Source organism: Cajanus cajan, chromosome 11 (assembly GCF_000230855.2).
Source record: "Cajanus cajan strain Asha chromosome 11, NIPB_CcT2T_4, whole genome shotgun sequence".
NCBI lineage: Eukaryota > Viridiplantae > Streptophyta > Magnoliopsida > Fabales > Fabaceae > Cajanus > Cajanus cajan.
This window is the reverse complement of record NC_138527.1, coordinates 38784998-38857086: the sequence shown is the minus strand read 5'-3', so window position 1 is coordinate 38857086 and position 72089 is coordinate 38784998. Positions and strand designations below refer to the sequence as shown.

The window sequence follows — 72089 nt, the reverse complement described above, 5'->3', positions numbered from 1 at the left end:
ATGGTCAAGTGTGTCGAGGAGGTGGTGTAGTTAATCCAAATCATGGAAGACCCGTAATTGCAAAAAGAGCATACACAGTCAAAGGTATTAGAGTTCTGAAGCACGTGAATAGATACATAAGACAAAACCATGAGCATGTTATTGTCCTGAAGAACATAGCTTCAAAAATCCTTATACATGAGTTAAAGTTTACAGCAATGCAATACTTTGGTCCTTGGTTGTGAATAATCATCATCAACTATCGCCAATTCGCCATAAACCCATCAAACCAACGCTAGGGAAAAAAACAATCTTATGTTATTATGTACAGAAGGGATCATAGGCCACAAATGATCCCTTAATTCCACTTTCTCTCGTAAGTGTCAACTCTAATAAAATAATCCCTTGCATTCTTTGTTCTTCTTCTATTAAAGAAAGGACTTCATGTATATAGGTGCTAATCCCGTGAGGTATGAATTGAATCATTACATTACGTACTCCTTGAGAGATATGAATTTGATTTAAGCAAATATATTTGTTACTGGCAAACTAAATTCACTCTTTCTGGAAACGAGTATTGTGGGCACATTTCAATTCAATACTTGTCCGAATCAAATAAAAGATTATGTAGATTTGAACTCATAGAGAAACAAGAATAAATGCTCCAAATAAATAAGAGATAGCTCCAAAATGAGTATCCTGGAAGCACACATTCGTTTCATTTATATCATATTTCTCTTTTTCTTCATATTTGTTTCCTTCTATACAAATTGACATAACCAGCTGATCGAAAATGTTTGTGAGACATGAGTGCATGAACACATATATATCGATTAAAGAGAGAGAAGGGAAAAGATAAGGTACTCACTTCATGGTTTTAGAGCGAGAATGTGAGGGACTATGAAATGGAGATTTGGATGGAAGAACAGGTCTTGAAGTTCGACTCAGTCCCATGAGAAGTGGAATCCAAAGAAAGAGGAAATCAGACAAAGGTGTCCGAAGCTGCGACCATGGCGGATCTGACGCAATTAACTATCAACAAATTTAACTGAACAAATACTAAATGAAACTTTCGATGCACGTGCTGTTATTTACAATATTACTACTATTATCGTATTTCGTAATTCGTACAAACGAAAGACCAACAGAAAAATCAAAGTGTCCGTGTATTTCTCTCTAACCCTGTAATTGTAAGAGACCCATCATCATCTCCTTCATGCAACTACTGCTACGCTTTCTCTCTTCTCGCTGCAGGTCAACGTAGACATGTATCTCATCTCTATTGCATACTTTCTAATACCATGTTTGTAGGTTATTTTTTAAAAATCAATTCTTATTTTAAAATATAATTTATGTGAGGTAGGTTAATCAATTTTTCAAAAATTAACTAATAACATGTATTAAGAATGTTTTAATTAATAAAGACGTATTAGTATTACTAACGTTAATCCCAAACGTGTGGTTTAGCGGTAGGGATTGATCACGCTTAAGCAAGGTCAGGGGTTTGAATCCTGCCTTATGTATGCAGTCGCGTTAAATCCTGGGGCCAGCTATCTCACCTTTGAGGTGTCTCCAACAAACCAAAAAAAAAAGTATTACTAACATCACTTCTGAATTTTGTCGTTTTAGACGACAAATTAAAGATAAATACATGTTAAGGATAAAGACGTATTAATGATGCTATATGGATTCAATTTCAGTGTCCTATTGGTCCCGCCAAGCAAACGTGGGACGTGTTACATACGTTTGCGTCTGCTCCCAGGGGTTGAATTTCTATTTAGTTTTATTACAAGAGTCTTATTGAGGAATGTTTTAAGAATAAGAATTAAATAAATAATTTTATTCAAGTATTAATTAAATTACGATAAAATTACACAAAGTAATAACAATTTTCTACAAAAACATTAATTTTTAATTTTTATCAAAGTTCTAAAAGATATTATTAAAATATTCTTCCTTTTTGTTTAGATTGTTGTTAAGTTGTTATTGTCGTAGCCGGCAGCGACTCTTCAACTCGCGAAGTTACTATAGTGATTGGATGCAACGATGCTATTGTAAGTTATAACTAAAAAATTAAAAATAATGGTCGCGTATAACTGGAGGCAAATAATTGGGCCAACGATACTGAACATTGTTAATCACTTGTATTTATTTATTAAAAAGTTGATTAGAAAATGACTTACAAACTTTGTTAACTTTTCTAATTGTAATTTAATTTTTAAAAAAAATCCTTTTCAAATATAATTTGAGTATAAGTCTTTTATACGAATAAAATTGTTGTACCTATTATTATAAGGGTGATGATATATATACCTCTTATTTTTTATAAATACACCTCCGATCTCTTTTTTTAAAATAAAATTTCTAAAATATCCTTTTAACTAAATATGATTATATTGATGGAAATGTTAATTTTAGCATTCCGGAAAGTATTTTCCGTAATAATAAAATTATTATTCCGGAAAGCATTTTCTAGAAGTGTGTTTCTTATATAATTTCATAAAGTTCTTTTCGGAACATTAAATTTAGTATTCCGGAAAATATTTTTCGGAATTATGTAACAAGCACACTTCCGAAAAATATTTTTCAGAATAAAAAATTTATTATTCCTAAATATACTTTTCGGAACAAAAGCTGTATTATTCCGGGAAACACTCTCTGAAACAAATAGTGAGAAAAATTACTTGTAGGAAAAAATGCATAAGGTTTGACACCTTTCCCTTCGACACTGAAAAGGGAAGAGGATAATGCAGAAATTGAAAAGGGAAAAAGGGGAGGTATGGAGGTGCGGAGAAAAAAGTAAAGAAGAAGAAACGGGGTGCACAAAGAAGAAAGAAGAACGGTGAGAAGGGAGGTGTGAATCTGAAAAATTATAAGTTAGAAAATAATAAATTCCTAAATTATCCTCACCTCCCTTCTCACCGTTCTTATTTCTTTTGTACACCTCGTTTCTTCTTTTTTACTTTTTTCTCTGCACCTCCATATCTCCTTTTCTTCCCTTTTTAATTTCTGCATTATCCTCTTCCCATTTTAGTTTTGTTATAAGTTGTAAGCGGGTTTAGTATCGAAGGGAAAGGTGTCAAACCATATGCATTTTTTCCTTTAAGTAATTCTTCTCACTATTTGTTCCGGAAAGTGTTTTCCGGAATAATAAAGCTTTTGTTCCGGAAAATATATTTAAGAATAATAAATTTTTTATTCTGAAAAGTATTTTTCGGAAGTGTGCTTGTTACATAATTTCGAAAAATATTTTCCGGAATACTAAATTTAATGTTCTGGAAAGAACTTTCTAGAATTATATAAGAAACACACTTCCGGAAAATGCTTTCCGAAACAATAATTTTACTATTCTAGAGAATACTTTCCAGAATGCTAAAATTAACGTTTCCATCAAAATAATCATATTTAGTTAGAAGGATATTTTAAGAATTTTATTTTAAAAAAAGATATTGGAGGTGTATTTATAAAAAATAGGAGGTGTATATATCATCACCCTTATTATAATTTGTCTGTGGGTTTGGGGAGGGAGGCCTGCCTGTGGTATTAGAACCTCTCAACAAAATGGGCTTAACTTTTTCTTTTTTTGAAGTTTCCCCTCTTTCTATCGACTAAAAAATAGGCAGATGATAAACACACCTCCACTCTCGTATAAACACACCCCCTTTTTAAAAAATATATATATAAAATGTCTAAATTACCCTTTAAAAAAAAGATGAAATTCCTAAATTTACACCTCCCTTCCCCACACCCCCCTTCCTTGCACCAGAACGGCACCAGAACGGGCCGTTCTGCAAGAAGAACGACCCGTTCTCATTGCAGAACGCCCCGTTCTTCTTGCAGAACGTGCACAGGTCATTCTGCTTGCAGTGCGGGCCGTATTGAAAGCAGTACAGGCCGTTCTGCTTGCAAAACGGGCCGTTATGGGGCCGTTCTGTTACAGTACAGGCCACCGCGTCACTTTTAAAATGGCTACCTTATGACTGATTTTAAAACTCTGATTTTAAAAGTCATTTTTGTACTAGTGTGTCTTTCCATAGAACAAGTAAGAGTCTTTCTCTTACAAGACCACCCGCTGACATTGCGCACCCCTCTTCTTTCTCTTTCTGGCACTCCTCTTCTTCTTTTTTTTTTTCCCGCACCTCGCACGCCCATCTTCTTTCTCTTTCTGGCAACCCTCTTCTTCACTGTTACGAAAAGTTCTTTCCGGAATTATATAAAAATGTTCCGGAAAATACTTTCCATAATATTAAATTCTTATTCTGGAAAGTATTTTCTGGAAATGTTTTGTTACATAATTCCGGAAAGTACTTTCCATAATATTAAAGTTACTATTACGGAAAGTTCTTTCCGGAATTATATGAACAATAATTTTACTATTCTGGAAAGTACTTTCTAGAATGTTAATGACTGTAAAAGTACTTTCCGGAATGCTAATGACTGTAAAAGAACCTTTCTTATACTGGGTATGGTGGGACTAGTCCTTTTTTTCTATTCAGAATGACTGTAAAAGTATATTGTTTAATAACATTGAGCGGAAAGAGGCTTTGGAAAGAAGAGGAGTGTGGAGTGTGGAGTGTGGAATGCAGAGAAAGGGGGTTTGGGGAGGGAGGCCTGCCTGTGGTATTAGAACCTCTCAACAAAATGGGCTTAACTTTTTTTTTTTTTTGAAGTTTCCCCTCTTTCTATCGACAAAAAGATATTAATGAAATGGGTCTGAAAACCCAAGGTTTTTCTTCCAGTTCTTTCAACGCTGGCTTAACATAGGCCCAAAAAGACAACTTGTTAAGGCCTCAGGGATAAATAGCTTTCTTATCGTTAGGGGTCTTTCAATATCTACATTTCCAAAATAAAAAAGATAAAACTTAAATATTGTCTGTTAAGCGGATTTTAGTTTTTATTATTATTAAAATTAGAATTTTACTCAATAATAAACATTGAAATTAAATATTAATCTTTATCACATGAGTTGCTAAATAAAACTTCAATGTTAATTTTAAAATAAAATTAAAAAAATCTTAACTTTCATATGTATATTTTGTCTTTTAAAAAAAATTAAATATCAAGAAATATCGAGATAAGAATTAATATGACAAGCTCAAGCCTCACAAGCGTAAGTTTCAATTTCTGTGGAAGAAAATAAAATACAAGCCTCGCATCGTTTAATTAACTCTCGACAAAAAAAGAAGAAGAGATTTTAATTAATTTTTTTTAAAAATAACTAAGAAATTATGATTGAAATATAATTATTGATCATTTACTTAACAAGAAAAAAAATTTAGTTTGTAACTGATTAATATATGTAAGAAATTAATTTTTTGATAAAAAGATATTTATCTTATTTCATATAAAATCTGTTGTAAAAATAAGGTTAAAAACTTATTTTTGTCCCTTATAATAATTGTTTGTTTCAATTTAGTCCCACTTTTATTTTTGGTTTCAATTTGGTCCCTAATAAATTAATTGGTTGCAATGTTAGACTTTTGTCCAAATTATTTAAACGGAGTTAACTGTTGGCCACGTGGATGCCACGTAGATGCATAGTGGATGCCAAATTTCATTAATACATCTGGAACTAGAATGACCCGTTCTGGTTGCACATGTTGTGTGTTAATTTTGAATTTGGAACGGGTCGTTCCATATGCAAAATTAACACACTACGAATGCAGCAGGACGGGCCATTCTGAAACCAAAGCAGACCGTTCCAAAACGCCAACCACATACTTACGTTCAACAAAATGCCGCAATGTGATTCAAAAATTGAAAAATAAAAATTCATAACATATCATAAATTCAAAGACAGAAATATGGTTCAGAGACTGAAAACAAAAATTCATAACATAACATAACATATACTAAAAAATTTCAAAGAAATTACTGAGAAGGGAAATCATTTGGATAACGCTGAAGGTGTCAATAATACATCTTATCCACCATATAACACTGAATGGAAGATAGGATATCAACATTATCTACCTATACATGTGGTTGTGTGGTGAAATGTTAATCTTGTATATCCTCTTCCTTTAATTCAGGTTGTACCTCCTCATGAACATGTTGTTGTTGTTGGGGTACATCGGTCAATGACTTCAAGGGTAAATACCATGTCGTTCCATCCTTGACTGTATAGTGTCAATTTGGTAGTAAGTGATTCACTCCAGTTTGACCAACAATGAAATAAAACTTGTTACTATTAGTGATATACTGCATTGTCCTTAATGATACACTGTATAGCCCAAATGTTTAGCAATTGAAGTTATTAATCTTCATTGACAATATTATCAAATCAAGTGTTTGAAATGCTTTGTATCTTGGGTCTTTTTCCTTGCATGATTCACAATTGTGAACTATAATCATCGACCGTTTGTGTTTGTCATTCTAAAACCAGAACGGACCGTTCTGGTTCCAGATGCATTAATGAAATTTGGCATCTACGTGACATTCACGTGACCAACAGTTAATTTCGTTTAAATAATTTGGACGGAAGTCCGATATTACAATCAATTAATTTATTAAAGACTAAATTGAGACTAAAAATAAAAATAGGACTAAATTGAAATAAATAATTATTATAAGGGATCAAGATAGATTTTTAGCCCAAAATTAAAAAGTATGTATCTACTATCCAAAGAGCAGTAGCAAATTTTGATCTCAACCGATTTATGAACAATAGAATTAGCTGGCTTTTATATAAAGTTTACCTTACATCTATAAAAATTGAGAAGGGAAATATTCGGTGTACATTCACGATTCCCGACAGAATTTAATCGTTATTTTTAATGATGGATATTTTACCATAGTTAAAAATAAAAAAACAAATCTAAGAAGTAGAGTTAAGCTTCTACATGGTTCTTGTTGATGTTGAGTATGATACACTTACACTGTGATTTGAAAATAACATTGCTGAGATTATGATCTTTGATTAATATATGTAAGAAATGTTAATGAAGTAAAATTTTAACGCCTTTAATAATTGTAATCACAAAATAGTATTTTGAAAATTCCATCAATATAGTTTTATTACTCTGTTTAAATTAAAGTACTTTAATTTTTTGCAACCAAGTATTAAAACAATTATTTTTTTAACCGGCACTAAATTAATATTGTGTGAGTGTTACACAAGTTTTCGTAGATTTGTTATTTTGATTATTGACCATTTAACTTTTTTAAATTTGATGTATTTATCAAATCACTAGTAGATTCGTCTTTGAATATTGGACTATTCTAAAAAAATTTATCTTTAAATATCTGATATAGTTACTCATTCAAAATTATGGTTAAAACAATTTGACACGAATTCATGTTCTGGACAAATTATATCATGAAGAATATACAAAATAAGTATTGATTCCCATTAATTAAAAAATGTAATCTTTAATTTATGGAGCTCCCGAGTCAATCAATCCATCTGTATGGACTATGGACCCCCACCCCCCACGTGCTCTCCTCCGCCATTGTAGACCGAATGGTCATATTGAAAACAAAACAGAAAAAAAAAAAAAGTGTTGGTGATGTGACTTCATGATAATTTTTTTTTTAAAATGTTAGGTATTTAACACAAATAAATACTAGGTGAGCAAATATCTTTTATTGGCAGGAAAAGTTTTAGTTTTAAAAAACATATTAGTCATATTTCAATAGGATAGAATTAAAATATTAAATTATTGTTATTTTTAATATAAAAAATAATAGTTATTTTTTAATAATATTATGCAATCAATAAGAAATGTGAGTTGCATAAGATTAATTTATTAGGAGAAATAACATAATTATTTAATTAGATTAAATAAAAAAGAAAAAGAGACAAGTATCTAGCATATAATTCAACAGATGTGAGGGCACGTGGTCGTGGTTCCCACATGGTGCCCATTGGTTCCTTCCTAACGCACGTGTGCCAAGTCTTGCTCCCTTTCTTTGTTGCTGTCTTGCTTTTATTCCTCTACCCTACCTTTCTTCTTTATTAGCTTCGCTACTTCTTTTTAGGGCAAGTTTGGCTACCTCTTTATTAATATTTTTCATCGCTAGTTAAACTAAATCAAAGTTTTTATTAAAAATCAAGGAAAAATTATATTGATAATATTAAAAATATCATTTTTTATTAATTTTATAAAATATTAGGTTTCTTTTTTTTAATTTACAATATTTAAATTCATTTTTTTTTAAAGAATAAAGCTCAATGTTGTTTGAATTAACCAATTGCGAGTTACTCAATGTCTTTAAGATACTAGTTAATATTTTTTATTGTTTATTTATTATTATAATAATTAAGAGTTATAGATATCTCTCATTAGTCTGTATATCTGGAGGTAAAACATACCTTTAATTATTATTCCATGTTTATGTAAAAACCGAATATCAATCTTTGTTTATAAAACACAATTAACGAATATTGATAAACAAAATAAACAATTATTAACGCTTTCATGGACATTCCGTGTTTCGTGAATTACAAGTTTTGCTTTTAGTCAAGATTTGAAAAATAAACAATTATAGTGGGAGACGTTGATAGTTGGAAGCGCGTTGTTACAATTTATAATTTATAATAAGCACTTTTAATTTTATCCTTCTTAATTGTTACTTTGACTCATAAAAATAGTATTTTAAAAAATAATTTTTCTCCAAAAGAAATAATATCTTTCACAATATAGATCATTCTTATTTTTTCTAAAATATTTGGAGTATGTGTATTTTTAAACAGCAATATACTTATTTTTCCTATTATAAGATAGAAAAATTAACGAAAAAGGATGAATAATTGATTTTTAGAGTGTTTGGTTTAATAGAGGATTAGACGGTGGAGATAGAGATTTTATTTTTATTTATAAAAAATTATAATGAGAACAATAAAATTAAAATTTAAGATATGTATACTTTTACCATATAAAAAAAAGTGCATATTTACTCTAATTCTTGTCATTAGACTCATCTAATAGCTGAAAATAAAAGTATTTAATGAAGAAAAGAAAGAAAAAGATGGAAGTGAGAAGGCTCAAAGGGCAGCAGAGGAAAAATATATTTTGTTTGATTTAAAAAATAAGAGAAATAAAAGTAAAGAAATATTTTTTCTCATGCATCCTATTTTTATTATGAAATATCTATAAGTAATTTGCAAGTAGACCACATATCAGGTAAATGTTTTTTCTTTTTGTAATTTAAACCAGCTCAAATCAAATACTTTTATTACTCGTATTATTTACCAACGAAACGTATTATTCCACGACAAAATTTTCAATTTGGCATACAGGGGAGGAGGGAGGGGGACATGGAGGGTCACGGTCGCCCTATTTTTTCTTTGTATTTAAATTATTAAAAAGTATTTTTATGATCTCTAAAATTTATATAAAAAATATTAAATATTGTTAAAGTTATCATAGTAGTTAATGCTTAAGAATGAAGAATAAAAAAAATATAAATATAATTATCAACTTCTAATCCTATATGCTACAACTTGAAAGACAGTAATATTTAATAGTTACTAAAGAACATTTTTTTTAACTGATACTCGAGAACATTCTTAATAAACATTAAAAAGTATTAAACAAAAACTAAAATATGGTATAACATTAAAAATGAAGACAATTCAGAGTAAATTTTGAAAATATGATAAAGTGTAGTTTTAATTAAAAAAATAAAAATAGTTAATGTAATATGTGTTTTGTAATGGTAAAATTGAGAGGCGTGTGCATTAATTGTAAGGTGAGGGACGTTATTAACACGGAAAGAAGGTTTGATGTGTAAAGTTATTTAATTAAACAAGTGAAGACTTGACTTGAGAAAGAGGGTAGTGAGAAATGAGAAATGAGAAATGAGAAATGAGAAGTGACAAGTGACAGCATGAAAAGAATGGATTGGCGCGCCGAGCCGTGGGATTCCTCTGTTGTGTGGGGAGTGGGGACCACATTCTCGTGTTACAGGCTTACAGCCACACCACACCCATGCACTCCTCTCGACACGTCAAACGTGGTCCCCCCCCACGCTCTTCCTTTCTTTATTATGGGTTTCTGTGTCGCACGTGTGGAGCCGACTCCCTGGGCCCCACCCACTCTCATTTCCTCCTTTGTCCGTATCTCTGCCCCTTCCAACTAAACATCACGTCACCTCACTCCTATCCCCAATTACCGCCCATCTTCCCAATCATCGCCTTCTACTTCTATTACCCTATAATTCAATGCCCAACCCTCTTTTTTTTCTTCTTCTTTTTACATTAATTACTCTATTTTTAATCTAAATCAATCTCAATCATGCACTAACCAAAATTAATCACCACTATTCTTTTTTTTTATTTATTTCTTCATCCTTTCACTATTAATTATTCGCAGCATTAGCATACGGTTGGAAAGAATTATATCCATCCAACAGGATGCATGAACCTTTCGCACGGGTAGGACCATGTCAATGCCATGAACTGGTTTGCAATTATGGGAGCTATTTTATACATGTTCCATTTCACGTGTGAACCTTTCTTATGTTTATTCTAAATTCAATTTATATCGTAGTATGTCATAAATATTTTTATGTGTTTTGTCTAGCGATCGTGCACTCCTGGGTTTTCCAGTATTAATTGAAACTAATTGACAATGATGGAGATGCTTATAGTTATATCTGTGGGCCCCGTCCCATCTCAGGCTGTGCATCTTTATCTTCAATTCATTACACAGCGAATTTGCATGTGAGATGCAACCATATTACTTTGACCGGTCATGTTATTCTACTCGATCCATCTTGTACTAGCATGTTTTTGCCTGGGTTTCTTACCAAAACAATGTGACACGGGCAGAAGAAACAATGTTTACATGATACCCAGACTCGCAAATCATAAGAAATCTCTGTCAGTTGTTACTGTGTAAATTTCGATTCCTTCCATCAGTATATATTTTTTAACTGACACTCCTGTCTGGAACATATTCCCTTATTCATTTTTATTTATCTTTTGGGTGCCAGACCTAGCTAGGGCCTAGGGGGATAGGGCAACGTTAGGTGTAGGGAAAGGGGCCCTCGTATTGGGTATGAGTCATGTGGCTTAGTCGTCGCCGCAGAATTGGACTGTGGTACCCGTGATTTCGCTACAGCACTACCCTGTAAGGATGCTAATTGTTAACCAACAAGTCATGTGCCTTCCATGAAGGAAGCCTGTGTTAGGTCACCCATGCTCCATGGTATATTTCCTATTTCAACAAAGTTGATTTTCCACGCCTCGTGCCCACACTATTCTGGAAACGAATTAGCGTGTCATTAGATGAATTGAATGAGAGAAAGAAAAATAAAATAATACCCTAAGCTCTTTGAAATGGTCACTCTAATTATTTGAATTTCCTAAATTTATTGGACTACTTGCTCATCCAATACAAAGTATTTCTTTTTATCTATTGGCTCCTGCCATGGGCTCCACGCGTTCCAACTAATTGTTCCCCCATCCCTTTATATAAATTACTAGTCATTGATGACCAATAACATCCACACAAAATTACAAATTAATGTCATAAATACTTAGAATCAAATTTTTAATCAAAATTAAAGTTTTTTATATTAATAATAAACATTAATATTGAATCAAATTATTTATTATTATTGATATAAAAAAATATGAATTATAATTAAAAAGAACAGTAGTAAATAGTTATAATTAAGGTGGGAAAAATAAAGAAATAATGGAAGTGAAAAGTAGGGCAGTGTGAAAAGGGAGGGAGAGAATCTAAAAAGGAAGCAACATTTGTATTTCCTCTTGTTCATCGGCAGTAGCAGTAGGAGAAAGTTGAATCGACGAAGCCTAGTCCGGAGTTCTTTTGGCAGCGAGTGTAGGGAACGATGACCGGCGGCGGGTCTACGGGGAGGATGCCGACGTGGAAGGAGAGAGAGAACAACAAGCGGAGAGAGAGAAGACGGCGAGCGATCGCGGCCAAGATCTACGCGGGGCTCCGCGCTCAGGGGAACTACAAGCTTCCGAAACACTGCGACAACAACGAAGTCCTGAAAGCGCTGTGCAACGAAGCTGGGTGGATGGTGGAAGAAGACGGGACGACGTATCGCAAGGTAAATCTGAGAAGTGAGAAGTGAGAAGTGAGATCTAAGATGTAAATAATTAATAAAATTAGTTTTGGGACAGGGGTGCAAGAGACCTGCAAGCGGAAGCGAGATAGGAGGCGCTATGGATTCATCGATTCAGGCGAGTCCACAATCGTCTTCATTCCCAAGCCCAGTACCCTCGTACCAGGCGAGCCCAACCTCTTCCTCCTTCCCAAGCCCAACACGTATTGACGCAAACAACTCCTCCTTTCTCATCCCATTCATCCGCAACATAACATCCATCCCTGCCAATCTCCCCCCTCTCAGGATATCCAACAGCGCCCCCGTCACTCCCCCTCTTTCCTCGCCGCGAGCCTCCAAGCGCAAGGCCAACTTCCACCCCCTCTTCGCCACCTCCGCCCCCTCCAGCCCCACGCGCCGCCACCACCTCGCCACCTCCACCATCCCCGAGTGCGACGAGTCCGACGCCTCCACCGTCGACTCCGCCTCCGGCCGCTGGGTGAGTTTCCAGGTCCAGACGATGGCCGCTGCCCCCCCTTCCCCGACCTTCAACCTGATGAAACCGGCGATGCAGATCGGGTCCCAGGACGTGAACGATGGCATGCAGATGCAGTGGGAGCGAGGGTCCGATTTCGACTTCGAGAACGGAAGAGTGAAGCCGTGGGAGGGTGAGAGAATACACGAGGTCGGAATGGATGACTTGGAGCTTACTCTCGGCGTCGGAAAGCCCTGATGCCCATGCTTAGATCTGCTCTGCCCCTTACTCTTATGCTTTTATTTATTTTTCCTTATGTATATACCTGTTCCATTACCATTACCATTACATGGATTTTCACTTCGTTGTAATGCCTTCTTAATTCTTCAAAGCTTGCATTTCAAGCATCTCCTTTTAATCAAGACCAGGGGAAACCAACTCATTTCCTAATTCTTTCTCTTACTGCTTTCAAATTCCCCTCACATCTGTATTTCATAATACTAATTTTCTAAGGGTGAAACCATGTTTGGATAAAGCTTACAAGGGTTTTTCAAAGCTTCTGTTCTGCCTAGTACTCTTTTATTTTTAGTACAAAAACCTTTCCCAAATCCTTTCTGTTCTGCTTTCAAATAAGCTTGTACTCTTTATTTATGATTATATGCTGATTGATACCTTTTCTTCCTTTGACTTGATCTCCATGAGCTTGTGTGCGTGCACTAGTACAGTTTTTTTATTTGTGTGCTTGATTTTGATCTTCTAGGCTTTGTGTGTTCCGCATTTGAAGTCTATAACTAACTTGCTGCATTGTTGTTTCAATGTTTTGTTAGTCATTGAATACAAAGTATGCACTTCTTAAAAGAATGAGTGACTCAGCTCTAGTATGTTTCCTTCTTGTGGGAAATCCGTGAGTCTAGCTTGTAAGTTTTATGATCTCCTACCACTGAGATACTACTGTGGAAGCAACTCTGGCAAGCTTGCAAATGATGATATAGCTATAGGTTAACATTGGCAGATAAAAGTGGGTTTTAGATCCAGGGATATATTTCTCCTCTATCTTATACGAATTATCTGTTTCTGATGGAAGATAGGAAGTAAGATCTTTTTCCAAATAGATCTTTTTTCTTCTTGTTTATTTCCCGCAGTTCCCAGCAGGGGATGCGTTCGGAGAATTTCGTATGCAATGAAAAAAAAAGCTGTAGCAAGAATTGGGAAGGGGGCATCTCATACAGTTTATAAGGTACACCCTTTTTGCAATGGTTTAAGGGGGGTATTTCTCATGGCAACATTTACAATCGTGTTTTTTTAATTTTGAATTTCATCTTCCCCAGCTCGTGTTAAATTTTCTTTGAGGGCAAATAATGTTTTCTTTGTCAATATTATTAATTTCTTTCAACGTAACTCTTCAGTTCAGAAGAAGAAAAAAAACTCTAATATAAGTTTTTATTTTTATTTTTATGGAAGGTGGATAAAATATAAGTAATTTTTAATTAATTTCACCCTAGTTAATGAAACTATTTTCAAAAATACTCTATCTATTTGAGATTCTATTTTTAGTACTTTATCATTATCCATATTAAGTTCCATGAAGGAATGTTTAGTAAAAAGTTTATTTTGAAAAATGAGATATCGAAATTAAATGTTGTGATATGATTTAATTGAATGATGGTAGCTAAAAGCCGTTACTTTCTGTTCTGTTCGTGTTTAATTGGAAGTCAAAAATGTGGCACTTATTATGGCACTAGGTATAAATAATCATCGTGTATTAGAGTTTGTTTTTGTTGGTGATTATAAATTTTCATTTTATAATTCTTCCTCTCTTTGTTCTATTTTACAAAATGTTTGCGTGAAAGCTTTCTTTCCCAACAAATTGGTGTTTAGAACTTCTTGAATCTTGGAATTGGATCTTAGTGAATATAGCTTGTTCGAAGAACATTTTCCTTGTAAATCTTCCGGTTCTTGGTGAAAAAGAAAAATATATGAGAGAGATGGTGAATACAAGTGAGAGTCATTTTTGGTTTTAAAGATATGCTTACAATAGCGAAGGGTGATTATTGGGAGTTGATTAGTAGCCTCATGAATGACCAAAAGCAACATATAAGGAAGCCAAGAAGAAATATTGCAATGTCATGTTATTGATACATCAATTTGTAGAGTCAGCCAATTCGATAAAATTGTCTCAACTTCAATGAAAAAGGTGAGTGAGAAGCATTGAAAAATCCATTGATTAACCAACAAAAGTTGTTGATAACGAATAAATTTCGGGATTCAACTCATTTAAAGAAAAACATTTCTTTATATATACTTCAAAAGTAAGTCTAGTTAAATTTATCTTGTTTAATTTATTAAATTCAACTATTAAGTTAAAAAAATTTAATGTATAAATCAAATATGCAAATTTATATAATTTTTAAAAACTATTTAATGCTTCGTTTCTTTAATTCAAATTGACAAAAAAATTATAAAAATATTTTATACATTGATTTAAATTAATGAAATGAATTATTAAATAATCTTCAATTTTTTTAAAAATTTTTGTATTTGATCTATGCATTAAAATTTTTTAAATAGTTTTTTAAAATTTGTAAATTTGATCTATTTATTAAAAAAAATTAATTTGACAGTTGAATCAGTAAAATATGGTATAAAATATAAATTATTAAGTAAAATAAGTTTAACTAGAGTTGTTCTTAGAGTAAGTAAATTTTTGCCCTCTATATATATATATTGATCGGGCAAGTCCAAGCAACAAAAGGGTGGTGGTGCTAGTGATGAAGATCTACGATCAAAGCAACATAGAGAACCCTTTTTTTTTTTTTCACCTTCCTTCTCCTCTTGGTGATTTAGTTTTATAAGTGGTAAAGGAAGCTTGTTTTATTCTTATTGTTGCATGTTGAAGTTGTGAAATCAGGGCTTTCGAGGAATGCGAACCCAAAATCTAAAGTTGCTGATCTCTAGTGGAGGGTATACATGTTGCATTTGAACTCATATTGAATATGTTGTTTATTTGTCTTTAATTTAATTTATAAATTAATATAAATGCACTTCATTATCACTTAGTAAAAATAAAAGAAATTAAATTATGGTACACTTTTCCTTACACATAGTGGGTGTAGCCAATCAAATTGAGTCATAATTCATTGAAATACTTCCTGTATAGTTTAAGAAAATCATATTTTTACTTTTATTGTTTATCAATACCTGGGCTTAATAGGCCCAATAAGTTTATCTAACTACGGCCTAAAACATAAGTCTATAGGTTGATGATATATACACCTCCATTTTTTTATTCATACACCCCCTCTTTAAAAAAAAATATTAAATTCCTAAATTATTTGGAATAAAAAAAAATTATTCTGGAAAGTGTTTTTCAAAGGTTGATGATATATACACCTCCTTTTTCCTATAAGTACACTCCCTTTTCAAAAAAAAAATTAAAATTTTAAAATATTCTTATTTTTTTTTGTTTTTTTTAATTTTACATTCACAACATTTAATTTAGTACTTTTTTTTACAAATCTTTCTTTTTTCTTCTTTTTTTCTTTTTTCAATTTTTACATGCACCCCGTTATCTTTCCTTCACCCCACCTATTTTGGTAGCATGTAAAAATTGAAAGAGAACAAAAAAAAAGTGTGTGAAAAAAAAGAAAAAAGTAGAAAATTGAAAGTTAAAGGTATAAAATTAAAGAATATATATATATATATAATATTTTATAATTTTTTTTAAAAAATAAAAGGTGTACTTATAAAAAAAACAGGAGGTGTATATATCATGAGCCTTCCGAAAAGAACTTTCCTTCAGAATAATTACGAAAAATACTTTCCAGAATACTAAAATTACTATTCTGGAAATAAATTTCCGTCAAAATAATTATGGAAAATACTTTCCGTAACACTAGAATTATTATTGCAAAAAATTCTTTCCGGAATATTAACAGTGTGTGTATTTGTTACCATAATTTCAGAAAGGACTTTCCGCAATAGTAGTTTTAGTGTTACGGAAAGTACTTTCTAGAATTATTCCGATGGAAAGTTATTTCCGGAATAGTAATTTTAGTATTCCGGAATAAACTTTCCATAATTATGTACAAATACACCTCCGAAAAAAATTTTCCAGGATAATTTTTTTTATTTCAAATAATATTAAGGATAATTTAAGAAATTTAATATTTTTTTTAAAAAGGGGTGTATGTATAAAAAAATGGAGGTGTATATATCATCGGCCAAGTCTATAACTTGACTGGTTTAAATCAATTAACAGCAGCCCAACAAAAAGAAAAAAATTATAGGAACGAGTGAAACAATAGCACATTATTTAATTATAGGTTAAATTCCACTTTTGGAATCCAATAATTCTTATTGTGAGATTTTGGTTCTTAAATTTCTAAAAGGCTATTAGTTTCATGCATGATTTGATTAACATATTTTTAAATATTACTCTCAAGTTTTATGTATTTATGTACATTATTTAATACACACATATATAAAAAATTATTATTATTATGTAAGGATGGTTGTTTTTTCCTACAACTATTTAGTTATAAGTAAGGTCATTATTTTTTTTTTTGTGAGTTATTGGGTCATTTGTTTTTCACATGTCATCATCATTGTTATTATTATGTAAGGATTAAAAAAAATTACTACAACTATTTAATTACAAGTAGGGTCATTATTATTATTTTTTTAATAATTATTGGATCATTTTTTCTCATGTCACCGTCAACCCTTCTCTAATCAACTTGTCCTCATTATTATTATTATTATTATTATTATTATTATTATTGTTATTATTATTATTATTATGTTAGGATAAATTTTTTTTACTACAACTATTTAGTTACAAGTAGGGTCATTATCTTTTTTTTTTTTTTTTTTGTTTTCACATGTCATCTTCAACCCTTCTCCTCTAATCAACTTGTCTTCATTATTCTTCTCTAATGAAGAAACCTGCACATGATCTGACAGCTCTAAGCAATAGTGTGTGTGCTTTTACTGGAACTCCTTCACTACCTTAATTGGTTTGAAAAGAACATAAATTCACTACGAACCACAAATTTACTCATTATGACAATCCTAAAAATAAGTGAGTTCATTCTCCTTACTCTTTATCCCATTTTGAATCCAATTTGATTCACCCAAGTTATCTTCTTATTTTCATACTAAATTCTCATCTTCAATTCAAATTTATACTCAACAATCAAAATAAATCAAATTAAAGTAACAACAATTGATATAACATGTTTTGTTAGCCCTTTTTGTATAGTAACAAACATAAAAGAATCATAAAATCACGTATTTCTTATATTCAAACGTAACAAACATAGAAGCTAATAATTCAATATGAAAATAAGAAGTAAAATAACTTGGGTAGATTAAGATGAGGTTCAAAACGAGACACAAAGCAAGAAGAATGAACTCATATCTTTTTGAGATTTTCACAATTAGTGAAGATAGTGAAGAAGTTCCAATACAAGCATATGGCTAGTTAGCGTCATTGGATCTTGTTCCGATTTTATTAAAAAGTGTTTCTCATTAGAAGAGAAAAGTTAAAGATGACTCATGAATAAAGAACAAAAGACCCAATAACTCAAAAAATCATGACCCAACTTGTAAGTTATATATATATATATATATATATATATATATATATATATATATATATATATATATATATATTAAAATTTGTACATAAATCCCTTATAATTAAGAGTAATATTTAAAATATTATTCTCTATAACAAAGTCACATTTTTTAAGAAAAAAAATGTAGAATATCATCTCATTTTAAAATAGGACGACTTCTTTTATGATTTAAAAATTAACTTTATTTTTCATAAATATTTGTCATAGTTATTTTAAACGTTATTGTTAAGGAGTGTTTTACTTTTTTCTTTTTTTTTTTAAATTGTCTTGTCAATTTCTAATTTTGTTAGTGTTCCTGTGTTAGGATACACACTCCAGTTATCCTTGTTGTAGTAGGTCGGGTCTTGGGTCTCGGTCTTCTCGTTCAATCCGGGCGGTCCGAAGCGAGAGGGGGGGTGCCTGCAAAGACACTCCAACGCTCAAGTAAGTACTCGGCGTAATAAATGCGGTAGGTCAAAAGTAGTTGCGTACCTCTCAGGAGTTCTATTTATAGGTGTTCGTGTTGGGCCGTGATTATGGGTTGGGCCCCGGGAAATTAGGGGACTGATCCGAAGTTTATGCTAATTAATTTACTTGTAATTAAGCCTGGTAATGACGTTGACCTTGGCCGACCGTACCGACAAGTTCCGTACGTTCGTGTGGAGTCGGCGGTGTCGGGTACTCGGCAGGTTCGGGTACGCAAAGCGTTCGGATTGCTCGTCCTGTTCGGCACCATACGGTATACAACCCCCTCAGTGTCGAGGATAGAAAAGACGAAGACGGTAAAGAAAACTTAGCCATTGAACGCCTGGCTTTCGGGTAGCTCGGCCTTATTTCTCGCGAGTCTTGAATTCGGGGGGGGGGGGGTTTAATCTCCTGAAGTAAAGCCGCACCGAGCTGTTTCGATGAGCCGAACCCTCCTTGGATTACGTGTTGTGAAATCGACGCGTGGACTCCGGTGGAGGGCTCCTAGAGTTGACAAGGTGGCCTGGAAATCATGCCGAGATTTCTGATAGAAGCGACCTGAAAATGCTCAAATTTGAGGTCGTGCCGTGGCCTTTTTAGATGTTGGGGGCCGATACCGAGACCGCCGAGATGAGTGGGCCTCAGATGTTGGAATTAATTGTTGTGCCGAGGTCTTTTTAGATGTTGGGGCCCGATACCGAGACCGCCGAGATGAGTGTGACTTGCCACGTGGGCCTTGGCGGTTATGGGCCCAACGGTTATTTAATCTGGACCGTTGGATGTTCTAGATCGAACGGTCCCGGTCTTGCTGAGGCTTTTCACCTTCCCCGTTTACCTCACCTATAAATAGGGGGAGGGGGTGTGAGAATTTACTTGCTGTAAATTCTCCGAGCTCTCTCGCAATCAGATTCGACCGAGCTAACCGAGTAAGGTAAATTTTGTATTCATTATTTTTTAGCAATAAATGGATAGGGGATATTCCTCGGCAATGAGTTGGACGTCCTCGGAGAGTTCGGACACTAATTCAAGTAGAGGGGGGTCGGGGTCAAGTGAGATATCTAGGCTGCCGCCTCTACAGTGCGAGGTAGTGTTTCCTTCCGACCGCCCCGAGCCAGAAGATAGTGGGGATGAGGTGGTTGAGATCTCGGCACCGCCGAATCTAGGTATAGCCCTGGCGCGAGCTGTCGAAGTTGACAAGAGGGGGGTGAGCTTTGTCGGGGTAGGGCCTGCCGATGTGGAGATTCCGGGGGGTGTAAGGGAAGTGGTCGGTGGTGATCGAGGTAAACATAAGGTCATCTCGAGACCTAAGCCGAGAGCGAGGATTGATTATGGCTCTCTGGAGATGTCGGGGTATGAATGGGTAGACGGAGAGGTCGGCATATATTTCTCCAAGTGGTCTGACCAAGCCATGCTAGACACCTTTGTTTCTTTAGAGAAGTGTTTTGGCAGTGGAGACGGAGAATTTCCTTTGCTTGCCGAGGCGTGCGAGGACGATGGGCCGAACACTGATTTCATCTTTCTAGAACCAGGTGACGACGAGGCCGACTACTTCTACGCCTACATGTGCTGGTTCGAAGATCTCGGGGTCCAATTGCCATTTGATGATTTCCAGATGGGTGTGCTCCGAGTGCTTAATGTTGCGCCGACCCAATTACATCCGAATGCCTGGGCGGCAATGCAGACATTCCGAAACCTTTGTCTATGCTTAGGACTCACGCCTCGGCCGTTGGCGTTTCTATATTTTTATACGTGTCGGCCGAGTAAACCGGTGAAGTGGGTATCGTTGTCTCAGGTGCCGAAGCGTGGGTTTCTTCAAGCCTTCACCTCGTCTTACAAAGGGTTTAAGAGTGGGTTTTTTAAGGTTCGTTGGGGGTCGGACATGAGAGATTATTTCTATGATCGCGAAAACACTCCCCTATTCCCCTTCTACTGGACGAGGCGTCCGACTCGTTACGAGGCTATATCAAAATCAAAACTCCCTACCGAGGACATAGAGATTGTAGAACTCCTCGACCAACTGCCGAAGGAACTACCCGTCCGAAGCCTTCTGGATATTTTCGAGACGTCTCATTTTGAGATGGTCTTGCTAGGTATGTACCTTAGGCTTCGGTAATGTAGCACCGTTTTTAATTGATGTTAAAATTTGCTTTGTTGTAGGATTGATGGCCGGAGGCAAACTTGACGTGGTCGCGATGCTCGCCAAGAGGGCGAAGGTAGCAAAGGAGAGCGGAAAGGTGCCGCCGGCAAGGTCGGCCCTCAAGGCACAACGAGACAAGCCTCCTCACGTCCTGATTCCAGCGTCCGATCCCAAAAAGAAAGGGGGGTCGTCTAGGGTTCGGGCAGCCGAACAAAACCTTGAGTCGGAACGACCGAGCACTTCCTCCAAGCGGCCGAAGCAGCTATCACTGGATCAAACAGGGTGTGGGGCCTTCGCCATTCCTGCTGTTGTTGCGGGGTCCAACTTCCTAGCTTCGGACGTGCAGGTCGAGAACTTGGTCAGTCTCGACGTTACTACCGGGGGAGGACTTCAATACTTGGAGGGGATGTCAACGGAGGCCGAGTACAAGCTATTCTGTGAGCTTGATGCTCAGACTTCCCTTGTGGCCAAGCATGTGATGATGAGGTCGGTTGTCTCGGCCGAGAGGCTCCAAAGCCGTTTGAAAGATGCTGAGGCGACGGTGAAAGATGCCTTGAGTGCTAATGCCAAGGCCACTGATACGGTTGAGGAATTGAAGAAAGCCGCCGATGCGTATCGCAGGGAGGCCGATGACTTGAAGCTGACCGTGCAAAAGATGAAGGTCGACGCCGCCGCTGCTGCAAACGAGATCGCCCGGCTTAAGGAGTCGGCTGCGCAGTTCGAGGCCGAGGCTACCGAGCAAATTCTCTCTCAACATGACGCCGGCTTCCATCATGCTGTTCGGCAGACTTATCACTTTTGCGACGTCCCGGCTGACTTTCAGTTTGATGTTAGTCGGGACTTCTTGGGTGGCAAGTTTATGAGCTACGCCGAGTTCCCCCAAGGAGCCGAGCCAGATGCCGAGGCCCCGCGCCAGAATATTTCTAGTCGGGCCCTGGTGCAATCAACTGGGGAAGATGACCAAATAATTGATGTCGTCGGAGACGGGACCCCGGTGGAGCCGGCGGTTGAATAGGATCGGCTTGTATAGCCTGCTAGGTTTAGGGATTACTTGTAATTTGGCCGGTAGCGCCTTTTGTTAGCTCGGCCTTAGGTGTCGGGGGTGTAGGCTGATTTAATTTTTTGTAAGTAGCCATTTTGATCGGCACTGATTAATAGAAATTTATTTCAAGTTGATGAACCGAACGCGCCTCAACCGAGGGTTTTTTCACAACGCGATGGAAACGAAACCTGTGCGAGTGACCGGCTCAATCTGCCATTATTAATAATGAATCGGCCTCGGCTTAACCGAGGGTTTTCCCTTTTTCAACTCGGTGGAAATGAAAACTTTTCGAGAGGTCGGCTTAATCGGCCATAATTAATAATGGGACTTCATTTGGATGGTTAAAATGAATCGGCCTCGGGTTAACCGAGGGTTTTCTTTGTGAGAGGTCGGTTAGGTCGGCCATAAGTGATGCCACCGCCATATATGGTGCGTAGCGGGTTCTTGTTCTACTTACGCGAGTAGGAGGTAGCTCGGCCAAATCGTGATGGGCCCGACCCATTGGGAGTCGGGGCGTTATGTTGGGTTTGAATACTGGTGGTATGCTACTCGGCCTAGATGCGTTCTTAACCGAGGGGGTACTCGGCAGGAAAACCTGTCGGGCTCGGTAGAACGTCGAAGTGGTCGGCCGAGGGATGCTCGGCGTTGGTGCGTGAGTAACGTTTGGCCCAGGTGCATCCTTAGTCGAGGAGGGTACTCGGCAGGGAAACCTGTCGGGCTCGGTGGAACGTCGAAGTGGTCGGCCGAGGGATGCTCGGCGTTGGTGCGTGAGTAACGTTTGGCCCAGGTGCATCCTTAGCCGAGGAGGGTACTCGGCAGGGAAACCTGTCGGGCTCGGTGGAACGTCGAAGTGGTCGGCCGAGGGATGCTCGGCGTTGGTGCGGGAGTAACGTTTGGCCCAGGTGCATCCTTAGCCGAGGAGGGTACTTGGCAGGGAAACCTGTCGGGCTCGGTGGAACGTCGAAGTGGTCGGCCGAGGGATGCTCGGCGTTGGTGCGTGAGTAACGTTTGGCCCAGGTGCATCCTTAGCCGAGGAGGGTACTCGGCAGGGAAACCTGTCGGGCTCGGTGGAACGTCGAAGTGGTCGGCCGAGGGATGCTCGGCGTTGGTGCGTGTAACGTTTGGCCCAGGTGCATCCTTAGCCGAGGAGGGTACTCGGCAGGGAAACCTGTCGGGCTCGGTAGAACGCCGAAGTGGTCGGCCGAGGATTGCTCGGCGTTTGTACGTGTCGATCGAGATCGAATTCCGCATCATTGTGGTCTACATATGCATAATATAGGATGAGGAAAGATAATGAAATAAGTTTTTATTAATTAAGTGCCTCGTTAAAAACCTTGCCGACCCAAAACCCTCCTTAGGGACAAAAGAGTCGGTCAAGGAAAAAAGTGCACTAGTACATCAACTGTAATACATCTTTAGGTGAGTTGAGTTCCAAGTTCTAGGGATAAGCTTTCCGGACAGGTGCTCCAGCTTGAATGCTCCGTTATTCAGGTTGTGTCGGACTCGGAAGGGCCCATCCCAGTTTGGGGCGAGCTTCCCTTGCTTCGGATCTTTCCTCGCTTCGCCCGTGGCTCTCCAAACGAGATCTCCTTCTCGGAATGCTCGAGGCTTCACCTTGCTGTCGAACCTTCTCTTGTATCGTTGTTTGGTGGCCTCGGCCACAACCAGTGCTCGGTCTCGAACCTCCTCTATCGCGTCTAGGTTTGTTCGGAGTTCAGCCTCGTTGCTTGCCTCATCAAAGTGGGTTCGGCGGAATGACGGTTCTCCGATTTCCACTGGGATCATCGCATCGGACCCATAAGCCATGCGAAAAGGGGTCTCCTGCGTAGTCGATTGGGGGTACATCGGTATGCCCAGAGCACCTCGGGTAGTTGCTCGGCCCATGCTCCCTTTGCCTCCCCTAGCCGTTTCTTCAATTCTGCCAGGATGACCTTGTTGGCCGACTCGGCCTGCCCATTTGTTTGTGGGTGTTCCACCGAGGTAAACTTGTGTTGTACTCCTAGGCCAGCCAGGAACTCGTTGAGTTTTCGATCGGTGAATTGAAGGCCGTTGTCGGTCACTAGCGTGTGAGGGACGCCGAAGCGGGTGATGACGTTTTTCCATAGGAATTTTTGAACCTGGAGGGCGGAGATGCATGCCAGGGGTTCGGCCTCAATCCACTTGGTAAACAAATCCACGGCTACGATGAGGAACTTGCATTGTCCCTTGGCGATCGGAAATGGTCCTAGTATGTCGGCTCCCCAGGTAGCGAATGGCCATGCGGGGGGAATGCAATGTAGTTGCTCGGCCGGCTGGTGGATTAGGTTCCCATGCTTCTGACACGGTAGACACTTCTTCACAAACGCTGCACAGTCGGTGCTCATGGTCGGCCAGTAGTATCCGGCCCGTAAGAGCTTGGAGACAGTTGTCCTTGCTCCTGAGTGCAGGCCGCAGATTCCCTCGTGCACCTCTCTCGTCACATAATCGGCTTCATGGAGGTCGAGACATTTTAGCAGTGGGGTAGAGAAACCACGTTTGTACAGTTGCCCGGCAATGATAGTATATCTACTGGCTTGGGTTCGCAAACGTTTGGCCTCGGCTGGATCGTCTGGTGTGACCCCGTCAATGATGAAAGCTTTGATTTTGGCTCGCCAGTCTGGGGGATCATTCGGTGCGGTGTGGTCGGCATCGACATTTGCTATCAACTCCGTGTCAACACTGGGGTGGTCGATCTCCTGTTGGATGATGGTTCTCAAGTGACCTGGTTTTTTGGTTGTGGCTAGCCTAGCCAACCGGTCGGCTCGAGTGTTGTTCTCTCGTGGGATGTGCTCGACCGACACCTCCTGGAAGTTTGACTTCAGCCCTTGATAAGTGTGGTAGTATTTCATCATCACGTGGTCCTTGACCTGGAAATTACCACCTACTTGTTCGGCCACAACCTTAGAATCGGTCAGACATTTGATTCTCGTCGCTCCCATGTCTTCGGCTAATCTGAGCCCGGCTATCAGGGCTTCGTACTCGGCCTGATTGTTGGAGGCTTTGAATCGAAAACGCAGGGATTGCTCCAAAGTAATGCCCTTCGACCCCTCTAAGATTACACCTGATCCGCTCCCCTGGCTGTTTGAGGAGCCGTCCACGTGGAGGGTCCACCATTGTTCTTCGAAGTGGCCGTGGGGGTGTAACTCGTTCACGAAGTCGGCCAGGCATTGCGCTTTGATCGGCCCTCTCGGCTTGTATGCAATGTCAAATTGCGAGAGTTCGACAGCCCATGCCATCATTCTCCCAGCGAGTTCGGGTTTTCCTAGGACTTTGGAAACCGGGCAATCGGTGTGCACGACCGTTCGGTGGCTCTGAAAGTAGTGTCTCAAACGTCGGGAGGTATGTACCAATCCGAGAGCGACTTTTTCAATAAGTTGGTATCGGGTCTCGGAATCCTGAAGAAGTCGGCTAACGAAATAGACGGGAACCTGAGAGCCTCCCTTTTCTTGTACCAGAACCGAGCTGATTGCTTCGTCTGATACGGCTAAGTATACCAACAGCGGATCCAAACGGTCCGGTCTCGTCAGGGTCGGAGGGGTCGCCAAAGTTGTTTTCAATGCCGCGAAGGCCTCTTCGCATGATTCGTTCCAGGCGAAAGTCGACGCCTTTTTCAAGAGCTTCGTCATCGGACTGATTTTGTCGCCTAGCCGAGGGAGGAATCGGGACAGGGCAACCAGTCTTCCAGAGAGGCGCTGCAATTCCTTCAGGCTGCTCGGGCTCCGCATATCTATTACAGCTTGGCATTTGTCTCGGTTAGCTTCTATGCCTCTCGATGATAGCATAAAGCCGAGAAATTTACCTCCCTTAACCCCGAAAGTGCACTTCTCGGGGTTGAGTCGCATGTTATGTTTACGCAATGCTCCGAATGCTTCGGCGAGGTCGGTCGCGTGATCTTCCATGGAGTTAGATTTCACCACCATATCGTCCACATAAATCTCGATGTTGCGGCCGATTTGATCTCGGAATACCTTGTCCATCAACCTCTGATAGGTTGCCCCAGCGTTCTTCAACCCGAACGGCATTACCTTGTAACAAAAATTAGCGCTTTCGGTGATGAACGCCGTTTTTTCCTCGTCGGCCGGGTGCATTTTTATTTGGTTATAGCCTGAATATGCATCCAAGAAGCTGAAGATTGCGTGCCCTGACGCACCGTCTACAAGCCGATCAATACAAGGGAGCGGGTATGCATCCTTCGGGCAGGCTTTATTGAGGTCGGTGTAGTCGGTACACATTCTCCATTTGCCATTTGACTTCTTGACCAGGACTACATTTGCCAGCCACGTGGTGTAGGTAACTTCTCGGATGAACTTTGCTTGCAATAGTTTTTGCACCTTAACATTTGCAGCCCTTCGTTTCTCGTCTCCCATTTTCCTTTTCTTTTGGGCTATCGGTCGGGCGTCTCGGCACACTGCTAATCGGTGACACAAGAAACCAGGGTCTATCCCAGGCATGTCTGACGCCGTCCAAGCAAACAAGTCTTTGTTGTCTCGGACAGTTTGCTTGACTCGGTTTGCATCAGTTTCGCTCAACTGGGATCCTATTTGGGTGATTTGTTCGGGTGATCGGCCGAGCTGGAAAGGGACGAGGTCTTCGGCGGCCTCAATTCGTTCCACTTCCCCTAAACGAGGATCGAGGTCGATGCTCTCGGCTGTCTCCTGTCTAACCACGTTTACCCTTCCTGCTGTCGCGGGTGGCTCGGCCAGAGGCTGCACCTTCAGGCTAGAGAGGTAACACTCCCTTGCAATTTTTTGGTCGGCATGCACGGTGATCACCTCCTGCTTATCCCTCGATGGAAATTTCATGCACAGGTGGGGGGTCGAAACAATGGCCCCCAACGTGTTGATCGAGGGTCGGCCCAGTAGAACATTGTACGACGTGTTGGCGTGTACCACGATGTATCGGATCTTGATCTCTCGGGAAGTCTTTTGGTCGAACCCGAAACGGGTATACAGGTCGATGCACCCTCTCGTCATCACTCTTTCGCCAGAAAAACCGACCAGGGGTTCGTGATATGGCTCTAAGCTCTCCTCGGGAATCCCTAGCTGCACAAAAGTATTCCAGTACAAGATGTCGGCGGAGCTCCCTTGGTCGACCAGGGTTTTCTTCACGATGCAGTTGTGCATCTCGACTGAAATCACCATAGGGTCGTCTTGGATGGGGTCGACACCACGAAAGTCTCGGTCCGAGAATGTGATGGTCGGCATCCTCGGTGCTTTCTGTTGGTTCACGGTATTTACATCTCGGACTGCCCGGAGGTGCCGCTTTCTAGCCGAAGAGGTGGAGCCTCCTCCGGCAAAGCCCCCAGCGATCGTGTTTATTATCTTTCTCGGCCGAGTGTTGTCTTCTCTTGAATTTCGTGAATGGTCCTTCCTTTCGGCCGAACGGGACCTGTGACGTCGATCCCTTGGTGGTGACGTTCGCCGACTGTATTCTTCGTCTCTCCCTCTTGGTCGGTGGTCTTGCGGTGAGACAAAGTTCCTCAGGTGACCTTGCTTGATAAGGTCCTCAAGCTTGTCCTTTAACGCCGAGCATTCTTCCGTCGAGTGCCCCCGGTTTCGGTGGAATTGGCATGCTTTCGTCTTGTCCGCCCTTGGGGGCGTGTTCGCTCTTTTCGGAATTATCAAGATTTCCGACGAGAGGGCTTGCTCCAATAGCTTAGCCCTGCTAGCGTTGAGGGGAGTGTACGTTGTGTAACGAGGTCCTCTCGGGGGGCGGGAATTTGAGGGGTCGGCATTGATCTTTTTTGTTGGTTCCTGGTTAGATTCCTTCCGGTTGTAATTCTCCTCGGCTCTAGCTTGATTTCTTGTTTCGGCCAACTCTTCCATTTGCATGTATTTTTCAGCTCGGCGTCGGAGATCATTCATGTCCACAGGTGGCTTTTTGCATAAGCTATTGACGAATGGTCCCGGCCTGAGGGCAGTGCTCAACCGGTCCAGCGCCACGGCTGGGTTGAGATCACCGATCTCCATGGCAATCCTGTTGAACCGGTCCATGAAACATCTCAGACTCTCTTTCTTCTCCTGACGCACTCCCGCTAAAGCCAACGAGGTCGTCCTGTACGGCTTGCTCGTCGCAAATTGCAAAGTGAACTGGGATGACAACTCGCCAAACGAGTCGATGGAAGAGTTCGGCAACCTGGTGAACCAGTTTAGAGCTCTTCCTTTCAGTGAGGTGGGAAATATTTGGCACAGGGCCGAGTCATCTTGGGTGGAGAGAGTTGCCTGCGTCAGGAAAACATTTAGGTGTTCGTCGGGGTCGGAAGTTCCATCATATTTTTCAATTGGGAGGTTTTTCCAATGATCCATGAGGGTTGTTTCCATTATTCTCCGTGAAAAGGGATGTCTTAGGGAATGGACGGTGGTTTCGGCCCTGTTGGCTATTAATGAGGTGCTCGGCATTCGAGTTACCGGCTCAGTCGGGGCGTGATAGGCAGATTCTTCCACGGCTGTGGGGGTGGACGACACACAAGTTTGGTTCAGGTTCCGGAGTTCGGCATTCTGCCGCCGTAACTCGGCTATCTCCCGGGCGTCGGCTTCTCTTTGCCTGCGTATGGTGGCCATTTCTTCCCGCAACGCGCGGAGGTCGTCTTGTAAATTTGGTTGGATTTGATCAGTATTCGGCTGGACCTGCTGTATCACGGGTTCCGGTTGAGTTTGGGGCATTCCGTACGGGTAACGCTCTTGGTTAGTCATGGCGGGATTGGCTTCGGTATTAACGTTGTGAGTCGGTTGGGTCGTTGTTGATTGTCCTTTGCGGGTCACTACCATATCTCAGTTTCAGTCGTAGAGTTAAGAAAGGGGCTGAAAACGTCTCTTCGGCCCCACGGTGGGCGCCAAATGTTCCTGTGTTAGGATACACACTCCAGTTATCCTTGTTGTAGTAGGTCGGGTCTTGGGTCTCGGTCTTCTCGTTCAATCCGGGCGGTCCGAAGCGAGAGGGGGGGTGCCTGCAAAGACACTCCAACGCTCAAGTAAGTACTCGGCGTAATAAATGCGGTAGGTCAAAAGTAGTTGCGTACCTCTCAGGAGTTCTATTTATAGGTGTTCGTGTTGGGCCGTGATTATGGGTTGGGCCCCGGGAAATTAGGGGACTGATCCGAAGTTTATGCTAATTAATTTACTTGTAATTAAGCCTGGTAATGACGTTGACCTTGGCCGACCGTACCGACAAGTTCCGTACGTTCGTGTGGAGTCGGCGGTGTCGGGTACTCGGCGGGTTCGGGTACGCAAAGCGTTCGGATTGCTCGTCCTGTTCGGCACCATACGGTATAGTTAGCATGACTATAAATAATCCTCTCTCATTAAATCAATGAGTCGGTCTATATAAAATTTAGAGATGAAGTGATATTTTTAATTATGATTTAATGTCTTAATCAGAGTCAAATTTTATACCTTGATTAATGAATATATGTTAAACCATTTGTGTTAATAAGTTTCAATTCTACTGTCTTTTAAACCAATATTGCTCGAGGACTTAATAAATATTTTAAAAAATTGCTTAAATTTGAAAATGAAAGGAGAGTTTAATTAATGATAATTAGGTTTTTTTAGCTTGTAAATTTCAAAGCAATTGTTTATTACATATAACTGAAATTTAAAATAAATTATATGTACAAATATATACGAAATATATAAATTATAAAATTATATTTATAACTTATATAAATAGATATTTTTAAACATATAAATTATATTTACATTTAAGATAAATAATTTATATTACGATAAAAAATTATTTTTAATTATTGATAGTTTTTTATATTAAATTTAATTCGTAAATAAATACGGTAAATGAAAAATTGAATTTAAATAAGAAGCTAAAAGAATTCATCAAAATGTTTCCATTGAATAATAACTCTTAAAAATATCCTCGATAAATGTACTTGTCGAAAATAGAGGTAAAAAGTCTTTAGTTGAAGGTCTTTGGTCTTCAACTCTCTAACTCTCAGTCTCCAAGTGTTAGGTGGTTTGTACTTGCAAAAGGGATTTCAATGCTAAATTAAACAAGTATTCAAAGTGTTTGAGCTACTATATATATGTTACGTACCTTATGAAAGTTTGATGTAGGCTTATTTATTTGTAAAGAAATGTTACTCTTGAGGATCCAATCATGAAGCATATTCAAAAGTCTTTAATGTTAGTATCGACTGAATGTTATTCTTTGTAATAATTGCGACGAGGGACTTAACCTCGGCTGAATTGTTCTTGGCCATACAAACTATTATTCTGGTGCTTGTAACCAACACATATCAGATATTTCCACTCTAAGACCTCTCTGGTACACAACCTTCCATGTCTTCAACGTATGGGAGAAGAGTTTGAAAATTTTAATTTTTCCTACCTAAAATTTTTGTGATTGCTTTTACAATTACCACCATCCAATTATATTGTTATTTTAATGGTCACATAAAATGTAACGATGATGGACCGTCTCGCCCGTAGGCCGATTGGTATCGCCGACTCGGCTGTAGGCTGATTGGTATCGCCGAATATAAGGGCTACTATGCGTGTGAGGCCGACTATAAACCTGTGCACTGCCTAGGCCGATTCACAACCTGATCTCACTCGAATGTAACCTTGGCCGACTCACCCGATTGTAACCTTGGCCGACTCACCCGACTGTAACCTTGGCCGACTCACTCGACTGTAACCTTGGCCGACTCACCCGACTGTAACCTTGGCCGACTCACTCGACTGTAACCTTGGCCGACTCACCCGACTGTAACCTTGGCCGACTCTCCCTCTCTGAGCCAGATACCGATCGACTCCCACCCATAAAGGCTTACTCGGTCATTATCCGATTGGACACTCAGTAAATGGCGAGGTCCCACCTTCATTCACCAAGTATTTTCCAGATTGTAACGGCTAAAGAGATCCCCATATTCACGGGGCCCATAAGGCCCGTGAACAAGAAACTATAAAATCCAAAACCCTAGAGTTAAGAAGACAGATTACACTTTTGAATGCTCTGGCTCTAAGGCACGATCTAGGAAAAAACCCTAGTCCACCCTTTGGCCGGAACAGATGACATGTTAGAAATCCTAGGAAAATTACAGAAGTTAAGAGTAGGCACAAAACGTACTCCAAAATTAGAAGGGTTGCACCTTTCCTCACCGTTGATCCTGAAAAGATCTAACATTTATGGGAGATGTGAAATGTAGTTGCCAAAAAATGGAGACAAGAAGTCTTCGATCCTTAGCTCCTTGGCCTCCAGGCATTAGGTGGTTTGAACTTGTAAAAGGGTCTCTGATGTTAAAGTAAGTTAATATTTAGAGTGATTGAATTAAACTTACTATATATTTTTAGGATTTACTGTATATGTTACATACCTTATGAAAATCTGATGCAAGTATCATATTCAAGAGTCTTTAATATCATATAACGACTAAATATTACTCTTTATAATGATTGTGATAATGAACTTAATCTTGACTGAATTGCCCTCGTCCATACAAATTAGTATTCAATATTGTTTTGGTGCCACTAATCAAGAATATATCAATTTCGAAACCTCTTTGATACAAGAAAAGTTTGAATTTAATATATAGAACTCAATAAAATTGATAAGATATTAATTACCCTTTTTCCTTTTTATTAGAAAATGTTATTTAAATTTATATTATATTAAAAAAAATATTTACAGAAAATAAACTTCCAAGTGAGGTCCCTAGCTACGGCCTATCCATAACAAATTGGTTTTGAATTTTGTGACAAGTAATTTAGTAAACGAGATTAATGAGCATTTATTATTAATTTAATTTAATTATATTTAAAAAAATATATAATTAAATTTTGTTTCATTTGGCATTTATTTAGTCTAGAAAAGGAAGCGCATGAATGGTATAGAGGGTTTTGTCGGTCCATAAAAAACTCTCTTGGTCTAAGAAAAGAGCAGAAAGAAAGGAAGGAAGGAAGTGCAGAGATGGTAACAACAAAGCCACATGCAGCACTTTTGGCCAGCCCCGGCATGGGCCACTTGATCCCCATGGTGGAGCTAGGGAAGCGCCTCCTCACTCACCACGGCTTCCACGTCACCCTCTTCGTCGTCACCACCGATTCCTCCACCACAACTCAGCTTCTCCACCAAACATCAAACCTAAACTCCCTCAACATCGTCCAAGTCCCTCCCATCGACGTCTCCCACAAGCTCCCACCCAACCCACCTTTAGCCACACGAATAACGCTAACCATGATGGAGTCCATACCCTTTCTACGCTCCTCCATCTTATCCATGAACAACCCTCCTCCTTCATCTCTCATCGTAGACATGTTCGGCCTCGTCGCTTTTCCCATGGCACGTGACCTCGCCATGCTCACCTACGTCTTCTTCGCCACCAGCGCATGGTTCTCCGCGGTTACTCTATACTTTCCCTTCATGGATAAAAAAACGATGGAGAGCCACGCCCAGAATCACGAACCGCTTCTGGTTCCGGGTTGCGAACCGCTTCGGTTCGAGGACACGCTCGAACCGTTTTTGTTTCCGGGAGGGGACGTGTACGAGGGTTACCTCGAAGCAGCGAAGGCGATTGTAACCGCGGACGGGATCCTGATCAACACGTGGCAAGATCTGGAGCCTGCTGCCACCAAGGCGGTTAGGGAGCATGGGAGTTTGGGGCGGTTCGTGTATCCGGTTGGACCGTTGGTGAGAACCGTAGAGAGGAAACAGGAGCACGAGGTTTTGCGTTGGCTGGACCGGCAACCGGGTGAGTCGGTTATCTACTTGTCGTTCGGGAGCGGTGGGACCCTGTCGGAGGAGCAAATGAGGGAGGTGGCGTTTGGGTTGGAGCTGAGTCAGCAGAGGTTTGTTTGGGTGGTGCGGCCGCCCAACGAAGACGCCAGTGGCTCGTTTTTCGACGTGGCGAGCGGTGGTGACGTGGCGGTTGGTTACTTACCGGAAGGGTTTGTGAAAAGGACAGAAAATGTGGGGTTTGTGGTCCCGATGTGGGCCCCGCAGGCTGAGATACTTGGACATCCTGCGACGGGTGGTTTCGTGACGCACTGTGGTTGGAATTCCGTTTTGGAGAGTGTCCTGAACGGCGTTCCCATGGTGGCGTGGCCCCTTTACGCGGAGCAGCTGATGAACGCTTTTATGCTGTCGGGGGAGCTGGGGGTGGCGGTGCGGGTGGCGTCGGAGGAGGGCGGAGTAGTGCGGCGGGAACAGGTGGCGGAGTTGGTGAGAAGAGTGATGGTGGGTTCAGAGGGTGGTGCTATGAGGAAGAAAGTGAAGGAGGTGAAAGTGAGCGGAGAGAAGGCATTGTCTTCTCGTGGTTGGCTTTGTGAAATGAGCAAGAACTGTGAACTTCATCTTCAGGCTAAAGTTTCCGCTGCTTAACGCTTAGGGGGTGCCACTGCCACTGATCATGATGTCTTCAGCGACGTCGTTTGCTCTTGAATTAATCCTTCACCATATACATATTTTTCTTCTCTACGTTTATCGTCTTTAATTCATATTTTTGCGTTTTGCTTGCTCATGGAATACGCACGTCACACGGGTTTACATTTAACTCTCACTTTAAGAAGTTATATATAATATATATATATAAATAAATAAATGTGAGTAATGATATTTAGATCAACACATCTAACATCTTTTATTTCTCTCTACTTATTTCTTTTCAATTCTATCTTATTATTCATCATATCTATATTTTCCTTTTCTTTTTCTCACAAGATATTACTTGAATAGTACATTGAGTGTCTAAAAATAAACATGGTTATGTAAATATTACGTTAATAAAAATCGACAACTACATTGAGAGTCATCCTTCTGCAAGTAGACAATAACGTGACTTAACACTACATAAATTTTTTTATTAATATAATTATTTAATGATAATACATTAATTTTTTTATTTTATTATCTAATAAAAATATTAATGACAAATATATAATAATCATTAAAATGTATTTATATCACATCAAAATTACCGTTAATGACAATTATTTATTAAAAAAAATTTAAGTCTTACATTAACTAAAGATAAAATAATTAAAGAGTATATTAATGATACTCTTACTTTAGAAGTTAGTTTTATTGGGTTGAATTAGAACCATAATTCACTATTCTAAGTTGATATTAGATCACCCATCATTACCAAACTCAAGTGCTAAATTTGAGGGGGTGTATTGAAAACAAAACAAGTCTCGTATCAACTATGATAAAACACATAAAAAATATGTAAGTAGAGAGCAATCATCACCTTATAAGTCTTATATCTCTTAAAAGATAAGATAATTAAAAATATATATAAGTTGTTAGGAATCATTTTTTAAAGAAAAACTCAAATCACACGTTGACTAAAAATAAGAAAAATAAGAAAATGTATAAGTAGAGAATAACCTTCATCTTACAAGTCTCATATCAACTAGAGATAAAATTAATTAAAAAGTGTATAATTAAGTTATAAATCATTTTTTTTTTTATTTTTAGTGATAAAAACAAAAAATATTAAATGCTAATAAAAAATATCACAAAAATTTATATATATTTTTTTATGCCAATAAATATTTTGCTGACATTATATACAATGATATCAACATGTAAAAATAACCATTTTTATTATCACTAAAAATAATATTAAATATCACTAATGCAGTGTAACATCTAGTTTATTAAATCACAATCTCGTCATAATAAACTAAAATCACATAAACTCGCATCAATCTCGTACTTAAAAGAAGATATTTGATTTTTTGGTTTATCTTTTAACCGAAGTTTCAGGAAATGGATTAGAATTGTTTTCCTTCTAAGTTTTGCAAAATTTTACTGCAGTTAATTATGATGGCAAACTCAATTAGAATCAAAAGGAAAAAACAAATGAATATATCCGGTGTTTTAATAAATTTAGATGTAATATAATATAATTATAGATTTGTCGTTTTTCCAGCTTGTATATTATTTTTCTTTGATGACAAGAATATATCTGTATCAAACAATTCAATAATTTTTTTTAAAGAACATGCTGCATGCAATTGTAACAAAGTCGTAATTTTTTTTTGAAGGAAACAAAGTGATAATATTAATAATTGTAACTCTTGGGAAAATCAAATAAGATAGTCAATGCATCTTTTTAAAAAATAAAATACTCAAATGTCATAATACTTATCATATTTTCTTTCGGAATACGAAATTGAAAAGAAGGAAAAGTTTAACAAGCACGTCTATGAGTGTAAGTGGATCAGATTGGACTGAGTTTGAATGAATCTATTACTCGATCCAATCAAAATTTAATAGGTTGAGTCGGGTCGAATTTAAATAATTTAAAAAAAAAGCTTTGTCCTACCCAATTCAATCACGAACAAATTGAGTTGAGTTGGGTTAATCGGATTAGTATAATTAAATTTATTTATTTCTTGTAAAAATTTAAATATTTCAAAATATATGTAAATTATTTGATAATGATACATTGTTCCAAATACTATGTTATCAACCTATAAAACAAATAATGATACAAATTAAATTCTAAAATGAATTTATTAATTTATTACACTATTATCAACTCAAAAAACTAACATTAATTATTGCAAAATAAAATTTAAAATAAATATTATATTGTTACAATGTTATCAATCTAAAACAGAAAACTCGTATTAAGTAAAAGTAAAAGTGAGTATTATTCTGAACAATTGATCATTCAAACACTATTATTATTATTATTATTATTATTATTATTATTATATGATCGAGTCGGGTTAGGTCACGGGTTGAAAACGTAAAATTTGTTACTCGACTCGTATAGTATTGGATTTTGATCGAGTTGAGTTAAGTTTGATCTAAATACTGAAAAAATATAATTTGAACTCATTGGATCAATTTGGGTTTTCGTGGGTTATCCATACTCGCTTACATCCCTAAGAACGTCATGATTTTGTTGACAAAATTGTCTCACTTATGTTGTTATTACACCACACTTTTAATCGAGTGAAATGAAATATATATATATATATATAAGGGATTCATTTATTTCAAGAGTAACTCTACCTATACTTATTCTATTCAATAACTCATATTATACATCAAATTTCAATGATCTAACACCGTTGAATTTAAAGTTCTTAATACATAAATCAAATATGCAATTTTATAAAAAAAATTGAAAATCATTTGATACTTTATTTCACTAATTCAAATTGACGGATAATTATAAAATTATTTTATAAATTGATTTGAATTAATGAAATGAAGTATCAAATGATTTTCAAATTTTCTAAAAATTTGCAGATTTGATCTATGCATTAAGAACTTTAAATTCAACGATTGGATCATTGAAATTTGATGTAAAACATGAGTTATTGAACAAAGTAAGTCTACCTAGACTTACTCTTTGAATAAACAAATCTCACTTTATATATATATATATATATATATATATATATATATATATATATATATATATATATATATATATGCGTGTGTGCGTGTGTGTCTATATATGTGTGTGTGAAATGAACTAATATAAATAAATAGTTATGTTAATTGATTCTATTAAATTTATAAAATAAAATTATGATCTATTAATTTTAGGTTTAAATATTTTTTTAATTCCTATAAAATTGATGATTTTGACTTTGCTCTCTCTAAAATTTTTTCTTTATTTTTCATCCCTCTAAAATTTATAAACATTATTTTTTGTCCTTATGAAATGAGTAATTTTTAATTTTGATCCCTGTAAAATATTTTTTTTTGTATTTATCCTGCTAAAATCTAAACTAACTATTTTAGTCCTTAATGATCATTTTAAAGTGAATAAATAACATTTATTTTAATAATCTATGAATTTTTTTAGAAATGTTAAATATCGATATGATGTCAGTAATGATTGTAGGTAACATTTAAGATGATTACTTAACTTTTTAATAAATAAAAAGTAGTTAAAAATGACCACATAAAAATAGGAACTAAAAATATTAGTTTTAATTTTATAAGGATGAAAAATAAAAGAAAAGTTTTACAAGAACTAAAATCAGAACTTCTTAATTTTATAGGGACTAAAAACATATTTAAACTTTAATTTTATCTTCTTTACTTGTCATTAAATCTTAATGAGAGGTGAAAAAAATTATCAATACGAATAAAAATGATAAACCAAACTTCCTGTAATACAAAGGTCAACTTGATATTTTTATATTCAATTCTCATCTATTTAAATAATGTTTGACAAATAAAAATTATACAACGTAAGTTAATTTTTACCACCAACACCACCAACTCCACCTAAACCTCCAACTCCACCACCAGCACCACCTAAACCATCATCACAACCCTTGTTGCTTTTCATTGTTGATGTTTTCTTCTGGATATGAATCAAGTAACCACATTCTACTTTGAAAAGTTTCCGGATAGCTACGAAGAAGTGAATTTGTGGTCAGTTTTCCAGAGATGGGGAAAAGTTTGGGAGGTCTTTATTGCAAAAAAGAGGAATAGAACGGGACATAGATATGGCTTTGTGAGATTTGTCAACATTCAAAATGTTAGGCGTTTGGAGGAAGAGCTGGATAAGATTTGGTTTGGCAATGTTAAGATGAATGTGAACACCCCAAAGTACAAGCGGGGGGAATGGAAAAGCCATGGAAGAAGGAAGAAGGTGGAAGGAGGTAGACGAAAGGAAGAAGGATCCAGTATAAAGACACCAACCCCAATCATAGGAAATAGGTCTTTCGCTCAAGTACTCCAACAAGGTCGGGGAGGTATGCAATTGGCGTGGAGAGAGAAAAGGGAGGTACAGTCGAAAAAACAAGGAAGTCAAGGAGGGTGGAACGGGCCCGGCTTTACGATAAAGGAAGAAAACACCAGCTGGCTTCATAAATGTTGGGTGGGAAGGCTGGAGGATGTCACGTTATTTGACAGACTACAGGAAACTAAAGTCTTCGACGAAAAAGCGGACATAAAGTTACGATACATGGGAGATGACATGGTACTGATATCTGGGGTAGAAGAAGATGATCTCAAAGAACCTTACTCAGAGGCTATCCGAGATATGTGGTCACTGTTTCATTCCATTCAATGATGGACCCCAAGCTTGGTGGCAGGAAATAGATTAATTTGGGTAAGGTGTAGTGGTATCCCTATACACCTTTGGAGTCAAGATTGCTTCGCAAAAGTTACTAGTGTCTTTGGGACCCTTATTTTGATGGATGATGACACCTCGAGTTTTAGTAGATTGGATTATGCCAGATTACTGATTAAAACTTCCTCTATACTGCCAATCCAACATATCAGCGAGATTAAAATTAACGGGATGATTATACAAGTAAGAGTTATTGAGGAGGTGACAACGAACAATGGTCAGTGCAAGTGTGGGCTTTGGAAGAATGAAGGTGTAGCCTTGTCTTCGGCTGCAAGTGAATTAGTTGTTAATTTATGCTCATCGTCCTCTGAATGCTCAGAAAATAACACATGGCCGGAAGGAGAAGGTGCAGCCATGGCGGACAACAATCAGAGCTGGAAGGAGGACGAGATCTCAAACTGTTACCCAAAGGTCTTGGACCAACAACTTACTCATGAGAGAGTAGATGGATCAGTCTATACTCACATTGATAGAAGTAAGGGTACGGAGAGCCGAATTTTGGTGAAAGTAGGGGGTGAGGAGGACATAAAGATGGGACTGGAGGAGGCGGTGCAAGAAGAGTTGCATGAAATAGGAAACCTAATGGGTGGGATGGAGGTCACTAGCTACAGAGCTAAGAATACCAATGTTGATACGAATCTATATGGGACCCGTATAATTAATTCAAATACAACGAATTGCACCAAGGTAGTCAATTCTGTTTCTCATATTAATTCACAACACCTGATTGGGCCTAACTCGATCGACCCAATGCTTCTTATAGAGAGGGGGTATGACCCAAGGTCAAATATGGATGACAAGGAGATCAGAGAAAACCACGACCCACGACCCATTAGTAAACAAGCTAAGGTGACCAATCAATTTAATATGGAACAATTACGAGTGTGCAGAGTACTTGACGTGGACAGCAAAGGGAATCATTCGGGTTCGACAATCGAAACCGGTGAATCCGTCTCAAGGGTGGGATGCTCTCTCGATACAGGGTTGGTTGTGAGATCAGAAATCAACAACAGTGGTAAGGGGAAGCGGGTATAGACGAAGGCAACAGATGAACAAGATACACGGGAAGCAACAGTTAAAGAGGTTGGTGCTGCTATGGTGCCTACAACAATTGCCAGCCCTGTACTATCATTTGCCGCCGCAAGGAGAAAACAGGTTAGGCTCGCCCTTCATTCCTTTAGCAATTCCCTCTCTGATTGCGACATCAGGAATTGCAATAGAATCTTCTGGCTGAACAAAGATGTATCAGAGGCAAAGAAAATTTGGGAAATTGGCAAGGCTATGGGCCTGACTTATAATGGGGAGGAGAATAGAGTAATTCAGAAGTTGGAAGAACTAGAGGTTAGGGATCAACAAGAAAGATTGAAAAACGGTAATCAAAACCGAGAGGGGAATTATGTGGGTAATAAATGAAAGCCATTTCTTTCAACGTGAGGGGCCTAGGAGGGAAGGTAAAGTGGCGTATTATTCGCAAAATGATTAGTGAGGAACAGGTTGATATCTTGTGTTTACAAGAAACAAAAAAGGCAGAGATATCTGAGAATTTATGTAAATGGTTGTGGGGCGAAGGAGGAGAAGGGGATATGGGGTGGAAAATGACCCCTGCAATCAACAAAGCTGGGGGATTGCTATGTTTATGGAGTAAGGCAAAACTAGAAGTTACAGACCACTTTCAAGGCTCAGGTTATTTAGGATTGGAGGGAACTTGGAAAGAAAAGGGGATTCAAATATTAATTGTCAACATATATGCACCATGCGAATTCTCTCAAAAGAGACAATTGTGGGGACAGCTGAAAGAAAAAAGAGAAAGAAGTAATATAAAATGGTGGTGTTTGATGGGGGATTTTAATAGTGTAAGGAAGGTAACAGAAAGAGTGGGAGTCAACGGTGGTAATGTGGGTGCAGTAGAGATTGGAGATTTCAATAATTTCATCTCTGATTTGGGCATTGTAGAGGTTCCACTAATTGGTAGGTCATTTACGTGGTACAGACCGAATGGGAGAGCAAAAAGCAGAATCGATAGGATTTTTGTTTCTAGAGACTGGTTTGATCAGTGGCCAGGGAGTATACAAATGGTTCTGGATAGAAATATCTCAGATCACTGTCCAATTTTATTAAAGAACGTAGAAGTTGATTGGGGACCCAAACCATTCAGATTCCTAGATTGTTGGCTGCACGATAAGGACTTCCGACCCCTGGTGGAAAAGACATGGGAAGAGACGAATGTACATGGCTGGGGGGCATTTGTGGTTAAAGAGAAACTGAAACAACTCAAAATCACTTTAAGAGATTGGCACGCAAGAAAGTCAGATGACCTAGAGACTCAACACAAGGTTATTTCAAACAAAATGAATGACTTGGATAAAAAAGAAGAATCAAGTGAATTAACAATGGAGGAAATTTTATTGAAGAGGGAGTTGCAGGAAAAATTCTGGGAAGTGGCCACCCGAAATGAATCAATATTAGCATAAAAATCCAGAGTCTCTTGGTTAAAACTAGGGGATATGAACTCAAAATTTTTCCATGGGATGCTAAATTGGAGATGGAAGAAAAATTCATTAAAAGGCTTGTTTGTGGATGGCAGGTGGATGGACGACCCAAAACAGGTTAAGCTCCAAGTGAAGAAATTCTTCCACAACAGATTTATGGAACAACATTGGGAGAGACCACTTATAGAAGGGGTTCAGTTTAAACAGATCTCAGACAGGGAGAAATGTCAATTAACAGCAGATATTGATCTAGAGGAAATCAAAATGGCAGTTTGGGACTGTGATAGTTCCAAGAGTCCAGGTCCAGATGGATTCAATTTCAAGTTTATCAAATCTTTTTGGGAAACTGTGAAGGAGGATATCGTGAGAATGATGAAAGAATTTCATGCAAATGGTAAATTACCAAAAGGCACAAACTCGACGTTCATCACGTTAATACCTAAGGTTGATGATCCCCAATCTTTAGGTGATTACAGGCCTATTTCATTGGTTGGTTGCTTGTACAAGATACTAGCTAAGATTTTGGCTAATAGATTGAAGAAAGTACTACCATCAGTAATCGATGATAGGCAAAGTGCATTCCTAGAAGGGAGGAATTTATTGCAGAGTGTGGTGATTGCAAATGAGACCCTGGATGAAGTCAAAAAGGAAAAGAAAAGCTGTATATTTTTTAAAGTGGACTACGAGAAGGCGTATGACTCAGTAAATTGGGAGTTCCTCTTATATATGCTAAGAAGACTAGGGTTTGATCCTAAATGGATTCAATGGATACGGGCATGCTTGGAGTCAGCTCATGTTTCAGTGTTAATCAATGGCAATCCCTCAGAGGAATTTAAAATGAATAGGGGACTTAGACAAGGAGACCCCTTGTCGCCATTTCTCTTCACTATTGTGGTGGAAGGTCTAACAGGATTGATGAGGGAAGCTAGTAGGAAAAATTTGTTTACAGGAGTGAAGGTTGGAGAGAAGAAGGTTGAAGTCTCTATCTTACAATATGCAGACGATACAATTTTTATAGGAGAAGCAACAATTCAGAATGTCATCACTATGAAGAGTATCCTCAGGTGCTTTGAACCGGTGGCTGGTCTAAAAGTGAATTTTTTTAAAAGTAGTTTTGGGGGGATAGGAGTAGAAAGGAATACGATAGAAGGATTTGCACACCTACTAAATTGTAGTGTGACTCAACTACCTTTCAATTATTTGGGCATTCCATTAGGGGCAGATCCGAGGAGAATAGAGACATGGAGACCTATAATTAGTAAGTATAACAAGAAGTTGGCTAAGTGGAAGCACAAATCACTTTCCATGGCAGGGAGGGTATGTTTAATCAATTCTGTCCTAACATCCTTGCCACTCTTCTATTTCTCTTTTTTTAGAGCTCCAAAGACTGTGGTAAAACAAATTGTCTCTATTCAGAGGAAGTTCCTATGGGGGTACTCAGAAGACATAAGGAAGATAGCTTGGGTGAGATGGGAAAAAGTTACCAGGCCAAAAGAGGAGGGAGGGCTTGGAATAAAAAATATTGCAACCTTTAATGTAGCTCTTCTGGCAAAATGGAGGTGGAATCTATTTCATAATCCTGATTCAATGTGGGCACGTGTGTTGTTATCAAAGTATGGTGTTGATCGGCCTAATTTGTGCACAAGTTACAACAAAACTAAGGCTTCAATTTGGTGGAGGGATGTGCTTAAGGCTTGTGGAGCCGATAATGAAGACAAGTGGTTTGATAAGTCGAAGGATTGGAAAATGGGGGAAGGAAAACAAACTCTGTTTTGGTTGGACAGGTGGACTGGTGAGGAATGCCTAGCTGTATTATATCCTAGGCTATTCTTAATTTCTGAACAGAAACAGGATACAGTTCACAAAATGGGGCAGTGGGTAGATGACACATGGGTATGGGAGTTTAGGTGGAGGAGGGAGAGGTTTGATTGGGAGGCAAATCAGATTTTGACACTACACCAGATCTTAAATACCTTCTCCATGAAGAAGTTGAAGAATGACTACTGGTATTGGAAGCTTGAACCATCAGGAGAATTTTCAGTAAAGTCAGCATATAAATTCTTAACTTCACAGAGGTCAACTAATGAAAGACAAAAACTATTTGTATGTATGTGGAAACTACATGTCCCTCCGAAAGTCTCTTTGTTTGTCTGGAGATTGCTTATCAATGCTCTACCAACTAAGGAGAACCTTCTTAGGAGGAATATTCAACTGGAGCCCCAAAATAGATTATGTGTATTCTGCAGAGCCAGTCTTGAAACTGCATCTCATCTATTCTGTACATGTTCAAAAGTGGTCACAATATGGAATCAATGGCTTACCTGGCTGAATTGTCCTGCTCCCTGGCCTGAACAAATGGATCAACACTTTCTAGCTATACCTGGACCACTGAAATCTAAGTTGGAGATTGAACACTGGCAAGTGGTGTGGTGTGCCACAACTTGGTGCATTTGGAATCTTAGAAATCAGTGTGTATTTAAGGAAGGGCAGGTTAATAGAGAGAGGTTGCTGGAGGACATAATTTTTGCTTCATGGTCTTGGCTGTCCAGTATGAACACAAACTTTAAGTATTCATTCTCCCAATGGGCTTCTAATCCGGGTCCGTGTCTTCTGTCATTATGCAACTAATTCAAGCCAAACGAAATAGAAGGGGAGGTGAACCTCAAAGATTCAATGAGTAGAGATTGGCTTATGGAAATAAACACGGGTCGTGGTATTCTTGAGGAAAACAGGGCTAGTGACGAATTAAACAATTCTGAAGAAAGAAGTTGACAATGCAGATTTGGGACGCCAAAACACAGTAAGTCAGACTACCACTTTGCCAACATAGAGATGTCTTGAGTCTAGAAGTGAGGGGTGGTTGATTATATGGGGGCCAAAGGATGGAAGTGAAATAAAATGTATTTTCCAAGTGCAAATCTGTTATATTAACATGGGCACAGGTACTGTGGGTTTGCAGCAAGCTACGGGGGAATTTTCCTTCATAAATATTAAAGTGTAAACCTTGGTTAATTGGTAATTTATACTAGTTTAAAGGTAAATTACCTATTAACCTACCTTAGGAAGGAAAAGGTACTTATGTAGGTTTGTTAAGTATACTGTATATGGGTTTAAGGTACCCGTTGTACCTAAGAAATATAATTATCTTTGCTGTCCAAAAAAAAAACGTAAGTTAATTTTTGATTATCAACAATTTTCACGATCTTTAATAGAAACTTAAAATAAAAATAAAAATAAAATATTTTATAAAAATTGTAAAGTGTATTATAGAGAAGATTATCCTTTTTCTTCTTCTAAATTATACCTTATAAAGACCGAAGAGAGAGTAATTATTTTCTCTGCGATGTGTTGTGGGAGAGCGCCATTACGAGAATCTCTGCATTTTCTCTTGAATACCTAATGTCCTCCTCACATTAATTAGGATTTATTTATTTAAATTTTTATAGAAGCATTTAAAAAAAGTAAAAAAATTCTTAATAAATATAAGAGAAACTTATTTTAATTTTTTAAAAAAATATTTTTTAAAAAATTTACTCAAACAAATCTTAATAAATATACATATATATATGCATCATTTTTCTTTAACTTTTCCTTTCTTAATAATTTAATCTTCTAGTGTGTGTTTAGAGACCATGATTAAGAGTGAATTAGAAGAGAAGTGAGATAATTTACAAAGAATTGAAAAAAGTTAGATTATTTTAGAGGAGTGATTTATGAGGATTAGAGGATAAATAGAGGTGAGTTCTATAAAGAAAAAAAATCCTAAATAGAGAAAATTTGCTAAAAATTAAAAAAAAAAACAAAAATTTCTATTCATTAATTACAATCTTTTTTTTTTCTCATTCTACTAAATAATAGTTGACTATAATAAAAATATAATTTTAAAAATGCTAATTTTCTTATATTTTTTACCTAATTCTTCTCTACTAAATAATTATAACTTTTATTTTATTTTTTATCAAATTAATTTTTATGTATTTTCTGTTATTCCATTCAATTCTTCTTCCACTGTCAAACAAAACATTAGTATATTTTAAAATTTTATTTTTTTCTTGATCTGTTCCTTCCACCCAATAATATATCTATCATTGCGGGCCTGACATGGGATCAGGGTTTCTGTTACTTTCATTGATACCATTCAAATATCTTTGTCGGACTTTTCAAGATCAGGATTTATATTTTAGGGCATAGTCCGTGAACTTCTATTTAACTTTTCTTATGGCATAGAAACGATAAATTTGCCTCCATTGACGGAGAAACACTGTTTCAACTTACAACAATACCATATATTTTGTAAATTAAAAAATTAACGATGGACAAGGAATATTCTTTTTTATCATATTATTGATATAAAATATTTATTTTAAAAATAATAATTAATATATGTCAAAATTGTGAACACACATAATATATATATATATATATATATATATGAGGAGGGTTCAAATGACACCAGTATAACTTTTACTAAGTTTTACACCGCTCAATAATTTTATATTAAATGTGAATTTTGAAAATCCAACCGTTAGATTGAAAATTTATATATCTTAGATCATATATGTCAAATTTTGTTAAATTTGAACAACTTGAAGGTATTCTAAGTGTTCATATTTTAGTGTATTTTGAAATGAATATATTACGTCAATTTTGTTTTATGAGAATAAAGTATCAAATCATCTTGGATTAATATAAAATTTTGTATATATGATCTAAGAGATATGAACTTTCAATCCAATAGTTGGATTTTCAAAACTCACATTTAATATAAAGTTATTGAGCAGTGTAACACTTAGTAAAAGTTACACTGGTGTCGTTTGAACCCTCCTCATATATATATGAGGAGGGTTCAAACGACACCAGTGTAACTTTTACTAAGTGTTACACTGCTCAATAACTTTATATTAAATGTGAGTTTTGAAAATCCAACTATTGGATTGAAAGTTCATATCTCTTAGATCATATATGTCAAATTTTGTTAAAATTGAACAACAACTTGAAGGTAATCAAAGTGTTCATATTTTAGTATATTTGAAATGTATATATTACGTCAATTTTGTTTTATGAGAATAAAGTATCAAATCATCTTAGATTAATATAAAATTTGACATATATGATCTAATAGATATGAACTTTCAATCCAACGGTTAAATTTTCAAAATTCACATTTAATATAAAGTTATTAAGCAGTGTAACACTTAGTAAAAGTTACACCGGTGTCGTTTGAACCCTCCTCTATATATATATATATATATATTTTAATATAATATATTTTATACTCAAGAATAAAATTTGAATTTTATATATTTTAATTAAAAAATATAAATTACTATCATTTATATCAATTAATATTGATTAACAATAAAGAGCATTAATGACCTATATGAACTTATATTAACTAAAGTTTAGATATTTATTTAACACTGTCTACTATTAATACAATTTATAATTTTGGCCATAATATTGATATAATATATTGATATCAGAAATTGATTCTGATTAACTGGTTTATTGTTAAGCAAGTCATGGCATGGGTCATAACAAAGATCATGCCGCATGAATATGGCAAAAAATTTCGATAATATTACTATAATAATTTTTTAGTGATTTTTTTATTCATTATTAAAGAGTATTATCGGTCAAAAATAAATACTTGAATATTTTCACTTAACTTAAATTTTTTACATTTATAACAGTTAGGATTTAAACTCAAGCCATTTAGTTAAGTAACGTAAATCTTTCACATTTTCATCAATTCAAATTTGTAATAATAGTTTATCATTGCCAAACTAAATAATAATAATGATAGTCAAATTTAAAATCTAAATTTATTGATTTTATAATGTTAATTAAGAGCCGAATTGTCTGGTTAAGATAAACTAAATAACAATTGTGAAATTAAAAACTAATTAGTCTTTGTATAATATTAGAAACTAAATTTATCAGTATTTATAATTTTAGCATGAACTTTGTATCCCTTAATTAACTTATTAACGTTATAGATGTCACTTTCAGCTAATAAAAATTCCATATTTCTCGTCCGCACATGTATGTCTCAATCAGTAAAACATGCCATTACAATGAAAAGAGATACCTTAAAACTGAGATAGAAATAAAAACATGACAGCGTGCTGTCACAATGCCCTGGAGTATTATATAAATTATGGTTATTGTTCCAATATATAGTAGAAACTCTTTAAATTAATAATGTCAGGACCGGAAAAATTTATTAAATTAGAAAGTTATTAATTTATCGATAAATTAATAATTATTAATTTAAAGAATTTTTAAGTAATTATACTATACATACCAAATAAAAAGGTAAATTAGTCTATGCCTCTTAGAATTACATTGCAGCGAATCTTGGGATTCATTGTAAATTAGTAACTTTTGAAGTACATATGCATTGAAAATCAATATGTAATGACTTTTGAAGTACATATGCATTGGAAATCAATAATGACTTTTGAAGTACAGTAAATATAAACAAGAGGAACAAATGTGTAATATATTGAACTTGAACTTTAAAGGAAAACAGACAACTATTGAATCATATTTCAATAGAGTGTAATATATTTTTTTCAGTTTTTATAAGTTATTAATTTATGATTTTCTTGGGACTGAAAATTATAAAGAGATCTCCCGAAAAATTATTATCTTATTATTTTATCGAGTTTTTCAATTTTTTACATTGGCCCAAGTCGGGACCGGACAAATTTATTATTTTAGAGAGTTTATTAATTTACCGAGTATTAATTTAAAGAGTTTCTACTGTATAGAGGACGATCCTCAGAAATTTCGTCGAGTCCAAAAATATTCGAAAATGTGTCTCTACCTCTTCGAAAAATTATTAAATAGTCTTAAACTCCATGGTTGACTCGAATTATGAACACTTAGTAATCTTAAACTATTTAATGTGATCATCTCAATTCTGGGTTTATATAGTTTTTCTGTAGTTCATTATGACCTCGAAATTTTAGGGACTGTATTTAGTGATCTCGAAATAATTGTAAGAATATAGTTAAAGCTCAACCCATACGTTAATAGCATATCTCTTGGTAGTTGGTATTAAATGCCCTAGATAAATTACCAAAGCTCTTGGAGTTCCCACACATGTTCTTAATCGATATGGAGGCATGTTGGAGGTGCACTCCCCCGTCTATGTGATACCAGTTGTTAGCTTCATTTTATTTGCTTCATAATTAATGGATCACGAATCACGATTCCACAATCGTTATGGACTAGTACCTGATCGAGTCCTAGACAGACAAACATCATTTTAATAGCGAGCACCGTAACTAGGAAAATTAATGGCTCTGTCTTTAGTTTGAATATATGAACAAATGCCTTAACCAAAATATGTTATTGTTAGGAGAGTCTGTACAATTGTGGAGATGTTTAGTACTGTTTGATAAAATGGGAAGATACAATTATAATTAAAGTTTTGTGGTGATATTACGGGAAGATGTAGCTGCAGTTAATGTTGTGATACAGTTTAAGAATTTAAAAATATTGAAGTTGCGGTAAAAATCGCAGTCATTAACTATTTCTTAAAACCTTTTATCAAAGGTCAGGATTTGTTGCCTTCGTGAACGTGAAAGGAATGCGTATTCTGAGAACAAAGATAACATGCATCCATCACATGCACATGAGGATAGGTCAACCTATGTCTCCCAGATCTTATGGCATCTTATCTTTTGATTAATCGCTGAAGTAATCAAACTTGACATTTCTCACTGTCACCGACAGTTACAACTTGAATCTATTCTCATTGATTATTATTCACTTATTTAGTGGTCCAACACTCTATTTAAGCTCTCTAGAAAAAAGTCTACACATAGATATACATTTTTTTTATTAAACGATTTTTGTATCTATAATATAATAAATAATTTAAGTTTTATTTTTCAATCGGCTTTTAGCGTTATTGTTTGAAAATAGAGTAAATGGTCAATTTAGTTTTTTAAATTATATTTTTGTTATTATATTAATTCTTAAAATTAAAGAAAAAAACTTAAATAATTCTTTAAATTTTTTAAGGTTTATTTAAGTTCCTAAAATTAAAAAATAAAAAAAAAATCGTTGTAGTACCTAGTCTAAAGATTTAAGTACTGATAATAAATTACATCATTCTATCATTTTTAGGTACTAGATCCATCTAATTTATAATATCTCAATATTGTGCAAAAGAAAAGAGCTGACGCCGAGTGGATAGGCAATTTAACATTGTACATTCACAAATATGCGGCAGAATTATTATATTGATACATGCTGCATACTGATGTGAAGGAATAGCCATTCCAATGGCATCTAAAGTCAAGATTATAGAGAATACGGAAACGGAGACACTGCATGAATAACGCTGAAGCAACACAAGTTATTAACTATTCAACTGCAAACACAGCTCATGCCGCTACAGGTTCAGTGGCTTTCTTCAGCCATGCATTTTCAACTTCATCCAAGTATGGCGCCAGAATATCTCTACATGTGGAGTGATAGGAGTTCAGCCAATTTATCTCGTCAGGATTTAGACGGTTCAGGTCAATCAACTTCGCTTGATATGGTGCCTGCACGAGAAACATCAAGCAATTGTGAAATAGTATTTTATTGACAGTGAGACAGTTGAATGTTTTAAATAACACTTTGTAATCAAGGAAAATGATACAACAAAGGTAACAACAGAAAAGGTCAAAATACCAGCCCAAAACAGGTCATAATCAGAGATAGGTAACAACATGATGAAGTAAATGCTGTTTCATTAAACTTGAAAGTTTACTGAGCAATATAAATTTAAAAGGATAATGAAAACATGTTGCAGAATTCTAAACATCATAAGAAATTTTGATATAACTAAGGGGCATTTGGCACACGGAAAAATTTTACTTTCCCAGAAATCTGACATCAAGAATGTTAGTTTTTTATATTTGGTTTAGTATTTAAAAAATAACATTCTAGGAAACATTGATTTATAGAAATTGTTTTTGCATGTTTTTTAGGGAATTATTTTCATGGGAGAGATGAGAAACTAACTTTTCCAAGGTAAAAATAAAGTTTTAATGTGACAAAAATATTAATGTTACCATTATTTGCTTATTTTATACAATTATTTTCAAATAACATTTATAAACATTCTCAAAAACGTTTATGACTAACAAAACAAACTTTTATAATTCTTAGAATTTATGATTCTCATGAATCATAATTTCCAAGTATGAAAAAATTTACTTCGTACCCCCCCTTAAATGTAAACCAGTTAATAAAAAAAAGTGATTTCTATTAAAAACACAATAAAATAATAATAATAATAACAACCACAAGAATTTCAGTTGGCTTCTAGACAACTCCATCAACACAAGTTTAGGATTTAAGTTGAAAGCCACTTAAAGCATAAAAAAATCAAAACAAGTTGAATTATAAGCATTGACTGACAAACTGAATAATTGAGTGAAGTACAAAAGTTTACACATATTTCAAAATAAACATCCCTCGGAAATTAATGAAACCCAAACTACTACACATATTAGGACTTACCCAGGTAATGTGCTCAAAAGATAAGTAACCTTTATCACCAAAATTGAATTTTGTATCAGCCTCCTTGATAATAAGCACATTCTCCAATCTTATCCCAAACTCCCCATCTTCATAGTAACCAGGTTCTGAAACCAAATCCATGCATCATTCATAAAAAAGTATTCAAGTGCAATCTAACATTTGTAGCCTTTGAAATGACCAGTAAATAAATTCAGATCAATCAAATACAAAATTAATAATAAAAGAAAACATGGTAATCACAGTCTACTACAACATAGAGATACTAACCATCTGTAACAGTCATGGAGGATTGCAACGGTACATTTCGAGCATGTGGTCTGAAACTGATTAAGTGAGGTCCTGCACAATTTATATTTTATTAATTTTAATTATCATTTGTATTTTCAGGAAAAAGCAGGAAAAAAATTGAATTTTTTAAATATGTTATCAAAATAAGCAACACAGAAATAGTGGCATTTCTCCAATACCTTCATGAACATTCAGATAGGACCCAATACCATGACCAGTACCATGTCGATAATCAAGACCATCCTTCCACAAAGGAATTCGGGCAAGAATATCAAGGGCGTGACCTAAAAGTAATTGAAAGAAAGAAGAAGAAAATAACTAAGTTATTTTATTGGAGATGGAGACTAAATCATATTCACAGAATTTGACACATAAATTGGTCTATTTTTCTCATACCATTAGTTCCATTGGGAAATCTAGCATTTCCAAGAGCAATGTGACCCTTAAGGACCTGCACAAAGTTTAGCAAATCATGCAACTTAATATAAATCCCCTTTAGATAACAAATAAAAACAGGAATTTGGAAGGATAACCGAGTATGATTCTCTGTGGTCTGGTTTCTGACTAATAAGCGAGTAGCTTGTATTTATAAGATATTAAACATTAATAAAGCACTTCCCTTCCCAGAAATATCTAAACAAAGGAAAAAGAATAATTTTGAAATTTTCTCCTATATCAACCCCACTTCCTATCAAAGGAAAGAAACTTAGATATTAAATGATGGCTAAATTAAAAATTAGTCCTTTTTTTGGTTTTGGTCCCTGCATGAAAACACACTTTTTGTTTTTTGTATGAAAAATGTTTATATATTGGTACTTAATTTCTTGTTATTAACAGTGTTAGTCAACTCAGACATCTAACACCATTATAACTTGGAAATGTAAACACTTTTTCATGTAGGGAACAAAATATAGTTTTTTTTTTGGTATATGAACCCAAATGGAACGTGCTATGATCCACGCTGTCAATCCTGAAATGAAGGTGAGGTTCGCAGCCAACATAGCAACAAAGGGACTAATCCGAAGCTTGCCATTGGCAGTTACACTTGGCACTCAGCAAAGCCACACCCAACCCTCTGCTTTGCAAGTAAAATTTGTTTGTATGGGTGTGCAGAGCGCTCACCTTTTTACCTTTTGATATTTTCAAAGTTTGTAGGTAAAGGGAGTCTGAAGTGAAAGAGGGATGAGTTAATGGCAGGGAAGAGAGGGGTGAAATTGAATGGTTGGAGTTTGGGTGTTAGAGAAAGGAGATAGTCCACGAGCGAGGAATCGTGTATTTTGGTCCAGTCAGCATTGCAGAGGGAAAGATACATCACAGTTCGCAGCACTGAAGTAAACTTGAAAGTTTTTGGTTAATCAGTTTAGTTAAATACATGTTTCAAAGTTCCAGAATCCAGAGTTAATATTTTAATCATACGACCTGAGTCCTGACTACTCAATATCGGGTTTCATACCCAAAATTAACAAACCTAACCCAACTCATCACTTTTATAACCTGTTTGAATACAAGTTTAGAAGAATTTTTAAGAACTTCTCTATTAAATAATACTTTTTTATTTTCAACAGTAAAACGTCTAAAAATTGCTTCTAACTTATATCTAAATAAGCTATTAATTGGTTTGATTTCTAAACAGCACAAAACTGACTTAACCCAATTACAAACTTAGTACTTCTCCCACTCCCCTTTCATGCTAATTTGGGAGGGATTTTTTTTTTTGTGGGTTTCACAAAAAAAAAAAAAAAATCCCTCCCTATTTCTCATCTCAAACAAATAGTAAAAAGTTGGTATTTTTATCCTATATTCTTCCTCTCTATTTCTAGCAAAACAAACAATACGTAAATGATTCGTAGTATAGTTTTGAAATTATGTAACCTGTAAAAACAGCATATAACAGCACATACCGCTGTATAACACGCTTTTTCATGAGCAGAAGGTTTCCCAAAATGAACTGTTCGTGTAATATCTGTTGTTCCATCTAGATACTTCAAAGACCACACCACCAGTTATCAATATACAGAGACAGAGATCTTGATTGAAAAACATGAAAATAACAAAAATCACAATAAATGTCTCTGATGCAAACTGAAAAAATTAGACAGACCTGGGCTCCAGAATCAAAAAGATAAATTTTGTCTGGATCAAGTTCGGCACAGGTTTCTGCCTTTGGAGAATAATGGATGATAGCTGCATTTGGGCCAACCGAGGAAATAGTGGGGAAACTCAATCCTCTGAAATGCTGAAAAGGGGTAAAACAAACATAAGATAAAAGTTAGGCTATAACTCTCTCTTCGACAAACATAGTTTTAAAGCATTCATGTTCCATTTAAGTTTACAGTAAAGCAACAATTTTCCTCATTACTATCACTCCCTTCAAATCAAGGTTATCAATATCGGATAGCGGCTTACAGTGGCTTATGGTGGATGCCATGGTGGACAAAAATTATATATATATTAAAAACAAGAACAAAAATAAATTAAAAAGAAGAAGAGAGTTTTAGGGTGCATGACTTTAATGTTGGGTGCTTACTGCTTAACATTGTGCTATAAGTGAAACAAAATTGGGAGCAATATTATAGGTTTAATAAAGAAAGAAGAGAACAATATAACAAAGAACATGAAAATGAAATTCAAAAAAACAGAGAACTAAATTCCAAAATTTTGAAAACATAGAACACTCGCACAAAGAATAAGAAGAGAGAAAACAAAAGAGAGAAAAAGAGATGAGAAACACCTGAAATGAACAAAAGATGAAAAACAAACAAATAAAAAGAAAGAAATGGAAGGAAGAGGAAAAAAAAAAAAAAAAAAAATCTTATGGGTTGTCGGATTTGTTTGCCAGCAAAATTTCTGGGGCTCAGGCCATGATGGTTCAGGTTGCCAGCGATGGTGCTGACCTAAGAAGGCTTGCCAGAGTTGTTTGGTTGCAACTTAGGGCATCTCCAATGGAAGCAACTCATTTGAGTTGCTTGATACATTGAAAAATGAAAAAAGTGGTCCCGAGTGTGCCATGTCAATATTAAGCAACTCAAACACAAATTTACTCCAATAGTAAGAAATTTTAAGAAATTCAACTTTTAGAATTTTTTTTCTAATCATTTATGAACCAATTTTAAATTTTTATTAAAAAGGGTAATTGCACTATAATGAAAGAAAATAAATTACGAAAAAAAATACACAATAAGTAGATATTAAAAATAAAATAAAATAATAATAAATACATAGACATTATACGAAATTAATTTTTATCATTATTATTTTCGAAACGTTCTCAAATATGTTCAATAAAATTTGCTTGAAATCTGGTAAGGAACGGTTGCTTGAGGAAGCAACTCTCTCTCTTCTTCAAGCGACTCATGTTGCCACGTCAAAGCCCTCCAATGGTAAGAAACCGGGGCTTAAGTTGCTTCATGGGACAAGCAACTCCCATTGGAGTTGCTCTTAGGAGCTTCACAAGAGAGAAGACAAGAAAAGAAAAAAAAAGGATGAGAAGTTCTGCCATGAGTGCCACGAAGCAACGGCCATGGTAGATGTAACAGACAGCGCCATATAACAAGAAATGATGGATAGCAAATGGCAGAGGGGTTAAAAAATGCCACGTTATACCTGTATCATGGTGGTGCTATAACGGTTATTTGATAACATTTCTTCAAATCCATAACTTTATGTGCTAAAAAAAATCCAGTCAATTATAAAAACAAATGAAGTTGCAAAAAAAAAAAGTGATCCTTTATTATCATGTTTCCTACATGTCATATGCCAAAACAGGTCACAACACTATAAGTCCACCTTATATGCAGAATCTGCACAAATATTTTAAGCAACAGCTGGAATAGTCTACTCAACATACAATAGCTGATCCAACTCCATTGAGGATAATAGAGTATAAATCCATGACAAAATTTTGAAACTGTATCAAGGGCAACTGGGCAAGGGATCACATTTATAAGTTAGAACTCCAGGAACTAGACATAACCAGTCTGATAAATCTTACATAATCTATTCCAATCAAACAGCACAATAAAGAACAAGTGCATGAATTAGTCTTTTCGTGCCAAATTAAGATATCTAATTTTAAAAATAATTTTTTTCTACCTAAATTCCACTATTCCAGGTGAGGCCACCTCAGCTTCAAAATGCCTAATAATTAGAGATAGTGTCCTTTATGAGAGTGCTTTTCTATAAAGTAAAGCTTTTAACAATTTTAAAATTTCAGCCTTTTGAAAAAGCTGAAAACAGATATTACTTATTCCCCACTGCCTATTTCAGAAGCCAAAATCTTTGGCAACACCACCAGTTTTTTTCTTGAGCAATTTTTTTTAAGAAAAGATTATCCAAATAAATACTTAATTGTTTAGTTATCTCTACCTCTTTTGATGCTCTAAAACCTTCAAGTTGGTCACTTACAGTCACCTCAGTCAATTTTCCGGACTGCCTGCCAAAAGTTTGAAAAAAAAAATTCTGTAAGTACACTGTAGGATTTAGCCTTTTACTGATGGTTATGGAGCTAATTACTGAGAAAGATATGCGGACTCCTAAACATTTTCCGTAATCATAAAAAGCATCACGCCATGACTGCTTAACAAAGGTTAAAATAACTCTTATTTCACCTTAACAACATTCTAATAAAGATTTTAATTTTTTCAAAGCTTTATAGAGGGGGAGTTTCATCACACAGCCATGATTTTCCCTGTTAACAAATAAAATCAACTTGGCAACCTTTCCCCAACTTCCACAAAGGTATATCATAACAAGCATGTTAAAGGTCAGTACATTTCAAATTTGAGAAGAAACTTACAAATGCTTCTCCTTTTTCACAGAATCCTTCTCCAAAAAGTAACCAGAAGCTCCATAAATATCCTGCATCTGCACATTGAACCAAACTTATGTGTTGTTAACATCCACCTCAGAGCATGATGAATACTTGCATTTTAAGTGGATTCAAATGAAAAATAATATAAAAGTTAGAGAGAGGAGAATGAGAATTATGGCCACACTTACTGAGCCAAACAAGCCAAACCCTAAATAAACATATTCTTGAGACATAAGATCCAAAATACAAACCTTCTTATCCAGCCAAACAAGGTATTGCACAACTGCTGCACCATCTCGAATATGTGCCTTTTTTAACCCATCCATTTCCACCGAGTTCTAAAATATATAGGAGTAATTAAAAAATAAGCTAAGTTTCAAATGATGAAAAAGAGAGAGAGGAGGGGGGGGTCAAAATTATACAGGATATTTTTATCAAATTAACTGCTGATGCTTATTTTTGTCAATGTCCTTCTAAAATAATAAACTTAAGTGACATCAATATCTATTAGCAATCCTGGACATGATCATCCATATATATGAATCTAATTGAAACTTCCCAAGTTTTTGTGCATGGTTGGTTTGAGAATGATGCATTAACTTCTGTGCTGCACCAAAAATCATATGACCTTTATTAAAGAGGGTACAAGCATACAACCTTTAAAGCTTTTGCAAGGGCCAAAGGTGATTGCTGCAAGAGAACTGTATCAGGATTCAACTTTGCATACAGTGCATAACAACATGAACCTGGATCAGCCCATATGAGGTCATTCTTATTTTCTTGTGCTTGATGTTCACCATTTACTCTCTTGTCAGTAGATATAGCATCAAGCTCATCAGTTGCAAGCAATGTCACATCGGAGCTCACAGCTCTATACTCTCGAATTTCAATTCCATTCTCCACTAAATGAGTTTGTACCTGGCACAAAACACAATTTTCAATGTTTTATATCTCCAAATTTGCCCCTCTCATTATCAGCATAAGTAGATCATGAACCAAAATAATACTCTACCTAAAGATCTTTCTTAAATTCAAATGTACATGAAATTTTATTAAACTTTACCATGAATGAAATAAATGTTTTGATTGGTAGGAATCATCAATATCATCTTCCAAATACTAACAAAAGTCAAAAACAAGTTTCCTAGATGGGAATCATCAATCATCATCTCCCAAATCCAAGTCTTCTTTTTTTTATCATTTTCACTACTATTACAGCTGTCAATTTTATTTTTAGAAATTGAAGTCCCAAAAAAGTCATGATGTCTCTGTTCAGAGGGCTTTTTTTGGAATCAACACAAAAATAGTGGGAGGGAGCCACTCGACAACTATAATGTGCTATTTAAAACCATGCTTGGTACTATATATATATTTGTGTGCGTGTGTAGTAACTCGATATAATACACTTCATAATTAGTTCCCTGTTAACAGACATGACAAAAACAATATCGAACATAGTTTACAATTCTATAAGCCAACAATTCACATCAGGTGATAAACTGCAGATGACTTTTAATCATCCAACAATACACAAATCATACAATTCAATGATTTATTATTTTTTCTTGTTTGAATTTCTTTCACCAATTCTCATCAAAAACATTGAAAAGTTAGATAAACTTAAACTGTTTAATGTATAGAACTTGGAGAACTATTGCATGCACCCTATTTGATTATTCCACTGCTTTATTTTCAATCTTCTAAAACAAGTGTTTTTCATAATCACTCACTTAGTCTGTAGTCTGTACACTATTTGGCTATTCCATTGCATTCTTCTGAATTTGAGGCTTCACACACTTGTTTATGACTTATTATTTTGTGTTGCGAGACTTATGGTTGAGTTATTTTGTCAATTTCTAGTTTAAAATTGTTACATTGAGCACGAAACATCCTTTATATGAAATATTTCAAAGTTCAAACTATTTTTTTGGTTGTCTCAAAATCTTAAGATTCAATAAAATTTATGATTTACTACTCATGATTAAAAAATCACCTTGACGATTCACAATTTTAATTGCAATTTGATAGCTTGGTATGAAGTACATTTATAGCTGATGAGACAATACTAAAACTGACCTCAGCAGAAACCTTTCGCTTGTCCACATAAATGAAAGCAGAATTGGATGTCACAATAGCAAATGCATGAACAACAGGACAGTAGGCCACATCACTTCCACGAATATTATACAACCATGCAACCTGTATTGTAGCCACATTATTGAAAATAAAGTGAAAAACAAAGAAAATAGTCTTAAAACAGATGAATAAGAGTGGCAGAAAATATCCTTGAATTCAGAGAATAATTGTCAAGGGAAAAGAAATTAAAAGGATAGCTAGCAAGAAGATGCACTTACTTCATCAAGCGCTGTGAAAATTATCCCACGGGCTTGCTCCTGTAAAAGTTTTTTTCTCAAATCTTTCAACTTATCTGCAACAGAGCGACCTGCAAATTTCAGTGGATGTGCAATAACAGCATTAATCTCTTCTGGTGGGCGATTTATCCAAACTTCATCTACCAAATTTTTTGTGGTTTGAACCAGCTTCTGCTGTTTTTCGGCAAAAGCACGCTCCCATCTTTGGGCAGTATCAATTGAAATGCACCAAGGGTCAACCCCAATGGAAGCCTCTTTTGGCAAATTCTAGTGAAAGGAAATGACTCATTAGTACATATATCCCACAGTAAAATCACAGATACAGTCTTAGCATGTGACATGAATAGAAAATGGACCACTTAGAAGCAATTCATGGATGTAGCAAGACTAATCCAGTATATTGTCCTCATTCATAAGGGTAAGTTTAGGTTTTAGCTTTATGAACATGAATTGAAAATTTCTAACAGTATCATTCCTATTTTCATTTCTATCTTCTAGAGTGTTTACATTTTCTTGTTTCTACCTATCACTAGTTCTGTTCCAAAACCTTCTTTTCTCTCTTTAATATGTTAACGGCGCTAAGGCTTGTACAAGCTCAGTCAGCTTTTCCTGAACAAGGAGAAGCTACTCCCTAACAAGATATCAATAATGCAGAGATGTAGACAGAGTGATTCTTTATTCAAACCGTAATACTATGCTTTGGTGAGTCCAATCAAAGAAAACCATATTAAAAGAATTATAAGCTAAAATTTTGGAATTCAATTTAATATGCATCAATGAAATATGTTTGCGTGTGTGTATGTGTGTGTGTATATATATATAATTATATATAAAATAATGCTATTCACTAGCAGGCCACTCACATCAGCCATCCAGGTATCTACAGCAGGATCTTCACCAATTCGCATTAGCTTCCACTGATCACTAAGTTCTTGTTCAGCCTGCAAAAAATATCGCCCATCGGTCCACAGCAGTGCTTCATTCTTTGTTATAAGGGCCAAGCCTGCATGTCGTTTAAAAAAATGAAAATACGACACAAAAAGACACCTGGCTGATTTCATCATGTTTGAAATACATAAAGACCATGACTTAGCTGTATAGCAAACAACAAATACAAGTAGAAACTTCAACAACAGACTCGCCGTGCATCTAATATCACGGATTAACCCTCAAAACATAAAATCCCCATCCATTGACTAGTGCACGGTCCACGCAACCAATATCAACCATGGAAATGAATTACGGTGTAACAAAAACTCCAACCCCTAGTCTTTTTATTTATTTATTTATTAAGAGCAGGCCACATCCTAGCAACAAACCATAATCGTTTTTCAAAATTTTAGAATCAATTCTTATTTCCACAGGAACCAAATATTAATACAGGAAATAGTGAAATGCTGAAACAATTGCAGTAAAACGCGAAAACAGGAGGCAGCCTAAATCCTAAGCTGATGGATGCTATAATCAAGGAACAAACCAGAATGAAAATGCATCGAAGAAAATTTTCAAAACAGAACTGACCAGCACTTCCGGTGAAGCCGGAAACGAATTGGCGGCGCATGTCTCGTGCAGATACGTATTCGCTCTAGAAAGTGTAAATACAATCGCAGAAGAGATATCAGGTTAAATAAAAAAGATCGATGGAATTAGAGAAAATAATTGAAAAAGGTGAATACGTTCGATCTACCTAATATTACTGAGATGAGGCAGAAAAGACGATGTACCTGGTGATAATCTTCGGAGGGAACGACTAAGGCATCAAGCGGGGGAGAGTGAGAAGCCATCAAAGACCTCAACTTCGAAAGCGTGTCTTCCATTTCCTTTCGTTCTATTTTCTCAGTCTCGCCACTTTGCTTTTACTTAAAAATTGTAACTCTGATCTACTTATATAGAGAACGTTAACGCCTCGAATCCACGCCAACAGTATATTCACGATGTGTTTATGCCGTTATTAAGCCCTTTTCTATTTATTTTTTAATTTAAATTTTACAGTTTTATTAAGTTTCTTCATAAATTATTTTAAAAAATACAGTAGTATTTTAACCTAATAAATGTATGATGTAAATTAATTTTTACTTATAAGACTAATATTACTAAGATCATATTAAAGAAATCAAGAGTCACTATTAAAATTCCTTTTTAGTGATTCTCCAATTCATTTCACGAACATTACAAAGAAATATATGGTTAAGAATTAATGGTGCAATCAATCTAAATTATAAAATTTAAAATAGTGTAGATCATGGACATAGATTAAAAAAATAAAAAATAAAAACTAAACTCTAAGCTTTGGAACTATTGCTCTCACAATTATGTTGTTCCACTCCAATAGTTGTGAGGAAGAGAGTTAGTTATATGCATGCAATACAAGCCAAACTCCGTTATCACCTGTAAATGTAATGATTCTCATGAGATGCAAAAACTCTTCTCACCAAGGACCTTAGGCAAGAAGACAAGAATAATCAAGAGCAAAGCATATGATATTTTTTTTATGTGAACCATAGATTTGGTATTGGGGTTGACATAATACGATAAATTCTAAACGAAATTGGATCTTCACCCAATCCAGCGTTAGTTACTATTGGGCCTTTTATCGATTGGGCTAGTCCAGAATTGCATAAAAGATGGAATAATACCTATTGTAGAAAAAAAATGGTAAAGTCTCGCTTTCGTTAACTTATATATGCACGGAGAAGGTTAGTTCCGCATCAGAGGATAGATCAGGTACTCACGTAAAAGGATTGTCCTATCACTAGAGGTAGAGGAAGAGGAAGAATAATAAAAATCATAGATAAAACCATTAAGTGCATGTTTATTTCTGCCACGAATTACAAATAACTCTGCATCAGAATGAAGAATTTTACGATTCAAAGAATTTTAAATTCTTGATATTTAAATTACTTTGATTTCAATTTCTATCATTCTTAAAATATTTTGTTTGGACAAGTCAATTCAAATTTCTCAAATTTTAAATTGTTAGGTTGGATATGATAATTTGACTCCACCATTATAAAATTGATTTTAAAAATATATTTATATATTAAAAATTTTAAATTAAATTTTATAAAAATAAATATTAGCTAATTTTTAAATATTTAATAATTTTAAAAATTAATATTAGATAATATTTAATAATTTTTAAATTTTTTTTGAATATTTAATAATTAAAAACATGAAGAGATAAGAGATAAAATAAAATATATAAGTGAAATAAGAAGAAGAAAATATGAGGAATTTCAAATTCTTACTCTTTTAGGAGAATTTGAAATTCTACTATTCCAAAGAATTTCACAAATGCTTAAATTTCAAATTTCTTATAAATTTCTCATCCAAACAAGGTATTTCACCTCAAAGAATTTAAAATTCTTCAAATAAATGAATTACTCTATTTAAATTCTCCATCCAAACACACGTATATTTGATGTTTACATGATCTGACCCATTTTTTTTTTTTAATGTGTTATCAATGCGTGGTCAATAAGAAGGATTCAAAAGCCAATCATTTGTCTGTCTGGATATCCTGGTTACATGAAAAAAAGGCACTTGTTGATATTATAGTTGATAGTAAATTAGTACTCCGATTCTTTATATAAAAAATAAATGATTTTCATAATAATATCATACAATTAAATTTTATTCAAAAAATACTCATTAAACATCCATTAGATGTAAACAAATTAAAAGCCGATACAGTCATTATTTTTCAATCTAACCAACAATTGATTTCACAATCACGAATTTAAAGCCATTTTATTATTCAAGTCATAATAATACACACTCATGAATAAAGACACACAGAAAGAAACGGGAACACAAAAATACACAAATTCACAATTTTATTTGACGTAAATTTATCAACATCTACAGCTTCCAGAAACAGGGCAAAACCCAGAACAACATCGGAATCCCCAACCCCAACAGAATTGATAATGCAACAGAGCTTTCATTCCTCGTCACAAACAATGGTAAAATGCCAGAACCAATTTGACAACAAATAAGATCAAAAAATACAGATGACCCACAAGAATAGAATGAATGAAGAAGAAAACACGATCATGACTGGGCGAGCCTCTTGACTACAATAGCCATATACTTGCCCTGATGCTCTGCAAGAGCCAGCTCTGTTTCACTTGGCTCTCTTGTGCCATCACCAGCAAACACTCCTGCACCATATGGAGAACCCCCTCTAATGGAGTCCATCTTGAACATTCCGGGTCCAAATGTATATCCAACAGGAACAAAAAGCATTCCATGATGTGCCAGCTGAGTGATTGCCGTCCAACTGCAATATAAAGCACAAAACTAAGTTTTCAATATTTCCATTCTAATTTCCATCACGAGGTGTAATAAAATCCTTGTTTTTGAAAATGTAGAGAAGAATATGTGACATCTTTAGATTTCAAACTGCATATATTACACATTCAATTCTGCCACTTTGGCTTATTTGCTTGTCTGCTAGAGCTTAAAGTTACTTTATCAGCATAAAAGAACATCTTCCAAATGAATAGATAGGATTTAAAAATTTGTACTCTTGCTCTACCGAAAACTCACAAAAAAGAGAAGGTTTCCCAGCTGTGGTTATCCCTCAACACGCCCTGAACATTACCCCTGAACTCGTGTAATAACCATCCTTTGAATTTAGATATCACCCACAGATTATAACTGAAATTTTTGTGTGTTGGTACTAGGTAATCTAATAACATGTAGCACACACGAACTCAAAAACACATTGGAACTTTCTAAAGTCATATTTACAAATTAATTAAAGCAGGTATGAAATTTAGTATCATAATGGTTAAATCAGTTGAATACTCAAAGATAGAGGCATTTTCAAATTTTACCATAATGTTCTGCAATCAAATCAATGATACATCAATTTTTTTTGTCTTGCCAAAGGTATTTCTAATCTATTGGGCTAAAGACTAAATCATGTTAGCAGTACAGGGATTGCTGCTAACTCGAAGGATTTTGCCGTAAGATAGGATTTAAAACGGATTTTCCATCAAATAGATTGCCCAACAGTATGTGAGAACAGAGTCTACACATTGGGTTAGACATGAACTAAAACAATGTATAGAAAAACATTCTACTCACATTGGATCTGTAAAATTAAAACGATGCATGCTAACAATTAAGTTCCAAATTGAACTGACATTCACAAACCAAGATTGCCAAATGCAGATAACGAGCGGGTGGCAAGAAAAGAATCGAAAAAAAAAAAAGTCTTACGCAGTAGTTTCTTGTCCTCCTCCTTGAGTCCCAGTACTCACAAAGAACCCTGCGGGCTTCCCCGCAAGCTTCTGCTCCTTCCACAAGTGGCCGGTGGAGTCAAAGAAAGCCTTCATCTGCGCCGCCATCGACCCGTACCTCGTGGGGAACCCAAAGAGCACCCCATCGGCGGCCGCCAACTCCGCCGCCGTAATCTCCGGTATTGTCTCGTCCTTGGGCGGCGCCCTCATCTGATTCAACACCTCAATCGGCAATGTCTCCGGAACCCTATACAAAACCCCTTCCACACCCTCCACGCCGTCCACGCCTCTCTTCAACCTCTTCGCCAGCCCCTCCACGTGTCCGTACATCGAGTAGAACACAATGAAGATCTTCAGTTTGGCACCGCGCGAGAGCGCCGAAGACGACGTGGTCGCTCCTTGCGCTGGCGCGTGGGAGTCCTCCGGGGCAGAGATCGAGGCCGCCCTGGAGGCTCCGGCGGGTTCCGTGGGAGCATCGTCGGCGACCGGCGGGGGCTTCTTCTTGCTGGGAACGCAGCCTCCACCTTTCCCCATCAAATTGGGAATGTGGAATTAGAATCGGAGAATGTGGCTTAACCTAAATAGTGAGAATTTTGGGAAGTGAAATGGAATGGAAGCATCCAAGTAGGACTGAGATTTCAGAATTTCAGACTTGTTTTGAGTATCTTCGAATGATTGGTGATGTCATTCAAATAAAAGGAAGGAAGGACACGTCCCCCAACCTAATCGAAACGACGACGTCGCTCCTCTCGTATGACAAATACGTTAGCTTAATGCCTTCGTTTCTTACATCCCACTCACTCTCTCACTCTCATACGACAAACCGCGTCACTTGTTTCTTCTTCTTCTTTTTTTTTTTTTTATAAAAAAAAAATAAATCTAGAAAGGGTGGGTTGGTTAATGAGAAAAAGGAGAAATTCTCGTATTATGGAAGACAGGGGAATGCCAATTGCAACTTCTAGAAGTAATTGACAATTTGATAGCCTCACTGAATACAGTTTTGATTTGTGATAAATTCACGTTAAAATTTGTTGAAAATTTTCAACTTGTACGTATGTTTCATTTTCTATACACCAACTTTTCCATGATCTATGGTTTTCAATGTAAGTATAGTATAATACACTTTTAATCTTTGTATAATTAGCTTTTAATCTAATCAACTTATATACATATCTTTCATTACAATATAAATAAAGTAGAATAGAAGGAAAAATAAAAATTTATAAAATACATAAATATTTTAGTGATTGAAAAGTTTTTTTGGATGATAATTAAAAATAAAATTGTAAAGGTTTAATTTAAAGTTGATAATATCTTATTTTATCAATGTGAAGTTGTGTGTACAAATATTTTAATAAAAAATAACAAGATATAATATTCTTTTCTTAATATAATATATTCTTTCAAAGATAAATACTATAAATAACTCTAACAATGATATAAGAACTAACTTTTGTTGAATAATAAGTTAAATCCTTTGTTTAAGAGAAAGATTATTATAATACAAAGAAGATCTCACATTGATAGTTTGGATGATAATCAAAAATAAAATTGTGAGGGTTTAATCTAAAGTTGATAATATCTTACCTTATTAATGTGAAATTGTGTGTGCAAATAGCTTGATAAAAAAATAAAAGTATATAACATTCTTTTCTTGATATAATATATTTTTTCAAAGAAAAATATCATAAATAACTCTAATAGTGATATCAGGGTTAACCCATAAATATCTTCTCTTGTTAAATTGTAAGTTAGATCTCTTATTTAAGGTAAAGATTGTTAAGATACAAAGAAGATCTCACATTGATAAATTTAACCCATACAAACAAATGATAATAACAAAAAAATGCAATGTCAAGACAAATTCTTCTAAATGAAAAGTTAGTTTCTTACAAACAAGATAAATGATTTTTAAGGAAAATGATTTTTAAGATACAAACAAGATTTTACATCAATTCTGTTGAATGAAAAGTTATCTTTTATTTGAGAGAATTTTTTTTGAAATATAAACTAGATATCATATCGTTAAAAACAAAAGAAGAAGTAAAAGTCTTTTGGATGATAAATAAAAACAAAACTGTGAGATTTAACATAATATCTTATCAATATAGAGTTGTATACGAAAATATCCTAATAAGAAATAAAAAGATATAACTCTCACCTCTTAATATAAATATATTCTTTCAAAAATAAATATTACAAATAACCGTAATACTCCCACTCTCTCTTTTATAGTAGTTATGTAATGGTTAATTGAGATTGTAAGTCCTTAGTTTATTCTATTTTTTTTTTTAGTAAAAAATAAGTGATACTCAAAGTTTTATAGTAGTTATGTAATGGTTAATTGAGATTGTAAGTCCTTAGTTTATTCTATTTTTTTTTTAGTAAAAAATAAGTGATACTCAAAGTTTTATAGTAGTTATGTAATGGTTAATTGAGATTGTAAGTCCTTAATTTATTCTTTTTTTTTTTTAGTAAAAAATAAGTGATACTCAAAGTTTTATAGTAGTTATGTAATGGTTAATTGAGATTGTAAGTCCTTAGTTTATTCTATTTTTTTATTTAGTAAAAAATAAGTGATACTCAATGTTGGAGTAGCTATTTTAATCATGGTTGCCAAATTCTTCTTCTTCTTCTTTTTTATGTATATATGTTAGTGTGGAAAATTAAAACATACAGTGTTAGAGAATTAAAGAAGTCAGTAGGAGACTAGAGACAACATTTGAAGGGATGTATTTCCGTCAGGATTGAAAAGAAAGATCGTGCTAAAGAATAAGAATATACCATGAGAAAACTTTAAATTTTTTGTCTCAACTAAATTAGTTCAAGAAGAGATTGGAGATTTATAATGAATAAAGTATTTTGAGATCTCTGAAAAATGAACGATTTCATTATCAAATATTATTTTTGAGTCAACATAATTTTTTGTGTAAAGTATATCGATAACTCAAGTGGTCCATTATTTGATAGAATTATATATTGTAGTGTTGGGGGATTGGACAAGAGTACAATGCTGCAACTTAAACCAAACAAAGAAGGTTCATGACAGAGGAAATGTTCCTTGGTTGGCCCCTCCTACGGGCTACATAAAATTGTAGTATTCCAACTTCTTTTTAATACACAACAAAAGACAAGCTTCAGTACTGCTTCAGAATGTGTCCCACAATGATAGAGAAAAATTTTGTTGGCTAAAATTGCTTGGATCGACGCCGTCTTAATTGTTGCAATTCACTGGATCATAGCTATTCCTGAGAATGTATAAAGACATTTTTAAGATAGAGTATACATAAAATGGTAGTAGATAGTATCTTTCAACCAAATGATGATGCTTTGAGTGTGGAGACATTTTTGCATATTGCAAGCAATTTACCACTTTAAATCTAAACTTTAGAATTAATTTTATAAGGTTATAATGACTGATGAGCTAATGTTGCTGCTCATTTTCTAACAAAAAGTGGCTACATCTAAGGCTGGTCCCAATTTTTATTATCGTGTCCCAACTTGTATTGATGCTTCTATTGCTATGAAAATGATATAATTATGTTTCTCTAAAAAAGAAGTATAAATTTAAGTAGACTATCACATGTAGGTTTGCATTTATTTAAATGGATCGAAATTTTAATTCGCACACCATATCCCGTATGCACGCTTTCAAATATTTGTTTCATAGGCTAGTTTAAAACTAGTTTTTCTTTAATAACTTTAAAGTAGCTATATATTTTAATTTTTTTTATACAGATTGGTATTTAAGTCAATAAAATAAACCATTCAACTCGTGGATTTCATATGTTAATTTGTATAGTTGTATATGCCTGCTGGTAACACACCAAAACTTCACCTATACAATCACTATATATATACACCCACAAGCCTTTGTGTACTACGAGTTGAATGTATTAGTTTCATCATTTCAAAATATTTAAAATATACTGATCTATATACAATCACAATGCATATTTTAATTCTCAACTGTACTCCTTGATTAACTGAAGTTGATTCAAGCATCATCTGAGCCAATAATGAAAGAAGGTTGCCTTCGTCATTGTAACCATCTAACAGAGGCCCACAACCTTTTGTGCCTTGTACATAAAAGTTTTAGAAGCTTTTGTTTTATAATCTGGCTCCAACTTGGTTATATGGTTTATAACAGATTCCATGCAGTGTTTAGCTGAACCCATTATTGGTTTTGTGGGAAGCCCGGCCCAATATTTTTTGTCTGCTTTCCGAGTTATGACTTTATACTAAGGCATGCCCTGGTACCCGTTTTGTGTCTCTCAACCCAAATAAGAGATCACAATAACTATTCTAGTCATTGACATGTATTTATATGCCCCAACCAGCACTTAAAATATTATATTTATCAGTTCGAGCTAAAAAATAAAACTACAGAAAACAATATTCAATCTCTTGTGAATGATATTTATGAAGTAATTTATCTCCTCTGTGGATGAAGGCAAATTAAGGTATCTATGAGTGAACAAATGAGTCGGTTGCATACTGGAAGCCATTGCGATATAACCTATGCCACCATTCCCCTCCCCACAGCTGCTGAATGTTTTCATAGATGTGAAAGGAGTTATATATATTACGTTAACATTTTTTTTAGGCCACATTATAATTTAGATTTATGTTTTTCCAAATCGATAGTTAAAAAATTAAAATGCATCCATTTTGTGCACCCAAACTATGAAGGAGCATGATATATAGAATTAGAGAGTGACTCAAGCTTGTACAATAATTTAATTTCTTATTAGTAACCTTTATTATAACAGTTTCAACATGTCATTAGGGTTTTATCTAATAATATTTGGGCCATCTTCTTGTTTTTATCATTCCTATAGCAAAATAAATAAATAATCATCTTAGAAATCAATTAGCTTTAAGAATCTCAAGAAGATATATATGTTCGTACATGCATGTGTGCACTTTGATCATGAACATTATCTATCTATCTATTTTTATTTATTTATATATATATATATATATATATATATATATATATATATATATATATATAATCTATTTGGACTTTAAGTTACGTATAACTAAGGCCTATGCCATAATTCAATATCACCGAATGGATTTAATTCAATAAACATATATTATTATGATTACCAAATTCATAATCACTTATCATGTATAGATTTCTATGGAATTCAACATCATATTTCATCATAATCAAAATTATTTGATGTGCTCTTCTTTGTGGATTGATTTACATAATTTAGCAACATTGTCTTTCGGCCTTAATTCACCCACTTGCATTTTTTAGGTACGACATCATAACGTGTGACCTTATTTCCTACGCTGTTTGATCTCCTATATATTGCCCTATCCGTTTCAAAGTCTCACCTTCACGTATTTCCTTAGAAGTCTGCATAGAATATGTGTCCACATGTGTTCCACGTATCGCAGTAAACACAAGAAAAGTCTTACATGACTTGTCATGTTACCGTAGGTGTAGGTTCTTTATTTTCTTTTTCTTTCTTTCTTTAAGTAAGTTTGTTTTTGCGAAATGCATGTGATCCTTATTTGGGTTTTCTTAACCATAAAATATATCTTTCGATGAAGCTCAAAGGATATTAAAATTATACCTGCCTCGTCAGGCCGTCACTGATCCCGATTTAATTTTAAACTAATTAAATAGCTAGTCCAAATTTACTTCTTCCAATTGAAGTCAATTAAGCACACTATATAAAAGATATACATAGTTCATTTCGTTCACATAGAACTAGCTAGTATGGTTCAATATATTGCGTCAATTCAAGTGTATAACGGGGTCGCTGGCCCAAATATTATATATCCAAGGTTCTAATGCAAACCACAAAATATAGGAGCCTTAAGGTGAGCACCAGGACCACGAAACATTGTGATGTATCACGCAAAGCTAAAATAATAAAGTACAAGAAAGAGCGGGTGAGAAATTTTGTTTAGTTGTCTTCGGATCAAAGGACACCTGAGAAATCAATCTATGTAATGATCTTCTTTAGCCCCAAGATTCCATATTGGATGGACGACCCGCTATTTTTTGTGCCTAACACATGTCCCATATATAGCTAGCATTGCATGTCTTTTAATTACTTCTCTGTTATTTCGTTTTTCATTATCAAATAGTATCTCCCATACCAAATATGTCAACTATTTTTTCACAGAAATATGACAGACATTAAATAAGTAACCATCTCTTTTAATTTAATTTTTTTACATTTTTAAAAGTTAATATTTAGACTCAAACCATTTAGTTAAGCGCAGTAGTCAGCTCGTTAAAAACTCAAGTTGGTTTTCTCTATGTTATTATGAAAGGATTGGTTACCATCTACCTAGGGGTGTGCAAAAAATTCAAATTGATCCGAACCGATCCATAACCGATCCGATCCATATTGAAAAATCCGATCCATTTTGAAAAAAATCTGAACCGAACCACTTTATAAAACCGGTTCAGTTATCCGATCTATTTTTACAAAGTAGATCGGTTCGGTTCGGTTTGGTTTTCTAAAAAAACCGATCCATATATGAGTAAAAAAGTGGATAACTGCACCGCACCGAACCGATCCAATTTCAAAAAAACCGATCCATATTTTAAAAAAATCAAACCAATCCACTTTATAAAAAATGGATCGGTTAACCGATCCACTTTTATAAAACAGTTCGGTTCGGTTTGGATCGGTTTTTTGAAACCGATCCATGAACACCCCTACATCTACCCCCAAGCACCCTTCCAAATTTAGAAGAAAAAAAAACAGAGAAAATATGGATTAGATAATAACATCGATCAGTGGCAACCATGTGCTTAGGCCAGTGGTAGTTTATGAATGAAAGACAGCCAGCTTGGAATCCCTTAAAGAGTGTGAAATAAATTGGAATCGAAGGACGAAGAAACGCCACATCCCCACTACTCCACCTGCCACGTTTCGTACGCTTGCTCCTTCTTTAATCGCAATTAATTAATTAATAAATCAAGTAATAGAATCTTTCATTATTATACAACCCTCTTGAAGATACTGACTTAGCTGTGTGGAGATTTCTTGCTTTTAAGTATAGGGAATAATCCAACCTTTATTATATGTTTGCATTTATGTGTGTTTTCATAGTTAAATGTGAAGCTTTTTTAGGAAAGCGACTTGCTAGGGCTTTGCCTTCCAATTGAATGCTTGGCCCTTAAATTCTCAATGCCTTTTCTTTCTTTAATTATTTTTTCTTCAAGTATTTGACTACACTAAGCACCTTTGCATCTTTTCACCAATGGGGGCGGGGTTAGTTGATTGCAAGTTACTTTTATCTAATAGTACAAAGGCACTCACTGACATAAACCTTTGTTTGGTCGTGAACCAATGACACAGCTTCGGTTCGTGCGTTATGGGGTGATTGGCTCTGTGGCGTAGGGTGCGTGAGCCACTGTCCCTTAATCTTGAAGTTAGAGCTCAATTAGCCTAAGTCATAAGTGACCGAAACTAGATAATGGCCCAAATTATGGCGCAATTCAGGGGTTGTTGAAAACTAGGTCTACAGCTAAATAAAAAATGAAAGAAGGAAACACGCTCAATTCAGTTGCACAAACCATGCCTATTGACATTAAATTAAGCCCATATTTAGATGCTAAACGGAACAGTCTGGAAGGAGGGAAACATGGAAGTGCACTGTGTGTGGCGCATACAACACAAACAAAATTGACCGCGCGGATGACATTGTTCACATGCATATATCCTTATCATAATATCATTATCATATGCATGGGAGGCATAAAGAGGACCAATATGTTGCATGTGTTTGATGATTAGAACCGAACACAGGGTCTGTGTATATATATCAATTTCTATAAGAGTTGCGATGTATATTCACTCAAAAGGTTCTAATAAAATGCTGCATGCCCGTAAATATTGTTACACATGGGTCATGTGTTTGAGTTTTACTTGGATCTCATGAGGCCATGCAATGTGTTAAATTAAAAACAAAAATAAAATAAAAAAAGCGGGACCACTAAATCGTGTTTCTTTATGGAAAAGAAAGGAGTGGAAAATCAAACAGACTAGCATGTTATTAACTTGCTGAGGGTGGATCCAAATATGGTTTAATTTAATTGAGTTTAAGCATATATATGATATTCCATAATCAAGGGAATGCACTTTGATTAGCCAGGGTGTGTGACTGAAAATCTTGATCATGAGGAAACTAAATGAAAGTTGGAAGATGGGAAACAGGGGCTGTAGGTGTCGGGATAAACATGACACCCACTTGTTTAAGAGCTTTTTAAGTTTAGTTGATTTGAGTAGTTTAGTTAAAGTCAAAATTATTAGACTGACAAACAACTCAAAAGCATAACCAAGGGAATCCCGTCCGTGCCACGCGCATCTTCTTTGGCATATATTATCCATTCTCTATTAAACAAATGCCAAATTAATTAATGCACAAAATCAACTTGAGAGCTGCCAGAATATATAACTTAGGAGCGAATCTCTCTCTCTTTCCTTTTTTCACTGCTGACCATGCTCTATGCACCTTCATCCTTATCCTTTATTGATTACCACCTTTATCTTTACTTTAAATTCAGTTATAATCTCTAGTAAACTCCGCGAAGCATCCGTTTTGCAATCTCATCTTATCTTATTTTACTCAAAACAAGTAGGTCTATTGTACCCACCACGAAAATTATCCCAACTTTCCCCCTCGCAAATGAAAAAATGACAAAACATATCCGATTCTCACTTTTGGGTTGAAAATGATGTGAGCTCATGAGGATATAATAATATTAGTAATGTAAAATTAGACATCCATCCCAATAAGTGCCCCGCAGCTCCTGACACTGTTGACAAATTCCTTGTACACTTTCTAGCATTCTCGCCATGGTTCATTGAATCCATACGCTAGCTAGCTCACCGGCCAATGTGGTATTATTTCTCGCTAGTTTATTACAAGGAGCCTTTGTCTTTCCTTTCTATAGGGGAGACGCTTTTACCATATCAAGTAAACCTCTCTGTGGTAATAGTAAAATCATTCAGATTCCAATATCGGCAGGGAACAAAAATGTTAATTTGGTATACATGTTGACTGTGGGCGTTGTCAAGTATGGCGGCTACAGTTGCTGTACAATATGAGGCTAGTGATTGGATGGGGAAGAAGACTCGACACCGTACAGGCCTATAGAGCAATACCTGTATTGTACATCCAAAAACTGTATAAACCTTGATAGCTATCGGAAATGAGATTAATAATTCAAACAATATAAGAAAAAGGATAAACATAAAATGATTTATATAAGTGTTAAAAATAATATCACTCATATATTAGAATGTAGATTTTAATCTTAGTGATATTTTTTTATATTCATTATTGTAGTTATATTATTTTATATAGAATAAAACAGTTTTTACTTATATTATAGAGAGAAAAAACTGATGTTTAAAAATTTTTAAAAATAAAAATTTAAATATTAAAATGAAAACTCATTCAACACCCAAAAATATATTTAAATATTAAATTTATAATAAAGAGCGTGTTAAAAAATATTTAGAGA

General features: G+C 35.7%; 8 protein-coding genes across 8 annotated transcripts in view; 3 read left to right on the top strand and 5 right to left on the bottom strand.

Moving 5' to 3' along the window:
* The window catches only part of LOC109799958 (Major facilitator superfamily protein), a 4706-nt gene extending 3408 nt beyond the window's left edge, over positions 1-1298 (bottom strand). Inside the window, exons 1-2 of the mRNA XM_083067109.1 lie at positions 1161-1298; positions 848-981 (exon numbers count right to left, since the gene is read on the bottom strand). Coding sequence (XP_082923235.1) covers positions 848-933 — 86 coding nt within the window. The 5' untranslated portion in view covers positions 934-981; positions 1161-1298. The remainder of the gene's footprint in view (positions 1-847; positions 982-1160) is intronic.
* Positions 1299-11513: 10215 nt separating this feature from the next.
* On the top strand, positions 11514-13030 carry LOC109800285 (protein BZR1 homolog 1). The gene is made up of 2 exons (XM_029271763.2): positions 11514-12006; positions 12080-13030. Exons 1-2 carry the CDS (start codon positions 11782-11784, stop codon positions 12731-12733), a joined length of 879 nt encoding a protein of 292 aa, XP_029127596.1. The 5' UTR covers positions 11514-11781; the 3' UTR covers positions 12734-13030.
* A 10105-nt stretch (positions 13031-23135) lies between these two features.
* On the bottom strand, positions 23136-23522 carry LOC145953539 (uncharacterized). Its single transcript, XM_083067515.1, has one exon. The coding sequence runs from the start codon at positions 23520-23522 to the stop codon at positions 23136-23138; it is 387 nt and encodes a 128-aa protein (XP_082923641.1).
* On the bottom strand, positions 23519-28522 carry LOC145953538 (uncharacterized). Its single transcript, XM_083067514.1, has one exon. The coding sequence runs from the start codon at positions 28520-28522 to the stop codon at positions 23519-23521; it is 5004 nt and encodes a 1667-aa protein (XP_082923640.1).
* A 3032-nt stretch (positions 28523-31554) lies between these two features.
* On the top strand, positions 31555-33178 carry LOC109801136 (UDP-glycosyltransferase 72E1-like). Its single transcript, XM_020362137.3, has one exon. The coding sequence runs from the start codon at positions 31677-31679 to the stop codon at positions 33084-33086; it is 1410 nt and encodes a 469-aa protein (XP_020217726.1). The 5' UTR covers positions 31555-31676; the 3' UTR covers positions 33087-33178.
* A 6118-nt stretch (positions 33179-39296) lies between these two features.
* LOC145953537 (uncharacterized) lies at positions 39297-40292 on the top strand. The gene has a single exon (XM_083067513.1). The coding sequence runs from the start codon at positions 39297-39299 to the stop codon at positions 40290-40292; it is 996 nt and encodes a 331-aa protein (XP_082923639.1).
* An 8127-nt stretch (positions 40293-48419) lies between these two features.
* On the bottom strand, positions 48420-59214 carry APP1 (aminopeptidase P1). The gene is made up of 16 exons (XM_020360801.3): positions 59054-59214; positions 58851-58914; positions 58193-58332; positions 57312-57596; positions 57034-57156; positions 55615-55875; positions 55209-55295; positions 54943-55010; positions 54513-54579; positions 52249-52383; positions 52049-52129; positions 50544-50598; positions 50327-50431; positions 50127-50198; positions 49839-49963; positions 48420-48874 (listed from the first exon to the last, which is right to left on the bottom strand). The coding sequence occupies exons 1-16, from the start codon at positions 59144-59146 to the stop codon at positions 48713-48715; spliced, it is 1923 nt and encodes a 640-aa protein (XP_020216390.1). The 5' UTR covers positions 59147-59214; the 3' UTR covers positions 48420-48712.
* A 1934-nt stretch (positions 59215-61148) lies between these two features.
* Positions 61149-63369, bottom strand: LOC109801589 (Quinone reductase family protein). The gene is made up of 2 exons (XM_020362700.3): positions 62559-63369; positions 61149-61611 (listed from the first exon to the last, which is right to left on the bottom strand). The coding sequence occupies exons 1-2, from the start codon at positions 63110-63112 to the stop codon at positions 61383-61385; spliced, it is 783 nt and encodes a 260-aa protein (XP_020218289.1). The 5' UTR covers positions 63113-63369; the 3' UTR covers positions 61149-61382.
* Positions 63370-72089: the final 8720 nt, after the last annotated feature.

What these genes read in the sequence shown, in the direction of transcription:
- LOC109800285 (XM_029271763.2), top strand. Translation starts at nt 11,782, where the DNA reads ATGACCGGCGGCGGGTCTACGGGGAGGATGCCGACGTGGAAGGAGAGA. An exon ending in ACGGGACGACGTATCGCAAG is followed by an intron (nt 12,007 to 12,079) that starts GTAAATCTGAGA and finishes GTTTTGGGACAG; the next exon opens with GGGTGCAAGAGACCTGCAAG.
- LOC145953539 (XM_083067515.1), bottom strand. Translation starts at nt 23,522, where the DNA reads ATGATCCCAGTGGAAATCGGAGAACCGTCATTCCGCCGAACCCACTTT.
- LOC145953538 (XM_083067514.1), bottom strand. Translation starts at nt 28,522, where the DNA reads ATGGTAGTGACCCGCAAAGGACAATCAACAACGACCCAACCGACTCAC.
- LOC109801136 (XM_020362137.3), top strand. Translation starts at nt 31,677, where the DNA reads ATGGTAACAACAAAGCCACATGCAGCACTTTTGGCCAGCCCCGGCATG.
- LOC145953537 (XM_083067513.1), top strand. Translation starts at nt 39,297, where the DNA reads ATGATTAGTGAGGAACAGGTTGATATCTTGTGTTTACAAGAAACAAAA.
- APP1 (XM_020360801.3), bottom strand. Translation starts at nt 59,146, where the DNA reads ATGGAAGACACGCTTTCGAAGTTGAGGTCTTTGATGGCTTCTCACTCT. An exon ending in TTTTTGATTCTGGAGCCCAG is followed by an intron (nt 52,130 to 52,248) that starts GTCTGTCTAATT and finishes TGGTCTTTGAAG; the next exon opens with TATCTAGATGGAACAACAGA. An exon ending in CTCCATGACTGTTACAGATG is followed by an intron (nt 49,964 to 50,126) that starts GTTAGTATCTCT and finishes ATTTGGTTTCAG; the next exon opens with AACCTGGTTACTATGAAGAT.
- LOC109801589 (XM_020362700.3), bottom strand. Translation starts at nt 63,112, where the DNA reads ATGGGGAAAGGTGGAGGCTGCGTTCCCAGCAAGAAGAAGCCCCCGCCG. An exon ending in GGAGGACAAGAAACTACTGC is followed by an intron (nt 61,612 to 62,558) that starts GTAAGACTTTTT and finishes TTTATATTGCAG; the next exon opens with TTGGACGGCAATCACTCAGC.